The sequence below is a fragment of the Hydra viridissima genome, unplaced genomic scaffold (assembly GCF_058129835.1).
Source record: "Hydra viridissima isolate aposymbiotic clone 2 unplaced genomic scaffold, HvirCarnegie_v1 scaffold_3, whole genome shotgun sequence".
NCBI lineage: Eukaryota > Metazoa > Cnidaria > Hydrozoa > Anthoathecata > Hydridae > Hydra > Hydra viridissima.
The window spans coordinates 2,451,209-2,523,297 of record NW_028324302.1 but is presented as its reverse complement, the minus strand read 5'-3'; the positions used below and the strand labels follow the sequence as shown (position 1 = coordinate 2,523,297).

The window sequence follows — 72,089 nt, the reverse complement described above, 5'->3', positions numbered from 1 at the left end:
ACTCGTAGATCTTTTTGAAACTAAATAGTTAAATAAATTGCCTTTGACTTTAATTGCTTCGGAAGAATATTTGACAACACTTCGACTTTTTGAGGAATCCTTTTGTCATTTTTATTTTCACTTCATATAAAATGCATCTCTTTGTGATATCTTTTCTTCGACTTTGAATGACCATGAGCTTTAAAAAGTCTTTTTAATAATTCTTCATACAAATCGGCTCTGTCCATTTCTCATAGATTTATTATTTTAAAAAAATTAAAAAATTAACACGAATAAAGAACTTTTAGAAGCAGCCTGAGATGCAGCAAACGGTGACCAATCTTCTTTTTTTGTATTTTACAGCTAAAGCAAGTTCTGTTTTGAACTGTGTATTGAGCGATAAAAATCACTTTTCTATTGCATAAAAAAAATAGGTTTATCATTACAAAAGCAATTTATAAATAATTTGAATTTATACAACAATTATTGTATCACGCGTTTTTTTCATGGTCTTATGCAATAATTTTTAAATCTAGAAATCTGGTGCTTCAAAAAGTTTAATACAAATATGCATGGCCGCCGAGAGGGGGGGGTGGACGGGGAAGATTCCCGGGGCCCCGTGTAGGTACAAATAATTTTTTAAAGTAATTTTTAAAAAATTTAAATAGTTTTGACTTTTAAAAGATTTAACTTTTATTTTAAATTTTCAATGACCAGAGCACACTTCTTTAGGTCCTGGGTATATAGGTATATAATTGATCATAATGAGGGCCCCTTCAAAAAATTTCCCCAGGGCCCGAAATTTCTCTCGGCTGCTATGCAAATATGTAAAGAAAAAATGCGTAAACACCACAATACTCTACCCCTCAGCGCTTAACTTAACTTAAATAATAGACGACCCCAAACGAAAAATTCCAGCAGATGATAAATTTTGCATTTAGATGCACTTTCGCGGCTGGCTTTTTTTCGGTGGTGGCTTTTTCAACTTTGAATCTAAACAATAACAAATAAAAAAAATTTTGGGCTTCAAGATGCAATTGAAAAAAAAGAAAATGAGTCCTGGATTTGTTCAGCGCGCAAGTGTCAATCCCAAAGATTTGTGAAAATGTCGGTATATCCAGAGCCACTGTTTTCCAGGTTCAGAAAACAGGGAACTTCATTAGGAAGCCAGGAAGTGGTGGACACAATTTAAAACGTAACAGAAACTTGAAGAACAAAATTAGGTACCATATCAAGAGCAACCCACTAAAAGCATCTGGAAAACAGCTAAGAAGCTCAAGGCTCATAAGAGAACAGTAAGAGGAACTTTAAAACAGCTTGGGACATACATCTAAGTTCTGAGGAAGGTCCAGCTACTATCAGAAGCATCCAAAGTGCCAAGACTAGCTCGAGGAAAGAAGATACTCTCCTGGATAAAGAAGCAAAAATCCACAGTTCGAGTTTTCTCAGATGAAAACCTTTGGACAGATGACCAGTCTAGAAATGCCCGAAATAATAGATTTATTGCATTCATCTCTTCGGAGGTCTGTCACATTTATACCATAAAGCACCCAGCATCAGCAATTATGCTTGGGTTAAGGGCTCTGATGGTAAGCGAATGTTTCCTTACTGGATCCCTCATGATCTCAAAATTGCCATAAAGAGTATCTGGAAGTTCTGAAAACTGTTGTAAAATCAGGAATTGATGCCAATTACAAAAATGTTGACTATGTATAGCAAAAGGACTCAGCTCCTGGGCACAAAGCTAAGAAAGTGCAGGCCTGTTGCACAGAGAACTTCAAGAATTTCTGGTCAACTTAAATGTGGCCTCCAAACTCACCCGACCTGATACCCTTGGACTATGGAATCTGGGGCTTTGTAGAGCAGGGCTTGTGCTAAGCCTCACAGCAACGTAAGCAGCCTAAAGAAATCTGTTAAAAAGGAGTGGACCCTGATGTCTAAAGAATTTGTCAAGAACACCTACGCAGCCTTCCAGACAAGGTTAGAGAGATGATTGAGAATAATGGCAACTATATTGAATTTTAAAGTTTCTTAGGTATCAAAAATTATCTCCAAATTTTATAAACTTTGTCATTTCCTTTTTTTCGATATTGCAAGAAATGTAATCACGTTTAAGAGTCTCAGTTTTGGTGCCGCACCCTGTAGAATTGGAGGATTTTCAGTCTGATTATCAATAAACTTAAGTATGTGATTGAGGACAGCATGAACTTTAGGTGTAATTGAAATTCTATCCAAAAAAATAATTTCTATAGCAGGAATTGAGGAAATTCCAAAAGCATAACTGCAATGAATGTTTTAAATGCAATAATAAGTATTCCACCTTCGAATACACTTTGGGCATTTTTCAGCAACTGTTCCAGAAGGCAAACATTATTTATGAAATATCTGTATTGGTTTCCATTGAATTCTCTTTCATGGATTGAAGGCCTGCAAATGCTTTGTTTGTTTGACCAGTCAGTAGCTTTTAAAGAATGAGTTACTGCCAGTAAGGATAATTATTGACTAAATAGTCTGCTGGTAATTAAATGATTGAATAGCCTGTTGGTCCATGAACAAAGTCCAATTATTGTTAAAATATCAAAAACACTTGTTTCATCAGGAAGATTTTGCAGAAGGAAGTTTACACAGCATTTGTAACTTGCTCCCAAAAGTTTTGATTTCTTTAAATGGATACTGAGAGCTTTCTGATTGTTAATAGAATTAGGTCTAACTATTCCAAGTATCTTTAATTTCTCTGACGTTACTTGGTTTCCGAACTCGTTCTTGGAGGTCTCACACCAAGGACAGGGTCGATACAGTAAGCCTAATCCAAGATGTCCACTGCTTGTGTTAAAGCAATATTTTCAAAAAAAAAAAACTCTGAAACTTTACAACTTCGTAATTTTCTTCAAAACTTGCAAAATCATTAGTTTCTTCAGACCTCAGTCATAAAAGGGGTTGAGAACATTTACCTTTTGAATAGGAAAATTTATGCTTTGTTTGTTCCTATCGGTTATTTAACATGGTAGGGGAGAACCTTAATGAATGGGACGATTATTGAATGGGACAAACTTAGATTCTTATACAAGCATCGATGTAAGGATATTCAAATTCCTGTAACAAAGAGTGATAGAAACAAGAACTCAACTGACCGACTCATCCATCCTATTGCTCTATGACCGCAATGACAATGGATGTTATTGTGTTTTCGAATGTAAAAAATAATTTTTAAAAATGTTTTTTTTTTCTGATTTTGCAGCAATTTTTGAAGTTACGGAAAATAAAATTCCATGCTTAAATAGATAGCGGTCTCTAGTACTACAGTGAGTAAAACATTAAAGCTTAACTAATGGTGTTTTTGGCGTGCCTAATCATTTTTGGATAAAGTGATGCGCATATTGAATGGTACAAAGTACTACCTATTGAATGAATTTAACAAAGTATTATTTACAGCTCACTAGAGGGATGCTGCAGTCTCTTACTTTCATCCCCATGGGTAATGGGTATTATTTACACACTTTTATACTGCAATATTTTACTTAATATAATATTCTAAAACGAGAAAGTTCTGCTTTGATTGAAATTTAATTAGAGTTAAAATGTTTAAAGTTAAAAAGATTTTTTGTGTGGTTTTTATGTATGTATCTATATATTTAACTACATTTACAATTAATAAACTAATTTGAAAAATGATTGAATTAAATACGTTTATTTTTAATTCTTTTATGTTTGTCCCATTCAATGAGACATACTTAATGAATGGGACAAATGTCATGCTCCAATAAAACTCTCTTTTTACCAATAGCCAAATGCAAATCCAACTTTTTTGTTTTACTATATCATTGAGCAAGAGTCGATGGTTATCAAACATATTTAAATATATATATTAAACAATTTTATCTACGTTTAAAAAGCATTTTGCAAAAACTGTCCGATTGATTGAGGTTTTCCCCTAATACAGAACTTTAGAAACCAACTGCCTCCGTTAATGCCTACTTTTATCATACATTCATTCAGTGGAAGGCCACGGTGGTCAACGATGTGTTCAACCCTAAAGTAGATTGAAATCTGATAATTTCGATTGCAGAAACAGGATTGGAACAGTAGTGTGCTCTTGGTTTTTTAGAACTGATATTTTTGGTAGCAGTTAAGTCACTCACAATAACTGTCTGAAGATTTTCTATTGCATTTTGAACAATAGAATGATATTGATGTACCGGTCTTCAACCATTTGGCTACCAACAGCGCTGACATTTTAACTGAGTCACAAGATAGTAAAAAATCTAATGGAGGTTTTCCTAATGGGAAAAGACAAGTTTTAGCTGATCCTCGGCTTGTTCCGATTGAATTGATACGTGCAACTTGACAGATAAGGTAACAGCATAAAGGATTTGATCTTGTCAGAATTGTAAGAGTAACTTTGGAAAATTCAAAAAGCCCAGGTACATCTTTATATACTTTCTCCTCTTTTTCAATCTTTAAGAAGAATTTTTCTACGTTTAACGCAAAATGAAGAAGGCAAAAGTTTTCAATGAAATCCGAATTCTTGCAAGTCTTGTGTCTCTTTTAGCTTTAATTATTTTATTTATTATGCTTGATTATTTTATTTATTATGCTTTAATTATTTTATTTATTATGCTTGAAAGTACAGCAAGCATATTTAGCACGATTTTCAGTGTTTCATAAAACTTAGGCATGGTGATAACAGAATTTGAAATCTGCTATTTATCTGCTACTGTAATTCTTGATTACTGTAGTAATTTTTAAATTGAATAGAACTTAGAATATTAGTATGACTTGGGTAAGTATTTACAATTTTAGCTATTTTTTTGCAAATTTTTAACGATTTAGAATCTTTATTGTGAAAATAGAGTAAACAAACAACTTCAGGATTAATATAATGCTATTGAAAATACTAGAATTGTTATAATTTTCTTGTACATAAGTAATTTTAAAAGTTTATTAAAACCATGTTCATATAAAAACAAAAAAACCAGTACAATAATGCTTTGAGAAACATTTTTTTGACCATATTGGTAATTCCATGCCTATATGCCATGTTGCTGCCTTATAATTGAACTAACTTTTTTCGCGCGCTACTTTAGCAGAAAAAAACAAGTGTTAATGACGTAAAGTTTTTATGTTCCTTTACGGATATTGGAAATAAATATACTGCAATTTACATTGTAGAATGCATGTATAATAACGTAAATTATGAATATTTTAATAAATAATATTATGAACATATTTCACTACACTGCTTTTCAAATTGATTTAACAAAAAAGAAAATCACAATAAACAAAAAAAAGCACTAGTTAAAATATTTTCAAACCAGTTTCATGAAAGAAAAATTAAAAAAAAAATTTGGTGAACGAAAGACACAAAATTTAACAAAAAAGCAACTAAACATTGAACATATAAGGCTAAAAATGCAAACTACAATTATAATTCATCCTGCAACACTTTAACTTCGGTTTTTGACAAACTTACTCCGTTGCATAAACAAGCGTTGCGTTGCGCTTCAATGTAAAATGCACAACCCAAACCTACCGTTCCTCCATGGAAAAGATCAGCTACTGATTTACACTCTTTCAATTTCTCTCCTTTTGGTTGCAACTCGCAGGAAGTTAACAAACATTTTTTGAAGTCTTTGTCACAAATGTCTTTATCTTCGTTGCAAGTGTCATAGCATTTGTCATGGTTGTTGCAACATGACGTAAAACCTTGGTATTTACTCACGTCAAGCTGAAAGAAAAAAAATTTCGGAGCTCCTTGGATTCGTTTTAATATTTTTTTTTTATTTCTCTCAAAAATTAAACAAACAAAAAAAATAAAGACCTTAAAAAACAAAGTTGAAAAAAAATATCCCTTTCTAATCACATCAAGGAAAACAGTTTTTAAGAAAACAAAAAAAGATCATTAAAATGTTTTAGGCATAAACTGAATACAACAGAAATGTGTGTTGGAAACAAAATAAAGAAACTGATAATGAAGTTGAAAAATTACAAAAAAAAAAAAAAAAAAAAAAAATACAACAAAAATTAGGAATGATCCTAAAGTTAAATCCCATTGAGCACTTAATATGATTAAACAAACATAAAAACTTATATTGACATCCACAGATTTTTTACATATAATCATAATGTTGATGCTTGTCAAAAAAATAAATAAAACATTTCCCATTATCATTTGTTCGTCATTTTTTCTTTCACCTGTGCCCTGAGTAGATAAATTCCTTCAATATTAAATAAACAATTAGTAACAAATATAATTAGTATGAACCATAGTATAAACCAACTTTAATCGAGGTTTACAACATGCATGTCAGAATTTAGGTCTTTGACTCAAGAAACTAATTTCTATAAAAAACTTGGTATAAAAATAAAAAAAAATTTTTGATTTTATTTTACCATTATATTTGGTGATTTTCAAAAATTTGTTTAAAATTAATTTGAATAAATAATAATAACAATCAGATCGGTAATTGATTAGTTAAGTCATTTCAAGCTGGGGTTGGGGTTGGGGCTGGGGGAATATTAAAAATAAGAAGCATAATTTAAATGATCTATTATCATATTAGGTGATGTGAATAAAAATAAGCAATTGCTTTTGGTATGTGTATTTGAGCAATTACTTTACATAAAGTGGAGTAATTGCTCCGAAAACATGTTGCAAAAGCAATTGCTCATTTTTATTCATACTGCATATTGTATCATTAAATTCAAATGAATTCTACACAGATTTAAGCTATATATTTTAACTAGAATGAATAAATTTAGATGTTCAAAAACAATTCACAAAGGATTAACAAAGGAAAGATTGACAAAACGGATGATTAAAACAACATTGTAAAATTAGCTTGAAATATAAGTAAAAAAAATATTTCTCACATTTAACCCTGGTACTCCACAGCCATTAGATGATGAAATATGAGATGGATTTTTATTTGGTACCACACCTGAAAAACATCAAATCAAGTATTACATTCAAGATCTAAAAAATTTAAAAGAAAGAACCACAAAACAATCTCTTGCATAAAAAGAACAAACATTTTTTTTTTCAACTTTTTTTTAGTAAAAGCTTACAAATTGTAAAATTATAGTGTAAACTATGTAACATAAAATAAGTTGAAATCACAGAAGAGATTTTAAAAATACATGACTCTTGTGATGGCTTGATTGATTTTTTTCATATTTTTTGACATGTAAGTATTATTTAGTAATTGTGAATGCTGGTTTCCAGATTTAGAAGTTACTTTAACAATCAGATTAATAAGCTTAAGAAATGCAATCAAACTTTACAGCTTTCAAAACTAAAATATTTTTTAAAAGAATACAATATCAATATTTTACTGACCATTATCTAAACTTGAGATAACTTGCAGATGTAATTTAGGACATTTTTGATATATTACAATTCTTTATTATATAGTTTAAAAGCATAAATAAGCAGATAAAAGCATAAATAAGCTAATTTAAGACATTTTTGCTAATGTAACTCTTTGTTATATAATAATGCATTTTAAATGTATATATTGTATTTTTTAATATTAATTTATCACATCTAAATACTTACAAGATTGCAAAGTGTGAAGCCCATGATATTTTTTATTATATCTTGCTATGAAACAATACACTTTACACAAATATTACATGTTTGTTTATTTTGACCATTGAAATTCAAAAAGATTTTTTCAAATTGGACGCAGCACTGGCAGGCAATAAAATTGCAAAAAGATTTAGAATATCTATAATTAAATATCTTTCTACATATTTATACTTCTTTTTATATACATTTAGTAAATAATTAAAAATAAATATGCTTACTTATTTAAAACATTTATATAACATAATGAATTTTTCAATTGAGTTTTTACTATGCACATTTGCATTTACATCTCATACATTTTTTGGATAAAGATGTTATCCAAAAGTATAAAAATGATTATATATATATATATATATATATATATATATATATATATATATATATATATATATATATATATATATATATATATATATATATATATATTGACAATATGACAAGAATGTATAATGATTAACAACCTTGAAGGTAAAGTCATCCCATTTTTTATACTTAAAAGATGTTAAAGTAAAAAAATATGTTGTTAAACTCCATTTAAATAAATAAATATCAAAAGCAACTTTTTATTACAAAGTTTTTTTTCAGGATAAGTATAGTTTTTATACAAAGTTTTTTTTGTTTGAAGTAATTGTAAATAGCATACTATCTTTAGTAACTTAATAATTAGTAAATGAAAAAGCTACAAGTAAAATAAAATAAGATTATGCATGCTATATTGCATTTATCTACCAAGATAGTCATTCAAATCACACCATATTCGGATCACCACACACTATTCTGTTCAAACTAAATAACTTTTGCTTTAAAATACTATAATTTAGACCACAATAAATATTTTCTTTTAAGAATTATATAAAGGAACATTACTTTTGTTAAAATTCTCTCTCTATCAAAACAAAATGCTAGTAGTATTTACCTCCAGGACATTTAAACTCACAACTACTTTGACCAGAAAGAACTGCAAAAATTTGTGCTAAATCCCCCAGTTTAAAATCGCTATTTCCTAATATCACTGCTGGTAAGTAAAACAATACGATTAAAAGCAAAGTTCTTTTAAGATGCATTTTAATTTAATTAAATACGGTGTATACCAAATCCAATTTTAAATTAAATGAGGGCTGTGAATTTTCAACAAATGTATGTATGTATCTTCAAAATTTTGATATAAAATTTAGAATTCAACACGTATATTTAAGTTCGAAACGAAATTCTTAGTATTTTTATAACACGTGTCATAGATGTTATGGTAGTGTAAACAGACACTAGTTACCAGGTTTTATCTAGGGCCTGTTAAAGTTGAAAAAATAAGGAACAAATAGTGGATATTAGGTAAGGGTTTACTTAAGAGTCGTAAATCTTGTAAGAAAAATAGCAACAATCACAGCACTAATGTCATTCTAATATGGGTAATAATACTCTAAATTAATAAAAGAAGAAAAACTTCTTCGCTCGCATTTTATTGTTCTCTATAAGCTTAACATGCACAGTTGGGTCAATGGAATCGACAAAGTTTCTTTGGTGAACAGTGATATCATGTATATAAATACCATTTTAAATTTGTGGAATATTAGCATAAGATAGTCAACCATCAGAGATTATTCGACAACCAGGTGAAATGCAAGCCAAGGGGGAAAAAGACCTAAAAGACCAAAAAGACCCAACAAGACTTTTGGCTCTCCTTCTCTAGCCCAGATTTGAATTAACTTGACAGTTCACTTTGGAACTTTATGGAAAGTAAGACTTAAAAAAAGATCCACTTAAGTTTCAGATCTCTCAAATCATCTGTTAAAGGAATTTTAGAACGGATTAGCAATTGATTGTTGAAGTATTTGCTTGTGGTGCGTTTTTTCAAGTTTCCGAAACTTACTCGTAATGTTCTCGCAGCCGTATGAGGGAGGAAAGTAGCGAGAGGTTTAAAAAAATAGTTTAAGTGAGAGCTTCGAGAGACTAAATAATATTGACGAGGAAATATTAAATAATATGTAACAAGAGCAAATTGAAAATGACATTTTGGAGAGTGAAAGAGTTTTATCATATGTTAATGGCTGGAGCCACACTAAAATTAAAGAGTATAAAAATAAGTAATTCAGATAGATTTTACTAAAATGAATCCTATAAAATGACACGGTTCCTGAACCAATATAAATTATCAATCATAGGCATGAAGGTGTGTTGTAGTTCATATCAAATAGAGGAACATCCGAGATATGTTTCTAATTCGGTCCAAAAAACAATTCCCCTGGCAATCGATGTTGAAGCAGGTAGCTTAGATGATAATTCCGAAAACGATGTAAATAATTGGAATAAAAAGGAATATCTGAATAAGTAATTGACAATCTTGAATTTGAACATTTTGTCCGAGTTCTAAGCACTGAAAACCTTAAAGAATCTTTTATTCTGTCGCTGATACCAGCCTTAAAAAATAAACTTACATTAAGGTTTTCTCTCGCTGATACCAGCCTTAAAAAATAAACATACATTAAGTTTTTCTCTCGCTGAAACCAGCCTCAAAAAATAAAAATGAATCCAGTTTACTAACCTTCTAAACTGTTTTTACAGTTTCTGCATAAAAAAATGAAGCGTCCAACTTCTTTTATAGACTTAAAAAATCTTTTTTTTTTTATAGCAAGATAAAATTTTTCTCCTCTTCTTTTGATAAATTCAAATGCAGCAGATCGAGTCTACCTCACGCATACAATTTCTTGATGCCATATTTGGAAAGGAGTCCACCAAAGAGCGTATATACTAAGTTTAAATTAATATGTTGGTTCATTTATAACAATTATAGTATCATAACAATCATGTTAGAAACATATGTTGTTATATAACAATTATGTTTAAATTACAGTCAAATGAAATTTTCTAAACCATATTACAAAGCATACTTAACAATTACTGTCATTTGTATAACAACTCGGCCCCTTTCATGCAAAATTACCCCAATATAAAATATTCTTTATGTAAGATGTCTAGAAAAGTTGGATGCAGTGTAATAGAGGTATAAGTTTAAAATAAAAAATATTCAATGAAAGGTTTTTTTTTTAATTTCAATCTACGGTTATTAAAAAGTTATTCATTAAAAATTATGTATCTAGATGTCGTGCGCTACATTTCTGGCACAAGCCTGATCTTGATGGAAGATTTCTTAGCACACGAGATACTGAAGCCATTTTACTGTAGTATTCTGCTTTAATTGTAACGATGGATACCATTGGTTCAAACATTTTATTCCGTTTGATGTTCCCGTAAACTTCGGATCACTTAATGAGCACTAAACAAGCGCTGCGCAGCAACGATAAAATTATTGCTCCGGTAATATACTCGGACACAAAAAGTACCCTGACTATCTACTCCATCGCTACTAAATTTCCACGAACTGAGCTGTTTTGCATTGCACGTCCCCACCTCTTCACCCACACTCTTTTAGTAATTTTAAAAGGAAATAGCACTCTCCTTTTCTTGACACCATGTATTAGTGAATCCAAATCCGGATTTCGGAATTTCGGAATTCCGAAATTCCGTCATATTTTGAATTTTTAAAAATCCGGAATTCAAAAACGCAAATTCCGGATTTTTCGAATTTAGAAGTTCGATTATTTAATTCTTATTTTATTTTTGAAGTTATCTAGAACTGTTTTTATAAAAATTTCAAAAAAAACTTTTGTTTTGTTTTACATTATGTATTTCTTCCGTTCTAAAAATTTTAATTTTTATTACTAAAAACGTTTTTCAACAACAAAGTTGTCATCCTCAGTAGTATAATACAACAGTTTTTAGTAATAAAAATTAAAATTTTTAAAACGGAATAAATACATGATATAAAAACAAAACAAAAGTTTTTTTTTGAAAATTTTTAGAATTTCGAATTTAGAAGAACTTTTACTATAGATGGCAGCATTGTGTACTTTCATTGTTATAAATTCAAAAAATTTAAATTTTAGTAGGCTTAGGCTACTGAAAATGCATTAAAATTTTTTTTTTTAAATGAAATATTAACATTAAGAAATTAAATTGTATGCAGAGCAGACAAAGTAAGTCATTATATTAATTTTATGTTTCAAAAATTTTGTAGACTTACATTGTTATTGTTTTAAATCCCAACCCAAGTATGGTAGATAACTCTGAAGAAACTTTTATGGACATTTCAAAAGAAAGCTCATCAAATTCTGTGTGGAAATATTTTTCTACGAGGGAAAACAAATCAGGTGGCGAAATGCATGCAATGCAAGCAAGTTTTAAAGATATTGGGTGGATGTACAACTCCCATGCACACACATCTTCGTTCTAAACACAACACAGTTTTGAACAAGCGAAAGTTTGATGAAAATACAACAGCTTCTACATCTGACAGTAACGATAGTGCTGTGAGCACACACACAAACTTTTCCTGCCGTAGTAGCTAGAATGATTGCTTCTGATGGTTTACCGTTTCGTGTTTTTTGTACGTCAAACGATTTAAGAAAATGTTTAACAATGGGTGGATTCGGTGATATTCCAAAATCACCCACCAGCATACAGAAAGCCGTGATGGATTATACTAAAAAAATTAAACAATTGCAAATTGCTGAAATTAATCAATTAAAAAAGAATTTATGTTTTAGTCTAACATTGGACGAGTGGACGTCCTCTCGAAATAGACGTTATATGAATGTTAACGTTCATGGGTCAAAAAATATCTGGAATTTGGGTCTTTCTCGAATTAATGGTCGATTTGCGGCTGAAAATTGTGTAAAATTGTTAGAGGACAAGTTAGAATCATTTCAGTTAAATATAAGGAACGATATTTCGTGTATTGTAACCGATGGTGCTTCTATGATGCAAAAAGTGGGTAGATTATTACCATGTGAACAAATTTTGTGTTTTGCTCATGCAATTCAGATTGCAATTGTAAATGTGATCTACAAACAAACAGAGAAAGAGGTAGATGAAGATGATTATGAGAGTGTCCTAGATCTGGACTCTGATGAAGAAGATTTAAGTGATGATGAAGGAATGCAAGTGGGGACGAGAAATGAATGTGATGTAGAAATTACTGAAAAGTTTACATTGCGAAATGTAATCATGAAAGTTCGGGTAATTGTTCGAATGTTTCGACGCTCCCCTTTAAAAAATGAAGTGTTGCAAAAACATGTGAAGGAAGATCATGGAAAGGAATTGCAGCTATTGCTTGATTCGAAGACTAGATGGAGTAGCCTGATGTCCATGTTAGAACGTTTTAATCTTTTGAAAAGTTCAATAAAAAAGGCAATAATTGATATCAAAGCGGATACATTTTTGAATGATTCAGAATGGAATATAATATCTACAGTTTCTAGAAATTTGAAGCCTATAAAATTAGCCGTAGACGCGTTATGCCGTGCTGATGCAAATTTACTTTCTGCGGATGCAACATTTACGTTTGTGTTAGAAAATTTTGACGAGAATGAAGAAATTGGTCGTGAAATGAAAAAAGAGTTTGAAGTTCAAATTAATCGAAGAAGAACTGTGGTATCCGATGTTCTTCAATATTTGCATAATGGGGGTAAAACCAAAATTCACAAGAACATTTTGCGTCGCTCAAAAACTGAAATAACCAAAATTATCATATCCCTAATCAAAAGACTTAGTGGTGAAGTAGCATTAGAAATAGACCCGACAGTATCTGAGTCTACTAAAATGGATGACGATGAACGTATCGAATCATTGGAAACTCAGTTATCCTTGCAGGAAATTCTTCAGCAAAAGATAAAGGAATCACTCTCGGAATCACGGTCAAAAGTTCTACAAAAATCATCGATTCATTCCGAAATTCGCAGTGAAATGAAATTTTGGGATGAAGGGGGATCCCGCGGAATGCTTTTGGAAGATCTTTACAAAAGTTTATTAACAATTCCACCAACTAGTGTGGAGTCAGAGCGCGCTTTTTCCGCTGCAGGAGCATTTTCAACAAAAGTTCGATCAAGGCTCAACGACAAAACATTGGATACTTTGTGCTTTTTAAGAAGCTTTTTCAAAAATCAAAATGAAAATTGAACTTTCATTTTGCAATTTTATTTATGTAGTTCAAAAAAATTTTAATATGAAATATTTCCTTATTTTGTAATTTGTTTTAATTTTATTGTTTTGAACTAAATACATTTATGTTAAAAAATAATGTACTTTCTTTTCTTTATATTTTTTAAATTCTTCTATAATAATTCCGGAATTAAACCGGAATTCCGGATTTCATCTCCTGTAATTCCGAAAATCCGGAATTCAGTTTTTTACAAAAAAATGGATTCACTACCATGTATTATATATATTATTATCTTATATTTAACTATATTATGTAAATTTCACAACATCTAATATTTGTATTTTCTGTTCCTTATTTTCCTAAATCTTTTAAATATTGTTTTCGTTAGTAAATGTATGTTGGCTATTACTATTTAAAAAAACCCTTCTATTCATATAGATTTTTTCCGCTGATACCATAAGTTTTTGATCTTTCTGTATGTAATTAAATGAAGAGTTTGTCTTGGTCACGTGACCAACAGCGCCAAATTTTTTTTCTCACACAAAGATGTCGCGTTTTGTTTCATATGTTTAAAATACAGCTTGCTTGATAGTTTCAAGAAATATGTTGTGATTTTATGCATGTCCCTAGTTTGTTTTTTGATTTTTTTTTCTTAATTTATTATATGTTGCTTTTTTACATTCCCAAGAGTCATTATGACTATCCAGACAATATACACGATTATAACTTTAATCAGATTTCATGTTACTTCGATAATTAAATTTAGTTTTTTTTTTTTTGAAAAGCATTCTTTCGATTTTTCTAACCTGCTACATTTTGTGATTTCCTTGTAAAGAATCCCGAGAGAACAGTCTTTTAACGTCATCACTTTTATTACTTGAGCACCTTTTCTAGTTTGTCACATAAATCGAAGTCACTAAATTTTATCGAAATTAATAATATAAACCGTCAGGTATTTCTCTTTCAGAACGGGAATTAAAAGACAACGCCCCTCTATATTTTTGTAAAGTTAAAGAGGTGTGTGTAAAAAATGCGTCATTGTTCAAGATTGTCGCTTTTTTTAAATTTCTTTACTTTTAAAAAAGAAAATGCGCTTAAATTAAACCTTAAAATTTTCATATCGTTTGAATAAGAAAGAGAAAGCTTACATGTAAGTTTACGACGATAATGTAAGACCATAAACTGCTATTCGCGCCAGTCCAGCTAGATAATGTTTTGGTAATACTTCAGTTATGTGGCTTTAAAAAATATATCATTAGCATTTTTTTTTTTTTTTTCTTTTGTTACAACTTATACTTTATAAGAAAATAAAATTTTTTAAAGTTTAAATAAAAAAAGTTATCATTATTTTCAGGTTTAAAATGCACGAGCCAGAAAATTAAAATGCTCATAAAATATTAATTTTACCATGAAAATATTTAAACGTTTTTATAAAATAATCTTTTAAAGTATATTAAAGTATTAATTTTTACGTGCGGTTAATGCATGAGTATATACGGTAATTATCTTGCGCCGATTAACATTTTTTTACTTGATTAAAGCGATCAATATTTAAATTAAATATTCTTTATCAGAATTGAAACATCAAACTCCTCTTAAAAAGTTAGTTAAAAGTTTTAATGGTCTAAAAAGGAAGATAAATCTTACGGAGCTTGCAATTTACTCTGCTTCTTATGCTACACTCAGAATTATTTTTAGAGTTGTTTATTTTTTACGGATTTTAACCGTAAATTTATTTCCGCTAACAGTTGGATCGAAAAGATATAAAGTATCCTTGTCAATATCTATTTTTTCCTTATATTTGTTCAAATTATCTTTTAAACCTTTCAATAATTTCTTTCCTATATCTAAAATATTTCTATCAAAACTAGTTTTTACTGTCTTGATCTTCTTTCTACCTACTGTAGCCGCCATATTCTCTCTTTTTTTTTAAACACTCTTCTCTTCTCTCTCATAAAAATATGAAAGGTAAATCTATCAAATTCTTACCAACCAAATAAATATAAACTTGCAAATCAAAACAACCACCTTAAACTCCTTGGTTAAAAAAAAATTGATATAAAAAAAAAATAAAAGAAGTCTCAAAACATTATTATTCTAGAACTACTTTATTTAACGTTCGATATTCCATAAAAAAATATGAAATAAGTCATTAATGAATTTAATCCCTAAGTAAGTAACTTTTTGTGCGTATCCTTTCTTTTTTTTTTCGATTCTAATTTTGTAAGTATAGAAACACGTCAAATACTTCAAAAAAGTACTGGACCCAACTTGAATTTAACACAATATAACAATAAAAGTAACTGCTCGCTTTTTATTTTTAAAAAAATATTAAAATATAATGAAAGCTAGCCAGCTTCAATGGGACTTCGGATTAGTATGGTAACCTCTGCTCTAATATACTGACCTGATTTCTTAACATTTTATACATTTGATTTAAAATTTCAAATAATTCTTTTAAAATTTCAAATAGTTCTTCAGAATTGCTGAATTAACGGGTGTGTTCTATACGCTTAAGATATTCTCACATATTGGACTATGTGCAATTCTGGGATTTAGGGAAGCCGTTTCATCCCGGTCAAAACTTCCTCGTCTTGATGCTCCGCAGATATCAATTGATCGTCTTTGTGCTGCGCAGATATCTACTTTAAAACAAAATTTAAGCACTGAAGGATTCAGGACAAAATATTTATGTTACGCAATAATAAATACCTTTCTCAGTATTTCATACCACCACGTTAACAGCGATAATATTAAAATACAAAAATTAAGAAAGAAAGAGGCGATCTAAGACTTAAACACACTATTGTAAGTTATGCTTATGAAACTTTTTCAAACAAAAAATCAAATAACGCCAAAGATGTTTAAAATATTAAATCGTAATTGAAGTAATTGACTTTTGTCAATACAATGACAATAACATGTGTTAAAAGACACATGTTATTGTCGTTGTATTTGGAGTCAATAGACCTAATCAATATAGCGTAAATTTTATCAGATGATGACAGGGAACATGTCTTTTAAATGAATTCATTTCTTGTTTTCAAAATCCCCTAAAAAATTTTGTTTTCTATATAACAGGTGAGCATATTGCGAGCAACTAAAATTACATGCTTCGAAAATTAATCATACCCAACGGTTTATTACAAACCGCAATGCGCAGGCTCGAACCGAAGTTAATTTTTAATTAATGGAGGATAACTTAACCTTATTAATGATGATTGTTATGATTTTAGAGAAATAATTTTGATAAGTGACGATATATATATAGATTACTGCAATTTGGAGAAAATCTAATACAAAGCATGGTTTGCAAGCATTCGAAGCTTACATAGATCTTCGCATCTTACTACTGTGTTCCTGAAAACCGTTTCGGTAAGTTCACAGCTTGAGATATAAAAAACTGTTTGAAAACCGAAAAAAGGTACTGATCTTAAATGTGCTGATTAAGAAAACATTTTTAATTAACGGAAATCATTCAAATACCGTTCTATATCAATTAATCATTAAACTGATGAATGATACTAAAAAATCAAATATTTTTACATTAAGACATTTGATACAGATAAAAGTATACAAAAGTGTGCGTGTGTGTGTGTGTGTTTGCGAGAGAGAGGAGGAAAAAGGGTTTGAGGAGTGGATAAGAAATAGATCATAAATTCAATAAACAATAAATCCCCGGGCCCTTTTATTCAAACGAGGCATAAAAAACATTCTTCTTAGAAAGTGTAAGAACCTTCACAAATATTTTTCAATAACTCAAAAAATAACCCATTTTTTACTTGCATATTTATCACCAATTGATATTTATTAAAATACTTAAATAATTAGACGTTTGATTTATGCAAATTGACTCTAGATTTCGTTTGGATTTTCGAATACCTTTTTTTATACCTTAAACTCTCTTTCTACACATGACATCAGTTTTGTTCTGCAGATTTTTTTTTTATGGAGTGCAAACGATCATAAGTTTATTATGTTATTGACTCTACAATCTATTTTACTTGCTTCTCCAACTTTTTATTTTGCTACTTTTGGTATGTATTTTAGGTATGAAGTATCTTTTTCCAACGCTAGTTTTCTTAATAACTTCACAGATTCAACCATCCTTTCTAATCGCAGGTATGCAATCATCAAATGTTGTAACAATCTTCACAGTTACTATAACAAAATTTAAAACAATCCAAATTTAAAATCGAACGGAAAATTTTTTGTGGTGGAGCAATAAAACAGCAGACTTTTAATTCCTTTGCTTTAAGATCTATGCTTAAGTTATGTAGTACTTATATTTATATTCATATTTTGTTTTGATTATTATGTAGCAGATTCTCTTATAACTTTGCAGAAAATTACCCTAAAAGTTTCGAAGAAAGAAAAATCACAACAACAGAAAAAGAAAGTGCGAGAAACTCTGACGATAATTTAAGCAGTTTAGAAGAAAATAAAGACTTACTTACAGATGAAAACAAGGGAAAAGTGTTAACTACCAGAACAAACGTAATTAGCATTAGTAGCAAAACGAACCTTAAGAAAAACAATGAACTAAAAAATAATAAACTTAATCAAGACTTTGATTTATTTACAACGAAAAAGAAGTCAGATACCGAAGAAAACGAATCCACACATCAACTCGGTAAGTCAGTTTATGCAGAAAGTTGTGTTTATGTTATCGATGTTGGAAGCAAAAATTATTTGTTTGCATTCTATATAATTACAGACCGTACACGAGTGGTCACCATTCTTTCTCTTTTTTTTTCGGTAAATTTAGAACCGAGTGATGCGTAAATCTCCCCCAGTTCCTTTGTATTAAATTATATTACCTAACATTGAACTGAAAAGAAATACTGTTCAAAATTTCGCGGCTAAATGTAAAACCAATTTGAGAAAAAATCTGCTTAAAAAGTAAATTGGCTCTTAAAGTAAAGGATAAAAAAAATATTACTTTAAGCTTTTTAATACTTTTAATACTTTTAATACTTTTAATACTTTTAAGAAAATTAATAACATAAATTTCCAGAAGCGTTGAACTTACATCAATCTCTTACGTATTATTTGCTTTTACTTAACCAAATTTTGCGCAGGAAAAAGAGACAAAATCACGGCATTTCACAAAGATTTTACAAACTACTTTAATGTTAATGAAGGACTAAGCCGCTAGTGTCAAAAACATTGTTCAGATACACATGTTGGCTAATGAGATTTCTTTAGAAATCTTTGACTGAATTCTTTCTTCATTTGCCTTGACAACTCTTCCCATTCTTGTTTTAAACCCATAACAATAGTGTGCACTACTTTTCCAGTTACTTCTTTCCATATTTTGACCAAACGATACCTTCCCTCAGTTGGCCCTTCAAAATAAGTTGTATAATATTTTAGATTAACTTTAGTACCTAGTTCCACAAGAACATCTTTGACTTATTGGCTCATTTAAAAGTGTCCTAAATATTCAGAGTTCATTCTTGTTCATGGTGCGATTCATCGAGAACATTTAACAACATAATATTTTAGTTTTCCAATCATTTTAAAATCAGTTTTGGAATATGTAAATTACATTCAATAAAGTACAAAAAATCATAGTTTAACTAAAGAACCTGTTGTTTTACTGTGCTGTACAGTGGCTTTCAAGTAGTGATGTTTTTTTATAGGTTTGTAGAATTATGTGAACCAATTAAATCTTTTTTAATTGAAAAGAAAATGGCATTTAAAATCCTTGATGATATGAATTTTTTCAAAGACCTTTTGTTTTTGAGTGATGTAATGCAACATTTACAAAGTCTAAATGTATCTCAAGGGAAAAGAAAAGTATATATGATCTTGCTCGGACTGTTTTGAGTTTTAAAAAAACTTACCCTTTTTCAGAGAGATCTTACTTTAAAGATCTTACTTTAAAAATTTTCAATTCAGTATGATGATCATAATTTTGAATCATACAGGGGAAAACTACAGAACTTACTAGAAGTTACCAACAAATTACGCTTGATGATTTACATGCACTTAAATCATCTTCAGAATCTCAGTTTGAAATGGAACTATTAGATCTCCATAATTAGAACTATCAAAATATTTTGATTTTGTATTAATGTATTTTGTACAAAGTTTGTTGGATTTATGAACGAAATTGCTGAAATTAAGTATCATCAACTAAGAACGATTACTTTAAGTAAAAACTTATTACACATGTAAATCTTTAACTTCCACTATGAGATTTGTCAAATTAAATTATGGTACAAATTTAACAAGTGAGGATTTGTCAAAGTTACTTAGAATAACAATAGAATTTTTAAGGCCAGATTTTAAAAAAACTTACCAGTAAGTTTTAGAATCTTAGTACCTGATCGGAAAATTCATAACCATTGTGATTTTTTTGAAAAGCTCATGATCTGCATATAATTCTTCAACCAATTTTATAATCCCTTCTACCCCCACTAGAAAACCATTTATTTCATAAATAGTTTTCTAGTGAGGGTAGATGGGATCAGATTTTTATTTAGCTTGAATGAAATGTATTTTATAAATTACTCAAGATAATTTGAAATCGTAAACATGTTTACATTTAAAAAACATTTTTTGCTTTTGAAAATTTTTCTTTTTTTTTTAATGTTATACTTAAGACAAAAAACGAAGTTAAACAAATTTTTATACTCAAAAAGTTTTTTAGAAAAAATTCACTTCCAAAAAAATCTATTTTTAATTTTATAAAGTATTTTACTAAACTTATTTCAACACCAGTTGTTAGCACATAGAAATTTCAAAATCTTTTTAAAAAATTTAAAACTTTCTTGGCGAAATAATTAGTGCGGTTCTTCAGCTTAAGTATCTAAATGCTACTCTCGCGTTCTAGCCAGCGCAGTTGTAGGTTTTCCCGCACCTATTATCCAAAAACAACACAACTTCTCCCTTAAGAAGTAAAAAGCTTTTAACTAAAAATAATTTACTTATCTCCCTTAGCGTAAATGAAGTTTTTAATATAAACTGGAAAAAAAAAAAAAAACACATAAAAGATTCCTATCGGGAAAACAATTACATTTTACATTAACAAAAAAATAACTAAACATTTTTACCAAATGTGGCATTAAACGATGGAGAGTTATAATTATTTATAATTACCTTTACTCACGAGAAAAATGTTTTTTGCTGTGGAAATTGAGTATCCATAGCAACTAGAAAACAATTCTTTCTTATGTCGAAATAGGATTCTCCAACGATCTGTCATCACTGTGAACTGTGATCACTGACATCAACTTTAATAGATTGCTCTTTCCTACCAAAGCCATTTATTGAAGAACCCTAGAGAGAAACCACTTTCTGGGAAAATCTGTAATTTAACTCTTGTGTTTAGTCTAAATTTCATGAGTTTTAGCATTGGACCAAACATCAGCACATGATTTGTTGATAAAAAAATAAATAAATAAATAAATAAAATAAACAAAGAACCTTTCTACAATGTGACTTTTCAATTTCTATTATATTGATCTTTTTTTAAAATCTTTTTATCTTTTGATTACACTTATTTAAATTTTCTAAAACCTTTTTATTTAAAATTTTAATGAGTTTTAAAATTTTTTTATATAAAAAATTTAATTTCAATTTCATTTTATTTTTATATAATAAATATTTTCTATAAATAATTTTTTATCAAAAAAAAAGAAAAAGAAAAAGAAGAAAAAAAGAAAAATAGAATTATCAAGTTGATATTAGTTTTATTAGCATTTAAAAAAAAACAATACTTTTTCTGGGCCAAATTTGGTCATCAAAAAATAGTGATTTGCATCATCATAATATAATACATGCAGATAATTTACTTTTTAACTGAAAAATAAACTATTTGGTATTGTATTAAATCAATTTTAGTATTTTATATGAGGTAATCAAAAAATATTCCTAGATACAAACATCTGCCCTATATACTATATATAGAGAATAAATGTATTTATATGAGCATAAATTTAGTTAATTACTTAATAAGCCATAAGTTTTCTGCTGTTTGATTATGATCATTAGATTATGTTTTATAAAACTATTCTAGATGATGATGCAGTAACTCGACTTGCTAACAATAAAATAAGGTTTCGAAGATCTATAAAAAAAGGTAGAAGCTTAAAACGAAGCGAAAAAGAATGTATATGCACTGGTAAACATTTATTTGAAGATATTTTTATTTTTGTCAAATAAAAAATATTCTAAAAATCTTCGATTGATCTTATTACATATACAGTTTGTGTTATTTTTACAGTTAGTTTGTGTCATTTATACAGTTAGTTTGTGTTATTTATACAGTTAGTTTGTGTCATTTATACAGTTAGTTTGTGTTATTTATACAGTTAGTTTGTGTTATTTATACAGTTTGTTTGTGTTATTTATACAGTTAGTTTGTGTTATTTATACAGTTAGTTTGTGTCATTTATACAGTTAGTTTGTGTTATTTACACAGTTAGTTTGTTTTAATCAGTTTTTTTAAGCTCAAAAAAATTAACTTGTTTTTTGTGATAATAGGAGCTCTAGTCTTTGGTAAATAAAGCTTAAAGAAATACACATTTTGCTTTTTTAAAGTTTAAGAAAATGTTTTTAAAGTGACATTTCTCACTTCATTTAATTATAGTAAATACTCCCTAAGGGATTTTTTTTTTAAAAAAGTAAATACTGATGTAGGATAAAAATGATTTTTGAAAACTCATTTAGGAAATCAAAAAGGTTCTTCAAAGTCAAGTGGTAATTCATCTTTTAGTTATACTCAGAAATAATTCTATTTTTGTTAATGGTATTTTTATGTTTGTAAAAAAATATTTCTTTTTTATTAACAAAAATTTCTATTTAAATTAGTAAATATTTCATTTTGCTTTTTAACTTATTCTCATGAGAAAATTTCCTTGAAAGGATAACGATTGAAGTTAAAAGCATTTTATGTAACTTTTATTTTTTACTTTTACTTTTGGATGTTCTTAGTTCATAACAAGTTGGCCTCAGAACATAGCAACAAAGAAAAATTAGAAGGTAAGTCTCCATTGTAAACTCTTATTTTTTGAATTTTATGCTCTTATTTTATGCTATTTATTTTTTTGGAGCTCTTATTTAAAAAGAAACTCTTCCAATTATCATTAATTATATTTTACAAATCAGAGTTACAAAAAACATAACGCTAGAATTTTGTCTGAAAAAGCTATTGCATGAAGGCTTTATATCATAATCCATTGTGGTAATTTATTTGACAAAGAGTTATTTTAAAAAAAACCTATTAAAAATAAATTTCTTGTCCTCTGTTACTTTTAATTATTTGCTAAATAAGTTTTCATATATAAAAAAAAAAAAAATCAGTTTTTACCTTTGAGTTATGGAAAGTTAATATTTGTGGGTTTACAATAATATTTTACACATTAGTCTAATTGTTGTACCCCATACTTCTATTATTAAATATCTTAAATATGCAAATTTATATAGATGGTAATAAAAAAAATCAAAGTTTTTAAATCTTTTTCTCTTTAACATTTATTCACTAATTTCCAACTTTAAGGGAGCAAGTTTTATGCAAAGATTTTTTTTCAGAAATTGTATGGAAGTTGGCAGGATGAAAAAATTATTTTATAAAGAAAATTTTTTATCATGACTTATAAATAAAACATTTTTTACTTTACCAAATATTCTACAAAACTTCAAAGCCTGTGATTAAAAAAAAAAACAAACAATTTTAACGTTTGTCAACTGACGTTTCACTGTTTTTTGTAGATGGCAAAAAGAAATCTTGCATATGTGATGGAAGCATCTCCCATTTTGGTAAGATTTTGATTTTTTTTTTAAACTTGTAATTTAAGAGTTTATTATTTATGGAAATTAATATTGATAAAAACATTTTTTCAATACAAAGTTTAGTAATCAAGTAGTAAAGCTTGAATATATTAACATTTTCTAATATTTTTTGATTTTCATTTTGTTTTTATAGATAGCAGTTCTTCTCAAAATGTAAAAAATTACTTGCAAGAAATCCACAATATGAACATGTGGGATCAAAGTGATGAGGATGATAGCTTTCAAAGCTTCAATAGTCAAAATAATCAGGAAAAGAGAACTTCAAACTGCGGCTCTAATAGTCATTATTTTCATAACAGTGGAAGAGAAAGAAACTGGAACTATCAATGGGGTGGTCCACTTGAAGCATTCAATCACCCCATGTTTCAAGGTGGCAATCATTTTAAAAATGAAGAGTTATGTAATCCAAGGTTTGGAGATCTTGAAAACCATGATTTTATAGGAACAGGGGTCTTTAGTAATGATTTAGAAAGAAAATTAAATTGGGATAGAATACATCAAAATATTGGGTTTAATGAAAATTATATGGATTACAGAGATCCTGTCAATGTTGGATATGGATTAGGTAGAAACGTTTTAGTGTTCTTTTTTGATCATTGAGAGATGAAAATAGAAAATATTTCTTAAAACTTTATTGATATATTTAATAAGTTACATTTAAAATATCTTAACTCAAATAACTGCATTGTGCATTAGGACATCCCATACTTTTCAAAAATCACAGTTTTTTTTACCATAAACACTAGGCCCCATATATTTTTTTTGTGTGAAGGTATGTAAATATAGGATCTGTTAAAAAAACACTGGTTTTCATTTGCAAAAATGGACTTAATTGTTTCATTTTCTAGACGAAAAAATTAGCTTTTGGCAAAAATAAATTGGTTGCGGCTGCATAAAAAACTCATTACACTTCTTGATAAAATTAAACTTTTTTAACAAACACAAAACAAAATTTTATAAAGAGTACTTAAATTATTTTAATATAAGGTTTAGACTTATTTTTATATTTACATATTTTTTGTACTTTGATTTTTTTGTGATTATTTGTTTTAACTCACAAATATTTTATTGTCAAAGTAAAAGAAATATTTGACAATGAGTATGAAACAGTAAGAAAACACTAATGATTTAAAAACGAGAAAAAAAGGCAAGCATGTTTGATTTAATTGGTAATATGCAACTTTTTATTTTACTTTAATAATATTCTTATTGTTTTCCTATAAAAATATTATCATTAATAATATTATATTATTAATAATGTTGATAAATAATATAATGATAATATTTTATTTCCAGAGAAAAGAGAGAGTTTTTTTCTTCTGAATAAATATTTTTAAAAAAAAGTATTTCACTACTTTGTATGGTGTTGAAGATATATTTAAGTTTATTGTTTGTAATTGAACAATTACAAATATAAGTCATAATAGAGATGTTATCCATTGTTTAGTTGTTAAATTAGAAAAAAAAAGTTATAATGACTAATATGTTCATTTGACACAAATGAACTTTGCCTTCAACATTTAGTAGAAGAACTTGATGGTAAGATAACCTCAAGTTGTTTTCCAAGGTGACTGAAATGGAAAGAAGTTAAAAACTTCAAGCCAATACTTGTAAGTCCTTGTTTAATTAAACTTTGTGAAGAACTGGTAAATGAGTAATCTTCAGATCAGAAATATGCCTGCAAACAATAACAGACAGTAATTTCAGAAACTCTTGCTGAAAGTTTTGCAAACCAAAAGCCAGGCACTATAACCTATTCAAAGTGGCTCAACAAAGGTCCTTCCTAATTTTTATTGTGAGTATGCAAACATGGATTAGAGGGAGATGAGCTAAAAGGCTTAGAATTAATTTTTAAGTTTATTGTATCAGTTTACTTCCCTATGTGGTTGCAAATCAAAGTGAAGCATAGTTGTATAGAAAAGACACAACACATCTTAAACCAACTCACCCTTATGAAACTTCAAAATACATGAGATCTTCAGCATGGTATTCTTATTCTAAAATCTTATTATAAAGTTTACCTTGCAGCCAAAGCAAGGTTGAAAGGAAATTTGCTGTTAAAAAAATTTTTGAAACTAGAAAACATCAGAAGATGGGAAGCCTTGCTATCCCAGAGCATACAAGATTCCTAACTTAAACTTAAGTTTTAAATTTAAACTTGCATGGAACCACATTGACTGACTTTATAGCATGGAAAGAAGCCTATAAACCCATCTTAACCTGTCAAATGAACAATAGTGATGTAGAAAGTTTTCTGAGTGTCCTATGGTATTTCCATATTTACACACAAGGAGTTAAGAGGGGATTTAAAGAGTAAAATCAATTTTCCTTATGCTTAATAATATATTTTAATTGATAAAAGTTTAAGAAATATTTACTGTCATGAAAGTAGTTTTTAAACAATAAGCTACTTTTTAAGAAACTAATGCTTCTGAAACAATCTTTGGTCTTGAGAGAAAAGGTGGTTTTATTAGAGCAAGACCAGAAAATAGAGTGATAATGCCTCTTTAATAGCAAGAAGGACATCTCTTTACTTTAATATTCATTTCAGTCATCTTTAGTGCCTATAACAAAATATATTGTAGAGATATTTAGATATTATGGAATATATTGTTAGAGAGAAAATAGTTTAATTTTTGTTTGTTAATTTTTACATCCTTGATATTGTATTGTAGAATAAGCATTTATGGCACCTGGCACCTATACATGGGATATGAAGGGTGTATTATACACCACTCCAAGTTTTCCAAAAAAATCCATATTTAGGGTTGCCAGATTTCTTTTCTAAAAAAACTGGACACTTTCTCATACATCCGACCCCCCCCCCCCTCCCCCAACGTTCTTCGTGAAAATTCATTTTGTTTCATTTGGAGAACTAAAGACGGAATATTACATATATACTAATACTACAATACATTTTATGAGGATATACAAGGAATAATGAGCCGAGGGACCCCCTACTTTTTTCTAAATTTTAATAAAATACGAAAAGATATATAGAAACTTTTGTGACCCCCGTCACTCAAATTTGATAAAAGTCATCAAAGCTAAAAGTAATTTTACCATTACTTTGATACTACAATACCATACTAATTTTCAACTTTAATTTGAAAATCGTAACCTTTTAAAAACAAGCCTCGAAGTAAATTAGTACAGAAAAGTACATTTACTATTACTTTTACACTACAATACTAATTTGTAATTTCTTTTTTAGTTTTTAATTGTGCTATTATACATCCTACCTGCTTCTAATATATTTTATTTTTTACTTTCATAGTTATATTTAATGTTAGTCTCAAATGCTTTTTGTAGTTTCTTTTTTTTTTTGAAATTGCAAAAAAACTGAAAATTTAACAGTTTTTAATAAATTTTTGTTTGCGTTAATTTTATTATATACACAAACTTTCAATACTCCAATAAAAATTCTAAAATTTGAACGTTCGAAAATTAAATTCCTTTGCGTTTGATATAATTAAACGTAACTAAAAACTTTCACTAACAATAAACAGAATTTATTATTTTTAAAAAATAATAAATTCTGGCTATTATTTTAAAAATAATGCGTAAACAATCAATGAAGAAAAACAGATATTCCATAATTTTGAAATAACCGGACATTTACAAGTCCGGTATTTATTTTTGTTTTTTACAGGACAGACAATTGAAATAATGGAGTGTCCGGTTCAAAACCGGACACCTGGCAACCCTATCCATATTTATTGACATCCAACCTGGTGAAAAAAAAAATCGTTTTTTATATCATCTGTTGCTTTTACTTTGATAAATTTATATATGCTACCTCTTAATGTGGGAACCTAAAGGCAAAAAAATCCTTGGGGCTGACTTTGTTAATAAAAGTTGAAAAGTATGGGAATCCTTTTTTAGGATTAATTACTAGAATGACAGTGAGTGCATATGTATTTATTTCTGCTTAATATCAGATAAGAATAAGGGTGAAACCATGTTGTTTAATGATTGCACCCTTACTCTTCTCTGATACTATTACGCATATTTTTTTATGACTTTATGAACTCACTAAAGCAAAAAGCCTAAGTCTTAAAATATTGTTAGGTATTTTGTATCAGTGTAAAGTAAATTTATTTTATAAAGGTATTTAATGGATTTTTAAAATGATTTTGAGAGGCAATTTAAATGAATAATTTACAATATTTTCCCACTCAACAATAAATTATAATCAACTTTCAAGTAACGTTTCTCAATATTTTAAAATTCAAACCAGGAAAACCATTTAACTCTAGTCATTTAAAGTTGTTTTCAAAAAAATTCCAAAGAGTTATTTTTGAAAAAAATATTTAAAGAGTTTTCTTCTGTTATACACTTTTAATGTACAAATATTAATTTTTAATTATAGGTGCAAGTGTTATAAATACAGGCACGGATTGGGATCACAATCAAATATTAAATAGTGATAACGCATTAAAGGGAATCAACCATGGAGTTTCGTTCCATAATGGTGATAGTTCACTGAGTTTTCTAAATATTGGCTTTGGTGAGTTGATTAATAACCATGATTTAATACCTGAGAAAAAATAATTTTATAGTTATTTCTTTTTGTTAATATTAATTGTTAGATATTGCCTTTGTTTATCAAAGAATTAAAAGAAATTTAAAAAATGTTCATTGTTTCAAGAAATTTTCTAATAATTATTTTTTGTACAAATTTTGAAATTATTATTATTATATTAAACAAATTCTTTGCAGCATTTTGTATAGTTATAAAAATTTAAAGATTTATGTGTTTGATGCCAATTCATACTGATGATTAGAACACTTGCGTGTTTTTTGTTAAGCTTTTAAAATTGACATTAAAAGTTACATTAAAATATCAATTCTTTTTTAAATAATGCTGTTGCTGCACTATGATAAAACTTTAACAAATATAATATTGGTTTTATTTTTTTGCTAATTATCTTATTTTGTTAAGTTTTAAGTGGGTTTACCATGAAAATCTGTCTTCATAGATTTAAAAAATGAAATTTCACCTTTTATTTCAACGCTTTTTTGTTTATAAATATATGTGTGTGTGTATATATATATATATATATATATATATATATATATATATATATATATATATATATATATATATATATATATATATATATATATATATATATATATATATATATATATATATATATATATATATATATATATATATAAATATATATATATATATATATATATATATATATATATATATATATATATATATATATATATATATATATATATATATATATTGTTTGAGTACTGAAATTGAACTTCAAAAAATTTGAAAGCATGGGTTTTAATGCATTTAAAATGCTGTATGGCACTACGTAATTTTGTTAAAATTAAAAAATAACATTAAACAGCAATTTTAAATGATTGAAATAAATTGATTGGCTTATTTTCTAGGAGCCAGTGTTACAAATCATGAGAATAATTTGCATAATCCTGATGGAATTTCATTCAGTAATGCTGGAGATTCTTTAGATCTTGTCAATATGCGATTAGGACTGGGTATTATATTAACTATTTTTTCTAATTAAGAAATGATTTATTTGAACTTTTAATAGGAAAACTTACTTTTAAAGAAAACCTGAAATATGTTTCAGTTGTAACTGATTGTATCATTCAATTAGTTTGAAATACTAAAATCTACTCTTTAAGCTATTATTAATCTGATAAATGTAAATTTTACACACTAATAATTATCAACTAAATTATAAAAGTTATTCATACTAATATTTTTTGTAGTAGTTTCTTAAAGATTATTTATACATTCATATTTCAATTTATAAAAACTCTTTAAAATCTTTAATAGTGTCTTTAAAAAACTATTGCAAAAACATTAAATAAAATAAGCATAAATGTTAAAGAGAAAATGTTAAAGAGAAAAGTCTGCATGACTCAAATTCATTGAGTTGATTTTTAATATCAAATTCATTGAGTTGTTTTTTAGCATCAAATTCATTGAGTTGTTTTTTAGCATCAAATTCATTGAGTTGATTTTTAATATCAAACATCTTAAACATGTAATTCAAAAAAAGGAAAGTTTGTAAACTTTTTTCTCTTTAACATTTATGCTTATTTTATTTAATGTTTTTGCAATAGTTTTTTAAAGATTATTAATGCATTCATATTTCAATTTATACAAAGATATTGTCATGGAGACTCAAATTCATTGAATTAATTTTTTAATATTAAAGTTAAAGACTAATTTGAACTATTTTTTTCATAGACAAAAAATTGTTAACTAATGACATACCACAACAAAATGACAGACATAACCCACAGACTATTGGCAGTCAAAGTAAACCAGTTATGAAAAATGTGATGCCACTTAAAAAGAGTTTCATTACTCAAGAACTCAGTGCAACTATTGGAAATGATTTTGAAAGCCATCCATTAAGTTTTAGTTCAGGCAGTTTTCATAAAGCAGACTCACAAGATGTGGATGATAATTATGAATGCAAAGAATGTGAAGACAATGATTTAAATCATTACGATCAATATAAACTCAGTTCTCATCATAAAAACAGAGATAATGATGAAGAGCAGATTTTTAAAGAAATTTTTTCAAATTTTTTAAAAAGTAAGTATGGAAGTAAAGGCTTTTCATACAATCGGTTTGTGAAATACTTGCACAGCAAAGCTAATGAAGAAAGTAATGTAAAAAAGCATGAGCAAGCTATGGAAAATTACCTCTCAACAGTCAAGAAGTATTTTGAAGATACTAAAAATTCTAAAATAAAAGAAGACAATGATGAAGCTCATGGTGAATCTGAAAATCAATCAGATATGTTTGGTGAATCAGAAAGTCAACCTGCTCTACCATCTAATGATATTGAAGCTGAACCTGGTTCTGAAAAAGAGCTTAAGTCATCAAGTTTCAAAAAAGTTCATAAAGATCCTTATTATTTTAAAGAAAAAGAAGATTATGGCAATGATATTCTAACTCAGAAAAGTATCCAGTCATTACCACTGAGAGAGTTATCCTTCTTTCCGAAGAAGTTTATTCATGACAAGCGATTTCATTCTAGTGGAGTTAATATGCTTTTAAAAATGTTTTATAGTTCCTCTAGAACACATGGAGCCTGTCTAACCAATAATTGTATAGAAAATATGTACACTCAAATCCCAAATCATGAAAACACTGAAAACCTCCCAAATGATAAAGACATTTTTGATGCTAAACATAGGCAAGAAAATATGTTCCCTCAACATAAGGTGGGCAAAGATGTTCCAAGACAATCAAAATCTAAATCCATTATCTTTGATCGAAAAAATCATATGAAACAACCATTAAATCATATAAATTTTGAGCGCCAGTCCCAATTCAGTTCTTATGCCCAAGATTCTAGTGATGATGACATTAGAGATGAAAGTAAATATAATGATTTTAATAATGACAGAATTGAAGAGGATATTTCTAAAATAGAAAATGATGACTCTTCTTTTGATGGAGAGAGATCTTTAACTGCTGCTTTTGATAGTAAAGAAAAGAACTTTTTCCCTTGCTCTCTTCCATCAAGAAAAAACAAAGTGACTATTTGTTATCATACTAAAAATGGTATCAAGCGTTTGAACACAGTTCAACTGGATGATCATGCAGCTCTTGAAAATTTTGCTGAGTTTAATAAGAACAGTGAAAACAAAATGTTAAATAAAGTTCACGATTTGATGAAATATGATGAAGAGCATTTTGTTTCAGAAATAGGAACAATCTTTCCCAGCAGCAAAAAACTAAAAGAACGTGACAAGTTACTCAAAAAGTTGAAGTGGGATAAATATAAAGAAGATGAATTACTGAAAATGAAGGTTACCTCCGCTGAGGAAAGAGCCATAAATAATCTTGCAAAGAAGATTGGCCATGGAGACCGTAGGCAAGGAGCTGCTGTGTTAAGTCAAATGATTGATACAGCTGAAAATATTGGTCCATCTGCTTCTGATATTAGAAAAGGCAATGTTATAGAGATCAGGTCAGACCATGATGCTGATGATGGGATTTTAAAAGTTGTAGTCCCAGACAGTTCTGAATCTACTTCATATATTTTAAATAAAATAAGAAATGATAATGCTACTAAAAGAAACCTTGGTAAGTATTACTGTAGAGTCACTATTTTAGAGCCAGTGATTAAAAAGCTGTTGAGTGCATCAATTTCTTGAACTTTAAAGTTGCTGCATGCAACTTAATTCTTTGATATTTTTTTGAGCAACATATCTTTAAAGTCAAAGTTTAAAAGATATGGTGCTTCAATTTTTTTATTAGAATTTGATGATGCAGGAGCTGATGAAAATATTCAAAAATTTCTTTCATATTTCAATGTTATCACTACTATTATTCAAAAATATAGATCAAAAGAATTTGGTTAGCTTTCATACCTATTATACATTAAAAATATTTACTGTAAAAATTTTGTTTTTTTTTAAAGTAAGTATTAAGAAGTTTGCTATATTTAAGAGCTTAATTTTATAATGGTAGCATTTTTAAATATTAACAATAAAAAAGAAAAAAAAAAAAAAAAAAAATCAACAGCTGTTTGAATTAAAATTTTTAACTTACAAATTATTGCATTAACAATACTAACATTAACAATAATTGTACTTTTGAGTTTAAACTTTATATTTTTTGTTTTATTTATTTTTTGATATTTATAACATTTAAAAAGGATCATAGATGAAATCTATTCTCTGTTGATTGCGTAAAAGATTATATGCATATTCTTCTTCCCTTATAGGTCCGTTGCGATTTCTCCCATCTCATGATGGTGCTGTACACTTTGAGACACCTGATGTTCATATCAATGGACCTGTTCATCATGAATATATACATACTGATGTTGATGAAGTAAAAAAAACTCCTAGTTTTAAACCTGGACAGACATTGCTAACACCATATGGCCGCTTGAAACTTGTGCCTGTAGATGATGATGATAAAGATAGTGTTAACAAAGGAAAAGGCAGTAATGGTGATGGCATAGCAATTAATGCACTTACTGCATCTCTCCCTCCACCAACTCCACCAGCTACACCTCCTCCTTTAACAACACTTTCCCAAAGTCAATCAATAACATCAACTAGTGCTGCAAGTGATGGTAAGAACACTATATGTTTAGTTTAGGAGCAGCTTTTCCCTCTAATGATTTTTAATAAGAAATTTTTTATAAGCAGTTTTTGTCAAGAGTTTGTTATGTTTTGGAGGATTTTATCTTTTTTGCAAACCATAAACATGTTTGCATAAAAAAGCTATATAATCTAGATTGATAATGTTACTAATACTGTTCTTTCGATAATTGGTGTAAGTAATGTTTTGCTGCAGTTAACCTGGCAATTTTAGAGCAGTCTAAAAACTTTTTTTGGAGTTGTTTCTTATATTTTGGTTTGCATGTTGTGCAAATTTTTATATCAACTTTGTTTTTTAATTTTATTAGAACCAATAAAAGTCCAATTGGCATTAGATCCTGACGCCCTGAAAGCTCTTAATGGTGCAAATTCTGCTGCTGGAGACAGTTCACCTGCTACTACTAACAATAACAATAACTATGGTGGTAGCACGAATGGGGGACTGGGGACGCTAGAAGCTTTGGCTTTAGGTGCTCTTCTAAGCGGAGGAGCTCGAGCACCATGTATGGTGTTTTGTTTTTTTTAGTCTTGGTTATACTATGATGTATTCTTCTTACTTATTTTTGGGGGAAAAAAAAATATGTAAACTATTGGCTCTTTCTTGCTTGATTTTTTTAGCACCCCCTGCTGTATCTTCTGTTCAATTGCCTAACCAGTCTGGGCCTCCTGTAAATAATGGTGGCAGAGAAAAAAATGCAGAAGGTACAGTTTTTCTTAAAAAAAATTTGATTTTATAAATGGAAAAATAAAAAAGTTCTCTCTTTTTGTATCACTTATAAATTATTGTGTTAGAATTGGTAGAAGCTGTTGGATCAGCAGCAAATCTTGGAGCAGCAATTGGTAAATTTAATGCCTGAATTTTCTATTGCAAATTATTGTTTTTCTTTTGGTTACATTTACAAGTTTTAAATATTTTGTCAAGTGCTTCCTTTTTATCCAAACAGTCAGAGGCTAATAGTTTTTTATAATGTATAATATATTTATTTGTTTAAAATAGAATACTTTTTAAACAGTAAAGGATTATTACTTGCTTATTCTTTAATATGGTGTCAGCCACTTTACAAAGTCTTCCAAGATTAGTGGATGCTAATAGAAGGATAGAAGAAAGCATGCTTGCAAAAACTTTAGCTGAGTTTACTGAGAACATCAAGCTTGCTGAAAACAATACCCAGGGTGATAAAGTTAAAAACTCAACACCTGTACCCATTATTGATCAATCATTAAAAAGTTCTTACAAAAAAAAACGCGGAGGTGAGATTCACAACTTTCAATCAGTTTTTGAAACTCAATAAAGATTGAACTTTAAAAAAGTAGCTAAGATTTGTAGTTTTATTTTTTTATTGCTATGTTAATAGATTTTGAAGTTCATTTGAGCATGCATAGTAGCTACACTCAGGGTTGTATGATTGAATGGACAACATGTCTACCAAAATCCTTAACATTAGGTCCCCTGGGTTCTGCAGCAAGGCCTTTATTATGTTCATCAGGTTTTTAATCATTTTATGTTTGTTGCAACCTTTCTTGTTTAATACTGCAACTTACACTGCAACTTACACTGCAACTATTATCTAATATAAGTGGCTTTCATTGAAAACTTTGATTTAACTCCAGGTGATCATCTTCTTTCTTTTGTGGCAATGGATTCAAAAACTGGCGTTGGGTTATTAGTTAATAATGGTTCTGCCTATAGTACAACTATTGGTCCTAATATAGCTATTTATGTGCATGTTACTCCGACAGAAGAGGCATCATTAAGTTTTTTAAAGAGTAATAATCAAGGTATAATAGTGTGAGATAAGATTTTGTGCTTAGCAATTTGAGTTGTTAAGTTTCTTTTAGTCTTCAAACTTTTCCAAAGAATTCCAAAATAAAAAGTCTTTTGGCATGATATTTTGTTTTTGGTATTGTTATCTTATCTATGTAGTTTGAGGAAAAATCTCTGTTATTCTACTCTAAGATATTGTTTAGAAATGTTACAAATGATGCCTATTTTGGGTAGTTTTTCATGTGGCCAGCAATATAAAAAATATTTTTTGAGTTTTCTTTATATTTAATCAATATTTTAGTGTAGAATCCATCATGAAGCACTTGACAATATTTTAAAAGCAAAAACACATTAAATGTCTTTTACTTTGTAGCACAGCAGGCTATATCACAAACAGCTGTAGCTTCTCACATTGCACAAGCAAGTCAAACAGCTTTAGCTGCTGCTCAGCAGATTGCTGCACAGCAAACACTCAGCAAAGCTGCATCAGATGCTGCAAATGCAGCTTCTACTGCAATTGGACTAATGAATGCTATAGGTATAATATTACCATTACAAAAACTACCATTTTTTTCAGTATCTCTTTTACCTGATGATAATTTAGCAAGTAATGCTTTAAATAATAGGTACTATTGGATCTAACAGTGGTGGAGGTGCTTCAGGCTTAGGTACATATGGTCTTGATTCTGGTATTGGTGGAGGACTAGAAACAGGAGGAGGTGATGGAGCTGGAAGTTTAGCAAGTACATTGGTTGGTCTTGTTTCTGGTAACACCTTAACCAATGACAATTCTGGTCTAAATTTCCTTGCTAGACTATCAAATGATGACAGTTCCAACAGTGGAAGTATTGGAGGTGAATTTTCTTCAACATTTTCTTTTTAAAAATGAAAGTTTTTACACAAATAAGGTGAATTTTCGTTGTTTTAGAATATAAAGGATCTGGACCGATTGGCTCTGTTTCATCTATTATTAAACCCAAGGAAAACCTTTTAACACATAAAGATGGCAGTGGTAAATATGGTTTAGCTAAAATTTTTCAATTATCAAGAAAAAAATTTACTAAAAATAATATATATATATAGGAAATATTTAATATTAATAAATTTTTATTGATATTAAATTGTGTATGTTTTTCTTTCTATTGTGTTTTTTTTGGGAATTTATTTAGGAAATATTTTTCATCTAAATTCTACAACTCTCAAAAGACATCATGTATTTCATGCAAAGAATACTTCATCTAGCAGGCATAAGTTAAAAAAAGGTAATACCTTCAGTAAAATGTTGATTGTTATGCTTACTTTCTTAATTAGCACACTTTTCTTATATCTCTAATAAGTGATATATCTTTATAAAACCATATTTAATCCATTAGTAATCTTTTGTGTTATTTCAGTAAATTGCTTAAATATATAAAAGTTATTAATGAAAGTTTATTTAGTGAAAACTGTTTTTTCTAAATTTTGCTTAGCTTTTTAAAGTGAGATTCTTTTGTTAAAATTTCCAACAAAAACTCTTAAATTTTTTTTTAAGAGTTTTTGTTAGAACTTAGTAAAGTGTTAAAGTTAATTTTTTTTTAAATTTGTTTTTAGTTAAAAAGAAACGAATGCGACGTACTGTGGATAAAGGTGATTACAATATTTCTTCATCACAAAAATTTTGGTTTTTGCGAAAGATAGTTCTTTTAATTTAATTTATATATATACAATAGCTGCAATACTACATTTAAAGTGACAATTACTTGCCAAAAATTACAAATTCTGTATTGATATTATTAGTCTATGGTAAATATAATATAGTTATGTAAGTTTTTATGAAACATTTAGTAGATTGCTGTATATGTATATGTAGAATTATGGATGTAATTATTTGAAGTGATGTCAAAAGAAAAAATGTTGCTGTTGCTTGTTTCAAATTATTTGAATTATTTTTCTGCAGCTTCTCATGGGTTACTACGAGAGGTTTTCTCTTTGCAGCCGTCTTCTAAAAGTGGCATAGAAGCTCTTACTGCTAATCCAAATTTTCCTGCACACCCTAACACACGTGGAAATTTAGAAGAGTTTGATGCACCTAAAAATGTTGGAGATCAATATGGCCAAAGAATTCTTGGATGGTTTCTTGCTCCACAAAGTGGCAAATACATATTTTACAGCTCATGTGATGACAGCTGTGAAATATACATAAGCCAAGATGATGACCCTAAAAATAAGAAAATTATTATTGCTCAGGATGACTGGAGCAGACATAATGAATGGGACAAGTATGCTTTTTTAAAAACCTTTATATTGAGTTAGCTAGTAAGTCATATTTTAAATTAAAGACCTTTTGATATCTTTCAAGGAATCTCATGACTCATTTCTTATGGAAGTTTTTATCTATATCAGTTAATAATCTTTCCCAAGTTTTCTGAAACATCATCTGCAGTAAAAGTCTTATGATTTAAACTGTTTGGAAGGAACAAATAAATGACAGTTTGATAGCACCAGATCTGCTAATACATCCCATTCAAGCTTCAATTATTTTTTCTGAATGTGATTTTGCAGAATTGCTCAAGCTTGAATGTGGTTTTCCCAAATTTTTTTTAATTGGAGATGACTCACTTACTAGTTAGTTGTTTTGTTTATGAGGAAGAACTTAAGATACACAATGCCATTAAAATTCCACCTGATTAACAGCTTAATACTCCTTCAATGAATATCTCCTTCTAAAGTGATTTGACTTGGTAAATCAGGCTTACTCAACAACATTTTTGATTTGATGTTGAATTTCTCAATACCTGTTATATATTTTAAAAATAGATCATTTGCTTCAGTGTTACAACTTAGGAGATTAATGCAGACTGATAATGTGCTTTAAGAGGTGAATTTATTTGAGATCATGAGGCATGCTTGCTTATGTATCCAAGTTGTTTTAAAGCTCAATTTTTAGACAAGTTTTTTAGTAATCCCAAGTATTGTGTAATGGTGGTTATTAATCTCTATATTGTCGTCATCAAACTTGAACTGTTCTTCTGTACCTTTAAGATTAAAATCACCAGAACAAAATCTTGGAAATTAATTTTCTCCTCATACTTTTCCTGAACTGCATTCTTTCTTTCTCTAAAAAAAAATTTACCATTTTTTAAAACAAAAAAAAATTTTTTTTTTCTGTTTTGATTATTAAGATAAAGTACTGAAAAAATAGCTTTCAAATTTCATCATTTTTTTTTTTCATTTGTAAAAAGAAAAAAACAAAACATGTTATTGACCAATCCAATAATTAACTTTTTTTTTTAAAATCCTTACTGGGAAAATTGTTACTTTGTAAAACAAATCATTACAGGTATCCTGCCCAGCAAACTTCTAAAACTATAGATTTACAAGGAGAACACGGTTACTATATAGAAGCTCTTATGTCAGATACAAAGGGAGAAGATCATTTATCAGTCGGTGTACGTTTACCTGATGGAAAGCTCTTGAGACCCATACCAAATTATTTGCTAAGTCCTGTTAGAATTGGTAAGTAACATGCAGTAAATACATTTATAACTATTGTACTAAAACCAGCTGGTATGTAGCATGCATATACACACCATATACACATACATGCATATATGTAGCATGCATATACACACTTGGATGTTTTGATGGTTTCCTATTGGTTTTTTTATTCATGTATTTTTTTGTTCCTTTAAGCAGTTGTGAAATTTTAAGAGATTATTTCTTTAAAAAAAAAGGTTTTAATTCTTTTGTAAACATTGAATATTTTCGCATGAAAGGTTCATCAATTTATTATTAAGCTGCTTTTCATTTAGTTACAAAGTATCCATTTTGTAACCATTATTTCTATTGCTATTTTTGTAATTTAGTAAGATCTTTTAACAATGTTTGTGTTCTTATCTTGCAGTTACATTCCCACAGTCTTTTGTAACACTAAATGAGGATGCGTCATTAAAAAAACCTGAGCTTTTGTTAAAAAACAAAAGTTTACTTCTTTCTCATGCTCCAGCACTTGATGCTTCAGGTATATGACTTTTCATATATATATTTAGGTATCCATCAAACCCATTGGGTAATGATAATGATTGTCATTTTAATGACATACAATGACATCATCATTTTTGCTTCAATGAATATGATTGGCAAAAAAGTGCTTATTTACAATATTTTTTATAGAGTTAGAAATTAAAAGTAACTTTTTGTCAATATAATTACAGTGCCTTTTTGCCAGGTGACAGTATTGACTGTAAGCTAAATAAAGTGAAGCTACCAGCCAGGTTTTTAGATTTAAATATCGTTTATGACATTTAGATTTAAAAACCTGCAATAATGTGCTTGTTCTTAAACGAAGAAGTTTTTAAAGAGATAATTAAAAAATGATTTTATTGGTGCCCATTATTTTATCATTACCCATTATTTTATCATTTTCATCATTTGAACATTTTAAGAGTTAATATCCTAATAAAATTTTGCTAAAATTTTGCCAGAGAAACGAGACAAAACTCATCTTGTTCCAAAGAGAAAGTTATACCAAACTGCTTTGAAAGGTATAATGCCATTTTATAATCAAAATGTGCAATTTGCATTTAGATATATATTTTTTGATTAATACATTTATTGTTTGTGTTAAGTTAGTTTTTATTCTTAGGAGCTTTGGAAAATCTTTCCCCTGTTGAAAGTATTATCCCAAATACAAGAGTGCAAATTCCTAGGCGTGCACATGAGCTTTTTTTGCAAGACACAAATGTTCAAAAGCTGCTTTTTGGGGAGAATGGTCTACATGCTAATAGTGGTAAAGAAAGATTGCCGTATATTTTAAGTTAAAGTTTTGTTTTCCATTTTTAAACTTTTTTTTGACTGACTTTAGTTTACACTACTTTTACTTTTTTATTTGAAATTTGATGTTTAGCAAAGGATATTTATAATATATATATATATATATATATATATATATATATATATATATATATATATATATATATATATATATATATATATATATATATATAGTATATAAATATACTTTATGTAGTATATATAGTTATATATAGTATATATTATTATATATACATATATTATAATATATAGGTATAATATATAGGTATAATATATATATATATATATATATATATATATATATATATATATATATATATATATATATATATACATATATATATATATATATATATATATATATATATATATATATATATATATATATATATATGTATGTATATCCATACATGCATGGATGGATACATGCATATATGCATACATACATACATACATACATACCTACATACATACATACATACATACATACATACATACATACATACATACATACATACATACATACATACATACATACATACATACATACATACATACATACATACATACATACATACATACATACATACATACATACACACATACATATATATATATATATATATATATTTATTTGTTATGGTTTTTTTATCATGAAATATTATTATGTACTCTTTAGAAAGTAATCTATTGGAAGAAAGTGTTAACAAGGTTTCAAGTGATCTTAAATCAGTAAATCTAAATGTTGAAGCTTTTAGTAATGTTTTAAACATACCAAAAGAAAACAGTAATAATTTCATAGATGCTGTAAACTCTGATGTAAAAAGCAAGCTAGTAAACTCTGAAAATCATTTATCACAAGTTAATAATGTTACAGCAACTATCAATGAGAAACCTGAGTTCATTCCAGCTCCAATCTCAGAAAATGAATTGAAGAATATAAGTTTTAACCAGTTCAAAAATTTAACCAGTGATGATGATGGTTTTTATGCACCTTCAAATGCTGAGTTTAAAAAAATAAAGGAAAAATATGGTGAAAATCCTGATTATGAAGACTCTTTTCAATATGATGATACTGACCATCATGTTGGAATTATTAATGTTGGTGAGGAGCTGAAGGCAGACATAAGAAATGTTGAAAATTTTGCACAAAATTTAATAGCAGATGAGGATGATGGGGTAGCATATTATAGTGGTCGAGATAAAAGTTTAGTCATAAATGACAATCAGGCCATTGAAATGAAACACAAATATAGTAGCCAAGGAAAGGTTGTGCTAGATTTTTCTAAGGGCAATGAATATGCAAAAATAATTATTTATGATTTACGTCGAAAGCCTGTTGAAAGAAAAAGTCATGTTATTCACCCAGCAAAACTATCTGCTTCAAAGTCAAAGAATAAAAAAAAACATAAAAAACAAAAAAGTTCAAAAAGTTCATTAAAGCCTCATAAATGGAGTAAAGGAAATATGTTCAATTCAAAAACAGCACAAAGACAAGAAAGAGAGAAGCAAGAATTGAAATACTACAAAAGCTTGAAAAAGGATATTGTTAAAGTTAATCATCAGATATTGTTCCCAGCACAAACAAATGTTATGAATAGACACAGTTTTGAAAATAATGGCTTTAAGAAAAGCTACTTTGGATTTGATAGATATCAAAATGGAGGACTAGGCAATAATATTTTTGGAAGTGACAGATATGGGCGTATTGGTTTTGAAAGTAATGATTTTGACGATTCAAATACTTTCCCTGGAAGAAGTTTGCTGGATAAAATGGAAAACAGTTTATTGCGTGAGTATAGTTGGGAATATAAGAGTAAATAAGAATGTAGTTCTTATTCATTAAGTATTTTTTTGTGAAATTATTTCATAAAATATAATTCTGTATTTTTGACTTTAGCTCACCCAGGTGTAAACTTGTGGATTTTTGACGAAATTTACCAGGATAAAGCATTAAAAGAATCTTTAATGGGTGCCCTTTATCACTCTGTACGATATCCTGCTGAGCCAGACCAAGTGTTTGGTTTACCATTAATGGATGCTGGACAGAAAATAGGCAACAATGTTGGACAAATGATTTGGGGTTGGCTTATATCCCCAATGGATGGGGAATACACATTTTTTAGGTTAGTGTATTGTTAAAAATCTTTTTAATACTTTATTGAAGTAATGATAGTATATTCAATATTTAACTAATATTGATTGTATTACCATTACTTCTACATTTAAAACAGGTGTTCATAATCACTCACAAATATTTTTTTATCTGAAAATAATCTTATGCAATAAATTTAAAATCTCCTATTGATTAAATTTTACATTATTTGATTACTAATGATAGAGACAAATTTTTTAGCTCTTGTGATGATGCATGTGATGTTTACATGAGTCCAGATGAAAGCAAGCAACACTTAAGAAAAATCATTTCTCAAAGAAGATGGTCAATGCATAATCAATGGGACAAGTAAATCTTTAATTAATAATGCAATAAAAAAAATGATTGATAAAAAATGTAATATTAAGCAAAAATACAAATTATATGAAGTATAATTTTATAAACAGATGCTTTTAATTAAGTGATAAAAGAGTTTGATTGATTGAAAGCTTTTGTGTATTTTCGAATGAACTTTCATTAACAAAATTAACTTCCGTAGAAAAAGTATTTTGTAATTTTACAGCTTTAAATCATACCTATAGTTACCACACTTATAAACTATTTTGTTTATGAATTATAAGACAAGTTTCTTAAATGATAGAAAAAAATTCAATATTAAAATAATAACTAGCGATAAAACATGTATAGATACCCTGAAGAACAGACATCTCCTTTAATAAAGTTGAGTGGTGGTAAGGCATACTTTATTCAAGCAGTTTGTGTCCAGGTGGCTGGTAGTAGTGGATGCAGTGTTGGAATGAGACTTCCAAATGGTATAATGTCTCGACCAATAAAAGGAGAATTTCTGTCCAGAACTCCAGTTGGTAAGTTTTCTTCCGTTTTTTTTTTTTTTTTTTTTTTTTATATGGAGGTGATCAGACATTTCATTATAAAAAAGATAAAAAAAAAGCCATCAGTTTAGCTAATTAATAAATATAGTGGGAAATTCATTTGCAGTATCATGATTCAATTGAAAAATTTATGCTATTCTTTTAATTTTTTAGGGCCACAGGGTGACCATGTTGTACCAGATTTTGCTACTGTACAAATAGAACAAGTTGAAAAAATACATAATTCAGTTGGAGAACAAGCACCAGTTAGTGGTATGTGATCAGCGTTTCCTAATATATTTCTTTAATTAAACAAATGCATTTTTTTGCTCAAAATATTAAGTGTAAAACTAAATATTGTATTTTCCCAACATTAAAAAAATAAGTAGTGTAAAATATAAACATATTTCATAAGTTTCTATTTTCTTAAGAACACTGATCATTTAGTTTATTTAAAAAAAACAGTTTAATTTGAAGATAGGTTGACAATAAATTTCTTTGAAAGTTTTGTTCTTAAAAAGATCCTACCCTCTTTTGTTTTCTTGCTTCAACTTGGTGTTCTTTTCATCAAAATACTTAATGTAAAAAAAAACAAAAAAAAAAACATGGAGGATTTATTTTAAGAAGGAAGGGATTTTCTTTTTAAATAAACTATCCTCTGCAGAATTCTTGCTTGCAATTTAACTGCTACTTTAAGTTCTGTCAAAATTATTTTTTTGTCTAGCAGTCAAGCAAAGTCACAAAAATGACTACTGATCACTAAAAAATAAGATAAAGTTAATTATATACAAATCTCTTGGCTTCTTGGGTACTTTAGTTTAATGAAAAAATTGCAGGTTTTTTTTTTATTGTTTTCATTATTCAAGTGAAATCCTTATAAAAAACATTTTTCATATTTCAGTTTTTTTTTATATGCAAGAATTTGTTTTACTTTGCAGCAGGAAGTGGATTAAGCAGTTTGTACAATACAGTTGCTTCTGGAACAGGTTTTGCTAAACCAGATGTCATAAATGGTGTTAATAATCCAAGTGGGTTGGATAGGCAGAATGGAGGAACTGGAATAGGTAATATGGCAGCATTAGGAGAAACAGCTCAAGTTGTATCAACTGGAATAGGTAATATGGCAGCATTAGGAGGAACAGCTCAAGATGTATCAACAGGTAATTTAATATTTTTATCTGTAATTAAAGCTAATAAACTTCAATTAGTATACCTTCAAACTTTACCCATACTCCTTTGTTCATTAAAAACTAATTCTAAGTGTTTTGATTTTGAATCTTCAAATTAACATTTTCAAAAAATTTTTTTTCTCTCTCATCTCAGGAACTATTCATACTATTTGTAATTTACAAAAAGTTCTTAATCAAGTATATTTCATTTACTAGTCAGAGTGATTCTTGTGTCTTCAGTAGTTTGTTGCTTTTGTAGCAAATATTGAATCATCAATTTCATTTCATAATATTCAGTAGTTTTTTAAATATTTAGGTTTAAAGCTGTAGTGGTAATATTTGATATTTTTACCCTGGTTTTGCACAGTAATGAAAGGGTTAAGCTTCTTAATTTCAAATCTTTATGTCATTTGAATAATTATGGACAGTAGTGTCAATCAAAAACTCCAAAATGAATTATAAATATACCTTGAATTATATAAAATAAGTTTTTTTAAAGTTTAGAGTTAATAGTAGAAATAGCTTTATTGTTAAATGTTTTTAATTTGTTAATTTGGCGGAGAAAAATAATGCCAATAACTGTTACACTAAGTGATTTTTTTTGAAAATCTGTTTACCAGAAATGACATTATTACAAAAAGTAACTTACCACCAAACTCAAGAGTTTTTTTACCTAGAACTTTTTTAAAAAGAACCTTTCAAAATAAATTAAAGAAATTGCAAATTTTTTAACATATTCTCCTGACTGAAAGTATTTTAAATAGGTTTATCAAGAATTCTTTTATTTGTATGAAGTTTTGTTGTTTTACTCTTAATTTCTTTCTCTGTCTATTTTATCAAGTATTCTTAACAAATAGTTTACAATTCAAATGTTTATTCAGCTTCTGGTAACCTAAATGTTTTGCCTTCTGGACTGTTGGCTGGCGTTCAAAATTCAGGTATATTTATGGTGAATATTCTTTTAACTGTAAAACTTTATCTTAAAGAAGATAAATAAATTGTTGATTTCATAAAATAGTTTTCATCAAAGAGTATGAAATGAGCTGTTGATGTTTTTGAAGTAGTTAAAATCTGCATTTAGCCTTGTCTCCTGCAAACCTTTTGGCGTTGGGGTTATTGACTGCACAACGCCTTCAAGCGAGTGGTGGTAAGTGGTTTTTTTGTGATTTAAAAAAAAAAAACAAAAAAAAAACAAAAAAAAAACAGATTTTCACATTTGCAAATGATGAAATTTTAATTCCTTGAGTTTATTTTGTTCTTCACACTTCCTTAAATCATTTGTTATCCTGGAAAAAAAAAAGATTTTTTAAATTTTTTTTTAAGTAACCTAAAGACTGTCACTCAAATTTTTTGTGATAAATACCTCATTTTGAAACTCTCTTTCCCTCTTCACCTCTTTACAATTTTTATTTAAAGCTGGTATATTTTGTTTTAGTTTATTTTTAATTTTTTGCTAAAAGTTCCTTTATATTTATTTAGCATCTCTTGACAACCTTTTTGCATCAGGAACTTTAGATAAAACAGGAAATCAAAATACTGGCTTCCAAAATCAGGGCTTTCAAAATACAAAACAACAGAATACAGGTTTTCAAAATGCAGAGTTTCAAAGTGCTGTAGGTAAAAAGCCACCATTGTTTATTGTTATTAAAAATATCTACCTCTTTAATAAACATGGGTTCTACCTTTAAACACGCACAAAAAATTTACTCTGTTTAATTACAATGTTTTTCATAAGTTATATTTTTTTCCACTCTATAGTGTTTACTTTATAAAATGGTGAAAAAAGAATATCAGCATGAAACAAAATATCATGTTATTTGCTAATAATTTTTTTTGCCTATAAATATTTTCTTATCTTTTATCAGTATTATTAGCTTATCTTTTATCAGTCTCTACGTAGGTAAGGAAGCTATGGTTGGATATATAGCAGGGTTTATTGTTAGAAAACTTTACAGTAAAATAATCTGCATGGCATGTGCAAATAGTTTGATTTCTCAACGTATATTGGCCGAAGATTTTAAATATTCTTTATTTTGCTGTTCACCATTATATATTTAAAAATCGCGCTGGGATAATCTTCCCATTGCGTACCGCCATAAAAATTGTTGAGAAATTTGGTCCAGCTTTTAGAGTTTTGGTGTGTGGGATCCCCATAATCTAAAAAATATCTAAAGGAAAAATCATGAAAATATTTGTACATCATGTCAGATATAGAGGGTAAATCATGGTATCATGTCAAGTATACAGTATGTGCTTTTATATGCTATAGGATAGTAATTTCAGAATTGATACTTACTTTAATACTCTATATTGGTTGTCAAACTCTATGTACTAATAAACATTAAACTGCATGAAATGAGTATTTACTTTTTTTACATTTGTATTTCTTTAATTTTAACATTAATATATAATATATGTTGTTAAACTTCACAACTAATGATATTGAATTGAGGAATCGTTTAAATGTCTATCAGCATTTTATCTTATTAGTTTTTGGATTGAGAAAAATCTACTTGGATTTGACATTTTCTTATTAGGTCATGCTTGAGATACATTTGCATGATAGATGTAGTAATAGATTGTGTGCAGTGATGACATTGTGGTTCATGAAGGTTCGATTACTGGTGGCATGAAAAATTGACGGGTGACGAAAGTACGATCATGCATGTTTAAGTTGCAAAGTTTAAATATTTATTTTAAAAGCCATCAGAAGTATACATATGTTTTTAGACTTTACACAGTTGCAACATGATATGGCAGCTTTAGCTGGTTACAATGAAATGAGCAAGCATCAATATAATGAGTTAGATCAGTTTACGAAGCACAGGTTTGATACTGGTAAAGATTCCTTGGAAAGCAGTTCAGACTTAATAACTAACCTCCTTCGCCTTTCTAATATTTTGATGGGAAGAGAATTAGGTGATAGCGCTAAAAAAAAACATCATCAAAAGCACGCGGGAATTTCTAAAAGTGAAATATCAAAGACTTTACACACTCTGTTGAGGAAAATCAAAAAACTAAGACAAAAGGCTTTGATGAGAGAAACTTTAGAGAGTAAGAATATGGCCGTTGGGTGTTCTTTTTTTTTTTGTTTTGTTTTATTTTTTCATTTTAATTTTTTTTTTATTTATGCTTATATTAACCTATAAATACATTAACCTCTAATTATATTAATTTTTAAATAAATAATCTATTACACATTAAAGAAACACAAAAAGAATGTTTTGTTTAAAATGTTCAAAAACCTTCATTCGTCATCGTCTTGATGACGTATAATTTTCTCAACATAAATTCAGCAGAATCCCTGTGTTATGATTGGACTTAAAGTGCCACAGCACTTCACAAACTGAGTTTTGATCACGTTTCTGTTCATAATTCCAAGACATGATTTTAAACGAATAAGATTTAAATGTTGCAATAAATCTTTATAAAATTTACTCATGTATTAAGTAAGGTTTAAATTCATAATTTTATTACAAAGAAGATTGGAGCATTTTAAATGTGACCCTAAGCGTGTGCTTCTTTACAACAATTCTCTTTGGAAAGCTTTCGTTTTCGAGGCCTTTTTGTTATAGTAAAAATAATTAATTGAAAACATTTTCTGTTTTTTTTTCTTTTTTCAGAAAATGCATCTCAGAAGAAGCCACATAGCAGATCTTTATCATCGGTGTTCTTAAGTGTATTACCGAAGATAAAATCTGTTCAAAACCTTGTTCCACAAAAAAGGGTGATTGGACGCATTTATCATCGCAATCCAGAAGATCCATTTTTTAAATCTGGCACAAATTTTAATCGAGACAAGTTTTTTTATCAATCTTCTCCATACTTGTTTGGTTTGCCTAAAAAAGTTCAGGTTCATTTTATTATTATCTTCTTTGTAATTTTCTTGTTGTTGTTGTTGTTGTTGTTGTTGTTGTTGTTGTTGTTGTTGTTGTTGTTTTTAAAATATTTAATTTTTTGAACATTAAATCTTTTCTTAAACATTTTACAGAAGTTTGTTCAATGGTTTTAAAAATTTTTTCTTGTTTTGTAGTTATTTGTGCCTTACGCGACTCTTGGAAAGAAAAATCACGTTTATCCTGAGAATCCTGAAGCCTCATACCTTTTAGACTCACGTTGGTACTACTCTCAAAATCCGAATATCTTCGACAGCCATTCATCTTTTTTTCCGATTCCTACTGCATACGATAATATTCGGTGTATGTGTGCTATTTTTTAAAATGACCTCAACTTTCTTTTGGTGCTCTTAACCGCTTTTTCAACCTGACTGCTGACAACCTCTTTTTGACTGTTGACAACCTCTTTTTGAAAGTTGATATCCTCCTCTTCCTGATTGTTGACATCCTTTTGATTTTGACAGTTGATAACCTCTTCACAATTTTTAGTTGATTTAAAGTTAAAAATCAGAAATGAAAAATGTTTTGTTTTTTGGATTTTTTTTATAATTTAGACAAAAAAAAAAGTTCGGTTACTAAGCAACACAAGCCAAAAAAAGGTGTGTTGAATATTTTTGAATATCAAGTTTCAAGAAAAGTACCGTTTCTTAAAGATTAAAACGGTGATAAATGTGAAAGTTTTCGAAATTTCTTTTTTTAAGAAAATATTTTTATTCCAATTCGTGTTAATTTTAGTCCAAAGAATTAGAACTCGTCGGAGCACAAGAGGTAATTCTTTTCTTCTTAACAAGAAGTTGTATTTATTGAACTGTTTATGAATTTTTATCTTTTTCTATCTTTTTCGTATTTAGAGAATTAGATTTAAATCTATAGACGCATGTTTCATGAAATACTGAAGAGCGCTATGCAACAAGGTTACATGCATGGTATAATACTATACAGCAGAATGAAATAAATAAGGGCGTCCTTTTGAACGGCAGCACGACATGCACGATCATTAGCATTCTTGAATGACGACGCACAACGGCATTGGAAAAAAATTATGCATCACAAGGCTGCGACTCATATTTATAAAGAATTAGTTCAAATCATTGCACGAATATAAATTATCGTGAGAAAGTAGTATACATGCACGATCACATTAGACCACGAAATATTCCCATCATATTAATAGGCGTAAACGTTAATTTATTTCGCCATCATTAAATTTCTTTGCCTTGCAATTGTATTTGCTTTTAGATACTTCCGGCATTTAAAATGCTCTTTGAGTTTTGGTGTAGTTCCATACACGAAATAAAAGCGTTGCAACGCATGCAATCATTTGTTTTTTTTCTATAAAAGTTTAGTAAATACTATTATGTGAAAAAATAGTAGAATAGTAGCTTTGGAAGCTATCGTAAACTGCACTTATAAAAAAAAGTTGTCATCATAATGATAAGTTAGCTTCTTATGAATGTGTTTTTTATAAAGATTTTTAAATGAGAATCTAAAAATCTTTTTAAAATTTTTTGTAAAGTTGCTTTTATAAAGTTATGTGGAATTTTGCACCGGAAATTCATCAAACTTCGGACAAAAAAAACAACTCCCTGAGGGGAAAAATCTAATTTAAATATTGCGAGTGAAGATGTGCTGACTGATTGACTTTTGAAATTTTTGAAGATTTTGTCGAATGATTGATGTTTTTCCGAAAATATTTGTAAATGTTTTGTGTTGAATATTTAATTAGAAGGTATGTTTTCGTCAATCTGAAGAGTACAAATAAATCAAGTTCAAAACAGATTGAACTTATTCAGATACGACAGCAAGACTTCATAAAAAGATGCACTTTATGTGCAGGTAGAGTTGGATGACTGCGTAAAATGCCATCGAGATGTGTAAAAATAACGTTTTTTAAAAAATATTCTTGGTAACATTTAAGTTGCATTCGAAAGTTCACCACTCCACATGCAATTAGAATTCAATCACCACTCCAGATGCAATTAGACTTCAATCAATAATAATTTAAATATAAAAAAGTGTAGAAAAAATTAAAAAAAAGGTCATAATAGACCTACAAACAGCATTTTAAAATTGAGAAAGTCACCGAACAGTACTTTTTGTAGTTTATAGACTTCATTTAGATTACATTTCAGCAAGTTTTAAGCAAGTTTTATGAGATATGTTATTTGTTAAATTGCTTAACTGATTAACAATAAATTTTTGTAGAAAAGAAAAATCTCACCGGTACCTCTAAGAAGGATGACGTGCTCCATATTTTCTCGTCCAATGAAAGTCGTTCTCAGTACCACTTAAACACAGTTCTATTTGGTGACAGGTCATCATTTCAAATTCCTCAGCACGTTACTCATATAACTCAGGTGAGTTAAGTTTTTTTAAACTTTAATTAGGTAGCATTCGTTAACAAATTTGTTAATTCCTCCGTTTTTTACATGGTTAGGAGCAGCGTTTTGCAATTCATGCAAACAATGTTAACGATTTTAAACTAGATCAAGGATCACCGCGTGGAACAGAGGATGTAAAGATTTTCAAAGAAGGTTTATTTTTTCTTAATCATTTCAATTTCGTTGACGTAGTTTACGTGCATTTGCACGTCACGCACGATGTTTTTACATTTTTAACGTAGATCTCATTGCCTCGTAACGTTGATTTCTTTCGTTATCGTCAGTATTGCTTATAAATAATTTCGTGCAGGGAAATCGGAAATATTGCAAGTGAGTGAAACGTTCAACAGCGGAGATGACAAAGAAACAAAAGTACCCGGAAATTATAACGAGAAACTCAGTAATGTTAGTAGCATATTGACTCGTGTTGATTTAGAAAATATAACTCATCCATCTCCTTCCACTACTGGTAATCTCGATTCTAAATTAAAAGCAACCGTATTTAAATCCGCTATCAAAGTGCCACAAGCACTTGGTCGTTCGTTAGAAAACAAAACAACTAACGATTTTAACACTGTAGTACATGCGAACGGTTTCGTTCCGGACGTACAGCAGAGAAATAATGCTGAAAATATCAACCATGTGGACCATGATAAACCACCAACTGTTGAAGATGCTGACCGTAGTAAAAGTTCCAAAAAAAGTTTGCAGCTCGAAAGCGTCAGTTTGTATAGAGAAAAAAAAGATTTGAATGGAAAGGAAGAAAAAAGTCAAGATAAAAGGTTCGGCATTAATACAAATGCAATAATTCATAAAAGAACAAGAAGCCACAAAACTCTAGAACATCTGCAGTTGTCAAGAGAAGAACCTGAATCAATAATTCACCAATTTCATGATTTCGCTGCCGCTCTTCCACAACATTACGAAAAAGTAGATTCAGAACTAAATAAGCCGACTTATTCTCATCAACTTATAAGTTCTCGCAGTTTAGTATCTCGCGGAAAAACTCCTGTTCTAAAATCTACGAAACGTACTCTGTTAAGACACTCACAGAAAGCCTTTAAAAATCAAAATACACTTAAGAATGCTAGTAATACACAAAAAAGACACTTTCTGTCACTTTTGAGCCATCAAAATAATGAAAACGACGATTATCATGCCACCGACAAAACTGATGACGTTTCCAGTGATGCTAAAACTAAAAGTACTATCCCTTTTACCCACTACGTCACTGGTGACATTAGAATGGCAATTGAAGTTCCAAATCCAGTTAAAAGTAATTTTGTAAGTCATTCTGAACTTCCGGAAATCATTGGAACGGATGGTACAGGAAGTATGGAAAGAATTGACATTTCGCATATGAGAGCTCCGCAACCTGAATCTTTTAGTCCTGTGCCTGCAGTTTCAGGTCCAACCTTAAATGGGTTACCTTTACTCCAATCTTCGCAAATTGGCTCTAAAACAACGGTGTTTGACTTAAATTTGAGCAGCGCAGGGAAATCTTCTATTCTTCAGCTGCCCGGAACTCCCTCTCAAGTTGAAACCACAAATCCTATTTCGCGCTCAGCTAAGACGTTTAAGTTAGACGATAAATCAGAGGAAAGTTTTTCTGTAACGCCGTATGGTCCCGTTTCATCTGATGGAAGTCCGATAAATATTCCGATGATGAGTGCGACTGACGATGCAGTAATGACAGCATCATCTAAGGATAAGGAGCCAGAAATAGGCATCGATGTAGCTCCTAGTAAATCTGAATTATCTAGAGAGAGTGCAGTTAATTCAAACCCTTTGACTAAAGAGTCTGCTTTGCATAAAAATATATATAAGGAGGTAAACAGAAAATGGAATCCCATTTTGGGTTCTCATAAAGTTAAACCCAGTGCGCTGGTAATAAATAATTCAAAAATCCGCTCGTTGGGTAGATCATTGCTAAGCGACGCAAGAAAATCAACCAGTAGTGGTGATTCGAAGTTCGATTGGTTGTTTAATGAGAAAGAAGATGAGGAAAAAGAGGAAGGTAGAAAAGATAGGAAATTTAAATTCAAAGAAAATCCTACATTAGAAGAAGAAAATGATGAAAGTGATGATGATCGTGATGAAAATAGAGCCGGAAAAACCTTCCGAGATTCAAAAGGTTCGCCTTTAATAAATGATATCATAATGAGTAAAGAGAGAGATGTTGATAAAATATTACGCGAAGAAATGCATCAGTACGGGAAGAATAGCAGAAAAACAGAAGATGACAAATGGGATGAGGAGGCAGAACTAGCCCCAGTACCTAATTCAAAAATTTTTGACTACGAAAACGATCTCGGTTCTGAAAAAGATGACAGAGAAACTCCTATGGACGATTTTCATCCGTCCATGCCCTCCAATGTAAACAGCTACGGAGCAACCGTCAGCGGCGAGTTTAGAAATGAACAATACAATAATCCAGAGATTGATGACGTGGATCAAAGTGTTTTAAACAATAATCATCATGTACATCATAGCCATCAAGAGGAAGATTATCAAAACAATAAAGATAATGATTACAAGCACGTACATTTAGATGACAGGAGTTCGAATAACCGCAATGATATCAACGACGACGACCCACATTTTGAAATATTGGAAAAATACACTAACCATCACCATGCAAGATCTAACAATTATCTTAACTACGAACACTTTGATCACGACCATAGATCAAGAAGCAGTAGCGAAAACAGGGTCAGACTTCATGAGAGTCACGTTAAAAGAAATCAAGACGTTCGTGCAAATAAACGCAATAACGAACCTGTTCATGAAAACAACTTGGAATCTTTTAAAACGTTTGTTAAAGAAGTAGCAAATCATGCAGGAGCAAATCCAGATTTGTTTGAAGTTAAAAAGATACACTCCCATGACATTACAAAGCGCAATCGAGAAGTTAGGCGTACAATCAACGGTCTTGTTCACATTTACAACAGCTTTGTTAACGAGAAAAACGGTGAAAACAAAAATCATGTACACAAGTTTAAAAGTCCTTTATCACTAAAATTTGAGAGAGCAAAAAAACGCTCTGAAAATCATGAACGACTTGATCTGATCAAAGCAGCTTTAAAGTATTTAACTTTGCAAAAGGCGAAAAATGCGCGTTTACCGAGCGTAAAAACCACATCAAAGTCTGATTTGTTCTATCCCGCAGGTTTGCCGCCAAAAATCTGGCGAAATCGTCTCAACGAACCGCACTTTAACGCAGATTATGTTTTAAACAAATACCTGACAGGTAGTGACGATAGTAAAAGGTTAGAGCACATCCTGAAGAATGAGGTCTATAATGATGCAATTCTAGAAATTACAAACCTTTTAGAAAATAAAAGGAACAAGAAGAAGAAGTTAAAAGTTGAACAAAATTCAAAAGTTAAAAACCTAGAAGCTGTAGAACTTGCTTTAAAGCAGCTGTCTGCAGCTGCTGAAAAAAACACTTCAAAAGAATACGAAGATTTTATTCGCCGCATTTCTCCGTATCTAGGAAAATTGAAGGAAATCAGCAGCAAAATGAATAAAACCGAGATAAAAGAAAACGATAGAAGTGATAAAAATCTTTACAGTTTGAAAAACAACGAAAATGCAAAAGAAGATTTTGATGAAAAGTTAAACAACGCGACAAACGTTCCGTTGGAGTCTAGGAAAGAACTAAGACCTGACGTGAGTGAACTTGAATTAGACAAAGTTGCAGACGGCGCAAGTAATCTCCAAGAAACTAAAGAAGAGCTAATAACTGCTTTGGAAGCAGCGCAAGCAATATCCCAAAAGCACATCAATAATGTTGAAACTCATAAAGACGTTACTAGCTATGGTTCGTTATTGCATTTTGCTAATGCCATTGATAATCAGAGAGATAATAAAACGGCTCATATGTTGCGTGGTGATAATGCACCCCCTAATGAAAATGTTTATGAACCGAAAACGTCAAGTAAACAAACAAATTTGAATAAAACATCGTCGTTAAATATTCAGTTAAAGCTTTTCGATGACATCGGTCTCGCCCCTCAACCAATACCAATAGTCGAGAATATAAAAGTTGATATTTCTCCAGAGAAGATTACATTGCATCAAAATAAGTCTGCCGAAGAGAGCACAATCATTTCGAACACAATCTTAGGCAAGGGTAATGCAGCTACCAACGGACACATCGATGAGCACCATACATTAACTCCGTTAAGTTCGGAAAACAGCCTACAGTCTTCGGAAAGCATGGCCAAAACACCTCCGTCTTTATTACAGTTCTCAAAGCCAAACTATTTTGGTACAAGTAGCAAAAACTTTTATGACAAAAATTGCAATCCGGTTGCTGACGGCGTAGAGATACCTTACGTACCTCCTTGTAACAATTTGAATACCTTGACATCGCTAAATCCAGCGGCTTATACCGAAAGTGTCAAAATTCGCCCAATTAATCACATTTTCCATCCCTTTAAGTTTAGAATCTCCCCCGTTCTCCCTGTTTCAAATGTCAATTACAATCATTATCGTCCTAATATGCAAACATCTGGTGCAAATTTTATTAATGAAAATCATGTTCCTGTTGATTTTTTAACTTCATATGCCCCTGGCACTCATTACGGTCCATCTCAACCAACAAGAATACCACCGATGACTTTGGATACTATTTTACTGAACGAAGCTGCTGAAACACCAACCGCTGTTTTTAATAAACCATGGGGAGGTTCCTTTCACAAAGTTAGAAAAAATTTAGACAATGTTTATCCAGTAACTGTTCCGCTTTCACATGTATCTAATGGTGATGCTCTTTACAACAGCTTGGATTACCCGATATCAAAAAGTGTGCGTTCATCAGAAGGATATGTACATTTAACTGATGATAAAACTGTAAATTCACCTTCTTTCTACAAAGACCTAGACTCAAATCAAATAGATAACCAATATAAAGAGTATAAAGGTGATTTGGTTAAAAACGACAATTTATTTCGGCGAGCGAAGTTTTCCATTGTAAAAAAGCTTCCCGTGGTTTTTAAGTTCTTTGATGATAGCGATCTTGGGGAAAATGAGGCGGTTTCTAGGAAAAACGACCGGCCCCGAGATTATGAACCAGATATTGGGAGACGTATAAACTCTTTAGAAGAAAAACTGTTTATAGAAAACGAAAGTGAAAAAAACGAAGGTGTTGAAACTATCGGGAAAAGCGACAAAAAAGACGAAATAAAACTCTTCGCTCAAAATGAAAAAAAGAAAGATTTTGGCGAAAATTCTTCCAAAGAATCTCTAAATGGAAACACAAATTTGGTCACAATGTTACAGAATGAAACAGAGGATTTTAGCGGAGATAGCGGTGATTTACCTGAACTCTTTGAGGTTAGTGGAAATCATGAGGACGATGGTCAATTCAAGGACAATTCTAAGGGCAAGTCAGCAAAAAATCACACGATAGAGGTTGGGCAAAATTTTCCCAACAAAAAGAAAGCAAACGAGCAAGATAAAAACTCAACATTTTTTAAAAATCTTCAGAAAAACGAAACGAATCACACAAATAGTCCTGAAAAAATCCTTAAGTTAGGAAGTGATATTTTAAGTAACGATGGTAACAAGACGAAGGTTAAAACGAACAATCAAATAGCCAAAGGTTTGTTAAACAATAATTTACATAATTCCAGCGAAACATCGAAATCTGATGAGATCGACAAAAAAAAAAGTTCTCCATTTTCTAAATTTGCGAAGCCGACACTTCATGTTTATTCAAAAAAGCAGCTGAAATCAAACCGCACCCTTCGCAAATATATTCGGCCTCCAATATCTGCATCTAACTATAAACACCAAAGTACCGAATTGTTTTCATTTGTACCGTATGGATTTGTACCGTACGGATTGTGGACCGGAATAAAAATCATCTGTGATCGTCCTCCAGGTAAATAGTGCAGTAATTTTTATATCAATCTTCATATTTATCGAATTTTTATGATTTGTTACAATTTGATGCTGTCGGAATATTTTTATTTCTGTGCGCAAGAACCAAGTCAATTAAACCTTAAGATTTTTGGAATCCTGTTACATCCATGTATGATGATATTCTAAATGGTAATTATCTAAGAGATAACTAAATAATTATAATTAAATGATGAAAATAATTAAATGATGAAATAGATTGAAATGTTATGAAAGTGCGCTAACTCCAGATAAATTTTTTGTTATAATGTTTTTATATTGTGGGTTTGATATTTTCTACGATCAACATATTTTTACAATGCATCAATTTTTTTATTTACTGCATAAATAGTTCTTTTAAAATCTTTTTTAAAAATACGATTTGTTGCTGACAATCTTATTAAAAATTAGTTGCATTGAGAAAGGATCGAACTTGTGTTGGTGTAAACTGGGAGTTATGTAATAAAAGAAATGTTAATAAAAAGTGTAAGTGTTTTGGATGCACAAACAATGAAGATAAAAGATCTTCAGCATACAACCGCGAGCTTCATTCATTTGGGTAAGAATTTTAAAAGATTTTTTCATTTTGGTATTCATTGATAAAAGTTTGAAAAAATACTTGTTAAAACACTGCAATCTACTTTGAAAAGACACCATTTTGTTTTCGTCTTCTACAATAGCTGCTATTTTTTATTTACAACTTAATATCTTTGCAAACTCATTTTGTTGTGCGCTTTCTCTTGACTGTTTTTAACCATCATTTAGTTTGCTTCACAATCCGGAACTTTTGAACAGCTTCAGTCATTCTGGCCATTGTAGGCATAGTCCTGAATATATTGATGATGCACCTTACTATCACCATGGTGAAGAAGAAAATGATTGTGATAATCACCATGATGAACATGATGATCATGATGATCATGAGTGCGAGCACAGTTGTAACCATGAACAATATTATCCCAGTCACTGTCAAGAACATGAACCAAACCATTACCATGACCATGACCATGACCATCACCATCACCATGAATGTAAATATTTAAATACTAGAAATGAATTATTTACTAAAAATGTTATTTTTAATATTTTTACAGCTAATATATAATTTTATAAATGTATAATTAACATATACTTTTAATATTATATATATATATATGTGTGTATATAAATATACATAAAGATATATATATATATATATATATATATATATATATATATATATATATATATATATATATATATATATATATATATATATATATATATATATATATAAGCTGTTGTTTGCATTTCAGGCTGCCATCACGGAGACTCGTGCTATCGAGAAGAAGATGAAGAGCATAGTTTAGGAGGAGTACACCATTGCATAGCGCATCCATCTGAGGCTCATCCTGTTTATTATTGCGGACCAAACATGGATCCGCAACACATAGGACAAAGGGGTAAAGAATTGTTCTCATAAAGTTGAAAAAAAAATAACATAGCACGCTATAATTTAAATTTTAAAAAATAGAATAACACACTCTAATTTAAACAAGCACTTCTTTTAATCAAAGTATCAGATTCAGCTTGGTTCTTGTTTTGATTTTTCATCATTTTAATAAAATTTCTGTCATCTAGTAAAATTTTGCTAGCAAAGTTCCCTGGAGAGCAGAGTTTTTTGAAATTTTTTTTTTTTAGGCCATCATGGGGAGTCTGGTTTAGGAGGCGAAGGTCCTTATCATGGAACAACTTATCACGAAAGAGAATGCCATCACAAGAATCCTCTTCCTGTACCTGTTATAATAAAACCTCCTCCACCTCATCATGGGCAGAATCCGTATGAGATTTTAACTACAAGTCAAATGCATAATGGCTATCATCCCGACGGTTACTTTCATGACACTGCTCTTATACAGATGCAAAATCCTCATTCGACCTTTGGGCGGCACGATCATTCAGGACCTATTTACGCGGTACCTATAAAAAATCAGTTGACCTATCCAGACTCTGGTTCAGATAAAAACTACGAAAGACGCTGTGTTACCGGTTCAAGGTGCAAAAGCAAAGATTTCGCTGTTGAGAAGGATAGTATATTTGATCTAATCAATAAAGTTAGTCATCGCACTGCACCACAACAAGATCAAAGTATGGATGTTAAAGAAGAAGAAAAGAAAATCCAGCAGAAGGCTTTAAAAAGCTATGCGATCCTTAAAAAGTTAAACAAGATGACAGCCGAGTTGAAAAAAAAACAATCGAAACAAACAAACAAAGCTTATGTTGTGGGAAATGATTCCCAAAACACGATCACGAAATACCGTCTGCCACCTGACAATCCGTCTGATAAAGTTGACTATAAAAATGACGAACTCTTACAACAATCTGATTTAAAAAGCAACACTATGCCGTTATATAATAACTACGTTTTAAATTCCGAGGAATTAGACTCCTCTCATTCGAATAAAACCGCGTTTTTCTCACCTCAATCAAATGATACATATCAAACTTTTACATCTCCGTTAAACGAAACGTACCAATACTTTTCACTTCCATTAAATGGGACTAACTCGTATTTTACATCTCCGACAAACGAAACGTATCAACTTTTCCAGACAGGAAGTGCAAACATAAACCAAAATACGTCAGCGACTTTCAAAGAACCGGCCGTTGGGTTGTTCGAAAACAGTTTAGTGAATCTAACCACAGAACACTTTTATTATTTAGAAAATGGAAACCAAACGATTTCAGTTCCGTCCATGAACTACAATGAAACCGTACCGGCTTCTACGTTGTTAAGGGAGTTAGAAATGGAAAAGAAAATCATGTCAGATCCAGTTACAGATCTTTTAAGGTTTTCTATAAATGGAGTTACGTCAGATAATAGCAAAAATGTAAAACAAGAAGCAGAAAAACTAAACGGCTTAACTAAAAAGTTTAACGCCATTCACAGCGAAAACAAGCCAGTGTCGAGTTTGAAAATGACATACAAAAAAAGATCTAAAAAAAAGCTAAGGCCAAAAAAGTATTCTAAACACGGCGGATTAACGGAAAACAAGACCAACATGAAATCCAATCAAAAGTTTAACAAAGCAAATAACGAGCAGAAAAGAAAAAAGAGGATTGCAAAAGAAGATGACGTCACTGACGTCAAAAAAATGAAAAAAGGACAACTTTTAGCGATAGAAAAAAATATACTGAAGCTTGTCTTAAATATGACAAACATATTGCTTTCTCAGGACCAAACAGAAAACACGCGTAAACTCAGTTCACCAAACAAACTAACATGTAAGTCACATTTTCTCCTTTCAACGTAACTATTCAACATATAAAGCGCTTAAAACCAAACTTTTGTAGTAATAGGCTTGATTTTGTTTGTTTCAATGTACTTTACTCTTAATAAAGTTCTAAATTTAAAGATAATTTCAAGCGCAATATCATTTCCTGTTTAAAAAACTCATTAAAAAAATGCTATGAAACCATTTTTTTAAATTTCACTTTCAGCGCATTCGAACTTCCATGAGTTTGTTCTACTTGTCGATGTTTCAAGTGCAATTGATGAAATTGAGTTCACTTTAATTCAACAATTCGTTGGGGATTTTGTTTCTAAGTTGATGAACGACACCGAAGTTTTAGTGAGCGTTGTCTCTTTCGGACAACTTCAACGAGTGGATGCTCTTCTCTCCAACAACCCACAAAAAGTTCAATTAGCAATTTCTTCAATGCGGTAAGTAATTGAATCTAAGGGGTGGAAAAGAAAAGGTAGCGGTTTCTATTCAAGCAGTTTTTTATTTTCATTGTGATATTTATACTGAATGAGCTCAAGATTCTTGCATAAAACTTTGATGGTTGCTTTTGATCATTAGATGCATACATGACAATAACTTTAAGTAATACAATGTCAAGCATGCATGTCAAGAAGCCACGTCAAGCTTAGTTCACACCCTTTGTACCATTTCTTAACTAGATAAGATCAATCTGAAAATTTATTACATAAATCAAAAACACTTTTTATTTACCGCAATAATTTCAATTAATATGTTTACTTTGTGAAGATATATGGGAGGCTTGGGAAACTTTACCAGTGCGTTAATGTTTGTGAGCGACAATATATTTCAAGTCGGAAAGAGGAAGACCGGTGTTCAACAACTCTGCGTGATTTTGGGTGGTGCTCCCTATTACATACAAAATATAGCTGTCACAGCTGACAAAATAAAAAGTCAAGGTTTACGTCATTTTCAATAATACTTTTATTTTTACTATGAAATTTAAAAAAAAATTTTTTTTTTTAAATCTTTTAAAAATTATTTTAAGTTTCTTCAAGTAACAAAAAACTTAACATTTTATTTTTCTGAAGGCGTTGAAATATTTACTGTGGGTATTGGCAGCGCTTTTAAAACAAACAGCCTTTTATCGGATGTTTCTTCAATACCAATTCCTAGTCACACTCTGTATACTGACTACGAAAACTTGCTATTAACTAGCAATCTCCTTCATGATAAAATCAAAAAAGGTTTTGAATATTTTTGTTTTATTCTTATATAGATCTGAACGTCGCTAAAGTTGATCGTTTTAATGAAGCATAATTATTTTACATCTATTCTTTTTTGAAATCAAATCTGCGACACTGAAAACTTTCTCTTCAGGTTGGTTTGCATTTATTGCAAAGAAGAAGAAAAAAATGACGAAAATGACCGAAACAAAGTTAACAAACAAACACGCAACCAACAAAACAGGTAAATAACCAAGTAAAAGTAACAAAAACAACGAGAATTCTTTGTTTGCTCAACTTGTCGGTAGTTTTTATGGAAATCTTACTCTTTCAAAAGGTTTCAAATCGCTACAAGAGCGGTGCGAGGCGTGTCGTCAAAGGATGCTAATCGGTTTAGGCAAATCAAAAGCAACTGAAGTACTTGCTTCGAAAATATGCTTCTCTTGTTACGAGAATCAGAAGAGCGGTTCGTCATACAATAACAAGAGTCCATTACATGTTGTATCTACAGGACAAGATTTAGAATCGGAGTTACTCTATCAGAATCCTGTCATAACTGCAATAAGTGAAGGAAGAGTTGCGCCTGGTCAAGGTATTGGTTTGGCTTATGCGCCTCTGACCAACGCCCCTTATCAACCAATGGAAACACAACACCATCACACTCTTGCCAAAGTTGTTTACGATGGCCCAAATTCAGAGCATGAAAAACTTGAGGTTTTAGGTATAGCCTTTTTTAAGATATTTAAAAATTATAAGAAGGTAAGAAAATAAAGTAAATTCAAATATGATTCTTTTAAAGTTTACAACTGGATTTTTTATGCTTTAACTGCAACAGTTCTGTAATTAATGTGTATAATTATTCTAATTATTCTTTATTTATTTCAAATAATTTCCAGCTTTCAATTTCTTTTATAGATAACAACTGTGTTTTTATGTTATTATTTTTGTTCTATAATTATCATGTATGCTTAAACTAACTATTTGTTATTCATTTCAAATATAGACCCTGAAGAGTTACTTCATTATCAAGAGCAACAGCATGCTGGGGAGAATCATCTCAATCAAGTTTACACCTCAGAAAAGTACAATGAACCCTATGTAACGAGTTCACATTTCGTTACAACTTACGACAGCTCTCATGTTCCTCATTATGGATCGCGAGTTTCTCATGCAGCTCCTCCTCTGACAGCTTCTAATCATTTAATTAGCGCGCAAAAAGCCGTTTATACTTCCTCAATGCATCATCTTTACCCATCGGCTGTTTTGGAGAATGATTCAAAACCTCCTATTGTAGCAATGCCACCATTTGTAGAAAGAGTTGAACAAAATCCGTACGAGGTATTAGTGAGCGAACAGCTGAAGCCTAAGTACAAACCGATTGTTCACGATGTACATCACAATGAAGACTACAGAAACAACGATCATTTATATGAGCTTCATCATAAAGAAGTTGGAGAGGCACATTACAGCAATCAAGGAAATATCCTCATACCAGTAGATCAATCAGTGCAACTACCGATTTCAGAACAAACATTTGAGTTCGAAAGACCGGCTTCAAGCTCCTATTTAGAGAACTTGGAAGATTTATCATCAGAAACGGAGATGATGTATCCATTGAAAAAACGCCGCTTAAGAGACAAAAGTTTAGTTCATGCATCTGATGCTCAAATTTTGATTCCAAGTATTAAAAAATTATCTGACCTTGAAAAAAAGTCTAAGACTCGACAAACTTACAAAAATAAAGTTTCAAAAACTTACAGCAAACATAGCAGAAAACGTCACCACCTGAGATCGTAATAATTCATGTGATGATATTTCTATCCTTCTAGAGTAATTGAATGTCTCGCAAAGTGCGACTCAACAGTTTAGTAAGCTGTGTAGCTGTAGGAGATTTTCTAAAGAAACGCGTTTATCTCGCGTTTTATGGTAAAATCGAAGAAAAAGAAGTGAGTTGAGTTCTAGAGCAACACGTCACGCAAATTTATCATTTGAGTCAATGACGTAATCCACTAATTTTGAACATAATAAGAAAAAGGACAACACCTGCGATTTTTTTTATTCAAGTTTCTGGATTTATTTTGAATCACACTAAAAAGTTTAGCGTGATAATAGTAGAAACTATGGTGTGCAACTCTTTAGTTTGATTGATGAACCTATGATCGATGTAATGTTATGTAAAGCATTTTTCCCCCTTGTATTAAACACATTTGCTGTAATATTAAAAGTTATTAATTTTTTACTGATAATTTAGCTTTTCATGTTTGCACTGCTTGTTCGAAGGACATTTAAATCCATTTTTATCTCTTGGATGTTCGAATAATGTTGGTAGAACAAACTTTAAAAAAGTATATAACAACAAAGTTTTAAATTAACATACGGATTAAAAAATGTTACTCCAGACCCGTTTATTCGTATGAAATGCAGCATTTTTTTTTGATAAAATAATTGATGCAATTATTTCAAGAATAAATAATTGTATTCTTGAAATCGTGAAAATAATTTATTGATTCAATTTAATTCTGTATTTGGAAGAAACAAGGTAATTCTATATTTGGAAAATACAAATCTCAATGTAATCAGCTAGCGGGAATGTCCGGGTCCCGATAGGAACCGAACGAGACCAGATCCGAACGTGTATCGGACACCGATAAAAGCCAGAAATAATTTTATCGGACTCCAATTACCCGAACGTGTATTACACGATAAAGCCGATAAAATCGGCTAATTGAAATTTTTCATACCCTACCCGATTCAGTTTTCCGGCTAATTTAAGTTATCTGTACCCGAAAGTTATTGATCATATCGGTTCTCTAACCCAATTACCCGTTCAAAGATAATTCTCGAACGGTCCTGTTGAGTATTCTGTGAAAAAATAATTGAGATTTTTAAAAAAGTTACCAAAGTGGAATGTAACCGTAATAATCGCAATAATTACATTTTCACATGGCCTTTTAGCAATTAAACAAAATTTAATACATTTCCTTTTGCTATTCACGCAATCCGGTTGGCAAAATTAGTGTATGTCACCATTTGTTTGAAATGTTTAACTCTGATTGGTTGTTACGGAAAATTCGAGGTTAGCCAAAACCAGCAAAAGCGATCCCAAAGCATCATTGTGTGTTTTCAAAATTGTTTCCAAAGGGTCTGCGTATCGTTTCTTTTCCATATTGGTATCATTCCGATATATCGGGAAAAAAAAATTATCGGAATGACGAGAGTTCCGGTATACACCAAGATTTAAACTAACTATAGTACCGGTTAAAATTTTTATAACGATATTACTTCGTAATCATTCCGATGACACTTTTTTTTTCCGATATCATATCGGTATGATAACGATATGGAAATGAAACGATACGCAGACCCTTATTGTTTCCTTTTCCGTTTCTTAAAGTAATGTTAGAAAGGTTGTAATTTTAAAATTTTGAAATTAAAATTGGACGTGCGTAAGAGAGAAAAACATTTCGAAAAGGTTTTCTAGCCAGTCAAGCGCTCTGTCATCATAAGGTCTAGGTGATGTTGATACTGAAAACGAAAAAGGAAGTGATTGTGAAAAAGAAAATCCATCACTATCTTCAGATCCAGATGACCTTCCTCCCCATGAAAGCGAAGACGAAAAACTAGGTTATACATTTCCAATTAGTTTAACTTCTTTGTTTAGTACCTGTAAATTTTACACAGGGTGCAAATTGCCTTCAAGCATTGCTTAAAGTTACAAAGAACTCCAGACAAGTTGTTTACCTGGTTGCCAACTACTTGGAGCCCTGTTACAAATATGAGCGAAAAATCATTTTAAAATATTATTAGTAAACAATCACAATGTAACTGGCTGTTGCCTACTTTTGTGCAAGTTCCCAATCCTCCATTAGACGTGCCAATTGTCAAAAGTTACATTTAAAGTTGCTAAATAAATAAGTGCAATAAATTATCTCAAGTAATGCAATCAGTCGCAAATAATTTTAAAAAAATGCGAGTAATTGTCTATCTAAAGTCCACAACTCTCCGGCAAATTTTCTAGAAATTAAAATCAAAAGTTCTTCTGAGAGTTTCTCTTTAAGGATAGGAATTAACAAAGAGCCGTAAGTTGTTGTTTCTATTTTTAGGAATCTAAGATTGCGTACGCAGCTCTCCATATCATTATAAAGTTTTCTTAATTCTTCTAGATCATTAAAATCTTTAATTTTCTTTATTTTTAATAAAGAACCCATATGTGCTGAAACTTAAACTTGCGTATTCCCATATCTAATAGTCAAGATTTCGATTGCCTATTTATAATTTTCCGAACAAAGTAAAAATCCTGAAATAGTAGCCAATGCTTGGCCAAACAAATATTTTTTTAACATAGTTAAATCGATCTATATCGCACAAATCTTCATGCCTATGAATTGATAAAGTAAATTGGTTCCAGAAATCAGCCCGATCTACGGAATACCCATTAAAAACTTGCAATTCTAACTTAGGTAAAATACACTTTGATTGATTTAAACTTTTAACAGAATCTTTATCTAATTTGTTTACTTTGCTCTTTAATTTTAGTGTCACTCCAGCCATCAACACATGATAAAACTCAATTACTCTTGCACTCTCCAAAACGTCATTTTCATAATCCTCTTGATCTAAATTATTTAACATTTTTTCATCAATATTCTTTAATCTCTCGTAACTCTCGCTTAAGTTATTTTTATTTAAACATATTAATTAGGCATGGTTAAACTCCTCACTTTCTAATTACTCTTTTATTTCGCTCAAAAAATTTTCAAAACCTACTCGTAATGCTCTCTTTCTCGCTACTTTCCTTTCTAATGCGGCTGCCATTTTGAAATAAATATGCACAACAACTCAGAATAAAATCGAATTTTTATCACAATCAACACTTCAACAATTAAATTCTACCAAATCTTTCTAAACAAATCACAAATAACATACTCAACTTACATCAATGCACAACAACTCAAACTTTTCTTTGCTAAACTTTTTTACTTTAATCTTTTAATTCGGTAATTCTTCATAGTTTTTCATAGGAAACATGCCATTTATCTAAAAAACTAAAATATTTATTTTTTTGGATGATTGACACAACAAGTGAATTGATAAAACTGAAACTTTTTCAATTTTATCAATATTGAAAAAGGTTTTATCAAGCCTTAATTTTTTTTTAATTCAATTTTTTATATATAAAAAAATTTAAAGCAAGTAACAATGTTTGCGACTCTCCTCTTACATTTACTTGAAAGAAATTTTAGATAAAAATGAACTCAAAAGTAAGCTCCTTGTAAACCAATGGCAAAGCACCTTAAATGTTACCGACTGGTTTAAAAAAATTAAAAACAAGCATCTCTACAAATTTCTAATTTTTGACATTAATGATTTTTATCCTTCAATAAGTGAAAAAACTCTCAACGCTGCAATCAACTTTGCCGAACAGCACCTTTTAATAAACTCGGAGCAAAAAGCAATAATAAAACATGCAAGAAAATCTTTACTTTTTAACAACAATGAAACGTGGATTAAGAAAAATGGGGGGCAGTTCAATGTTACAATGGGGGCTTACGATGGTGCTGAAGTATGTGAATTAGTAGGAATCTTTCTATTATTTCAACTTTCTCAATATTATAAAAGTGAAGATTTCGGGCTATATCGTGACGACGGGCTAGCAATATTTAAAAACAAAAACGGCCAGCAGATGGAAAAAATCAAAAAGCATTTCGTGAAAATATTTAAAAGTAATGACTTTCTTATTTCCATCAAATGCAATATGAAAATCGTAAATTATCTTGATGTGACACTTGATCTTAATGATAATTCTTTTCGACCTTACTCGAAATGCGATAACGAACTGAGTTACGTCAACTGTGATTCCAACCATCCACCAAGTGTTATCAAAAGACTACCTCGCACTGTTGAACTAAGATTATCTTCAACTTCATCAAACGAACTTATTTTTAAAAATGCTACTCCACCTTACGAAGAGGCTTTAAATAAAGCAGGCTATAAATGTAAACTTAGTTATCAACATCATGTTGCCACCACTAAAAATACAAAACGCAAGCGAAACATTATATGGTTTAACCCTCCATTCAGTCAAAACGTGGAAACAAAAATAGGAAACCGTTTACTTGCATTGGTTGACCTTCACTTCCCGGTAAATCATAGATTGCACAAAATTTTTAATAGAAATTCGATCAAGGTAAGTTATAGCTGTATGCGAAACGTAAAATCCATCATTAATTCGCATAACCACAAAATTTTACAAGACCAAAAAAGCATACCAAAAAACACTTGCAACTGTACTAACAAAACTACTTGCCCTTTAAACAATCAATGTTTATTAAGCAACATCGTTTATAAAGCTATCGTGAGTTCCGAAAATCTTGAACTCAAAGAAAAAGTTTATTTTGGCATTAGCGAGACACCATTTAAGCTAAGATATGCTAACCATGTAAAATCTTTTAATACGGTCAGGTATAAGAATGATACAGAACTTTAAAAGGAAATTTGGAAATTAAAAGAAAAAGCCATCACACCTATAATAAAGTGGAGAATTGTAAAGCGATGCAAACCTTCCAACCCTGAAACCAAGACCTGTAACCTTTGCCTTCACGAGAAGTTTGAAATTTTATCGCATAAAGAAAACAACCTACTCAACAAAAGAAGCGAAATATTATCTAAATGTCGACATGCTAACAAGTTCCTTTTATCCTCTTTTGATACTGAAGACTAAATGATTGCGTCTTTTTGCTCATTACGTCAGAATTCGTTCTACCGTAAATTTGATTCGTTTTTAAACGGTTTTTTACGTTTTTAATTTGTAATTAATAGCTGATGATTGCCGTAAGGCACGAAACTTTAAGTACTATTAAAATGTTGTTTTTCTCCATTTAAATAACAGATATATATATATATATATATATATATATATATATATATATATATATATATATATATATATATATATATATATATATATTCAGTTACAAAAAAGTTACTATTTGACAGAGTATTTATTATGTTTTTGTCATGAACGTTTTCTTACTTTGATGTTTTGATTTTTGATGGACTTTGAATGTTCAAAAAAGCCGATGTTTGCTAACATGGTGATTATTAGTGATCAACTTGCCCTAGAGAAGGAAATGTATCAACGTCGATCAACGTTATTTCAACGTTGTTTCAACGTTGTGTGCTTGGTTGGTCTCTAGCGGTATACAAAAGAAATGACTGTTAGTGTTTAGATTTACACGACGTCGATAATAAATTGATGTTAGGAACAGTTAGAGCGATGCATTCATGTTAACATGAGAACAAACGATAAACAAGAGCTGTTACTTAAAATTTCTTTTACACAAAAGATGTTCTGAAGTATAATTGTTTTATATTTACTTACGTACCATGTGGAAACACATAAAAGTGATTTTGTTGATCGTGGAGAATATTTCATTCGATACTCGAAGTACCACTGAGTTATGGTTTAAGACATTATTACAAAATATTTTCTTTTTGAACCAAACAAATGGAGTAACGCAAACATTAAATTGCATTAAAAAATCTAAGATGACTAAAAACGCTGTTTAACAAACTTCGCTTAACAAAAGTGGTCTGGTAACAACATAAAAGTTTATTAAAAAGTTCCTTTTTCAAAGGAAGTGACTTAAAAGAACTGACAAATTTGATGTAGAGAATATCTCGAAACAGTTTTTAACAAAATTATTTTTATAGAATGATAATGCAACAAAGTTAATATTTAAAAAAATCAAAATTAGCTTTTTAAAGAGCTTTTCTAATTAACCTGTGAAAAAACGAAGAATCATTTAAACAGATATTTTGGATATGTTATATATTTATGCTTTTTAAAACATTTTGCAAATTGTGCTAAATCGAAAAATTTTCAAGTAGATGACGAAATGGAAAACTGTGACATCTTTAATCATAGAAAATTACTTGTAATCTTACTAATAAAACTTATTTTGCGATTGTTAAATAGCCGATCGACGAATTTTTTATCTATTGGAAAACAAAAACCTTTAACGGCGAATTTTTAAAGAAGTTTGTGTTGTCTTAACACTAAAACAGTCGTTTGCGAATTCATTTTTCTTTTCTTAGGGAGTTTAGGCAATTTTTATAGCCAATGAAAATCTTTTTTATTTCAAATGCATTGGATTCCTTAATATATTTTATTTTCAAAATGGTTTCAACCACTTCTGTAGCTTATTTGGTTCCAAAGATATTCGTGTTTTAAGGTATAAGGTATATATTTTCAATTCATATATATTTTATGAAATATTTCCTTAAAGTATCTCGTTAAACTTTTGGCACCGAAAAAAAAATTTTTTGTCTTTTTTTTTTCTTGCGCAAAAAGTTGCGTTAGCAATAAAATATCAAAAGACGGGGGAAATTTATAAAATCTCCACTTAGAAAACAAAAAACCCACCCTATTAGACTATCAAAAAAAAAAAAAAAAATTGATTGGCATGATAAATAAATAGTTGCAGAACCTATTTTTATGTGGGGACGAAAGAATTAGCTTAATTTACTAGTATATAAATAAAACTGAAACATTTAAAATTAAATATCTTTATCAATTCTAAAGCAAAACGACGTCCCCCAAAAAAACTATTGTTGTGCAACCTTTTCTAAAAAAAATCATCTATATATACGTATATACTATTTATTTTCATGGGTGGGTTTTTATTCTTCTACACTTACATAAAATCATTTGTTGCGTTTTTTGGACTAAGTTTTTCAAAAACGTACGATATATTTTTTTTCCGCGACAAAATGTCACGTGACAAAACTCCCTACTTTTCTTCGGAAAAGCAATTCATCAGTTTATAAAAGTAGGTTATATAGAATAGCAAAAGTAAGCAAAGTGAATTCATATGTTGTTGTATTTTGAAAATGAAAGTTTATGCAACTTTTTCAATTTTTTTTTTTTTTTTTTCTTTTTTTAAAATTAGAAAAAAACGGAAAATGGAAGAAACCCTGGATTTTTTTCAAGATTTCTTTTTCATGAGGACTTTTTTGTTTCATGAGAATTTTTCCTTGAATATGAAGTTTGCATGGTTCTTGTTTAGGGAAAAAGTATTTTGTAAATTATAATTTCTTTAAGAAACTTCTTCAACTCAATTTTTATTCATTTAAGTAATCTCGCTTACATATTCGTTAATTTTTAACTTAGTGGTTACAAGAAAGAGAATTTTTTTGTCATGACCCCTGGTAGCAGGTATTGTTACTTCATTTAATGACTACAAGTATATTGAAACTAAAACAGACCTTAGTTCGTTCAAAAGAGGCATTACAGTGATGCCTCTCTTAAATAAAAATAATACATGTACAGTGATGCTATCACTCAACTTGTTTTGTTTTTATTTCTTCTGAGATTATTAAGATTTACAATATTAAAACTGACTTTTGAGCCTCATGGTCTAAATTACGGAATTTACAGATTACGTTCGATATGTGAAAAGCTAAACTACTCATCAACAGGAAAAAATAGTTTTCCATCTCCAGTATACGCTTTATAAAACTCTAAAAAGGCATTAATATTGATTGAAAAATTATCTGTAACAGCAGCTTTAACTTTAAAACCGGACTGGGGCAATTATGTAATACACTCATTAACTTCTTTTTTCAACCGTAAACCATATATGCAAACATCAGGTGGCAATCTTACAACATAAGGAACAGCTTTTTGAAGCCCTACAATCATAAAAGACAACAACACCATTAAAAAAGATTACTCTGAATATACACCAATATATTTTTCAATTTGATATTGGGCCGCTTTTTGCAAAAGCATCTCAGCCATATGATGCACATAATCACTTGATTGCGTGGATGTTGAACTTGGAGGTCTGCCTTGAGGAGAATAGTATCTAGTTTCATTTAACTCATTCAAAGTTGAATTGATATCATTAGCTTTATTTCTCATATGGGCTGGTAATCTATCCAAAATTAAAGTGCTTGAAAAGATGAGTTTGATAATCTTCAAAATTATCAAACTCAACTTTTCACAAATATTTCAGAGCAACTTTGTATATACCCTTATAGTCGATGATACGTCAATTTTATCTATTAGAATAGTTGGAGCAGTAAGAAGATTCCATTTTAAAGTAAATCTTTTTCCATATTTAATAAGTTTGTCATCAAAATGGTCAGCACAAACAGGTAAATATTTGTATGGAACCCAACAATTTCGAATAAAAAGTATCCATCCTTCTTTAGGAAAATAAAATGTTTAATTTTTTTTACCATTAGAGCTTAGCACAACACATTTTTAAGCTATTTTTATTACTATTTCGAAATAAAGAAATCACATATATATTTATCTAAAATATGAAATTTTCTTACATTTTTTTTTTTTTTTTTTTTTTTTTTTATACAACTTCAATAAATTTACACATCTTTACATTAAAACTACACGACATCATATAATGCAACGTAAATAAAAAGAAGAATATGACATAATATTAGCACGTATAACGTCATAATAAAAAGTGGTTTAGCAAGTATAATATATCATAATAAAACGTAGTTTAACAAGTATATTTAAGTATAACGTAAATTAGTAGAGTTTCTTATCAGAAAGATTATCAGTATTTTTTAAAAATAATAGAATAAAAATAAGAAAAAGATAAAAGGACAAGAAATTTTCTTGTTACTTCAAATATATATATATGTTGTTGTAAAGGAAAACTCGTAAAGTCTATGAAGACTTATCATCAAGTACCTTTTCAAATTGTTAAATAAAGTCTATTTCATATTTATATATAGTCAAAATACAGTCAGTGATACACATAAATATTTCAGTATAGATTCTGTTGTTAAGTTTAATACATATCAATATAATTGTTGATATTAAGTATGAGGTGTTTTATTTTATTTTTTAAGTTGGCAGGATTATTTAATACTTTAAGTTCTATATTTTTTGATATTATTTTGTTATACAGGTACGGACCCCGGTAGGAATAGAAAACCGTGAGAGCTTTGTTGTTCTTTTAGGCAGTGTGAAATTGCCTGTTGCTCTTGTTATATATCTATTAGAGTTAACTTGAAAGAAGTTATTTAAAAAATGCGATGGGACTAGTCCAAGTTTGTATTTTAGCACAAATAGTACATTTTGGTAGATGTTGATTTGGTAGACATTTAGTGCATTTAAGGTTTTTAGTAAGGGTTCAGCATGGGTGAGTTTATCTTTATTATAAACTAGTCTTGATGCATGTTTTTGACTTATATAAATAGTACTCAATTTGGATTTGTGTGTACTTGCCCATGTAATATTAGCGTACGTAAGATAACTTTGGATGTAAGAAAAATAAAGCGATTTAAGGTTATGTTGGGATAACATAGGTTTAACTTTGTAGAGTATCCCAATATTTTTCGAAATTTTGGTGTTTATTGTACTTATATGGGCTCTCCAAGATATATTTTCGTCAATAAGGATCCCAAGAAATTTAGTTGTTTCTGTTCTTTCAATGTTTACCTTTTCTATTTTTAGTGGAAAAAGGATAGTAGGTATATTATTTTTTTGTTTTTTGGAATGAAACAATATGTATTTTGTTTTTTCTGTGTTTAGTGATAACTTGTTCAATTTCAACCATATATTTAATCTTTTAAGCTCTTTGTTCATACATTTGTAAAGGTCTTTGATTGAGTTCGAGGAATGAAATAAGTTTGTGTCATCGGCAAACATAATAACATCAAGTTTATCCAAGGCTTTTGTAAGGTCATTTATATATAGAAGAAACAAAAGAGGTCCAAGAATGGAACCCTGGGGGACACCGCACTCAACTCGTAGTAGTTTTGAGTGTTTATAACTATCTGAAAAAACACATTGTTGCCTGTTGCTAAGATAGTTTTTGAACCAGTCAAGGGTTATGTTTTTTATCCCATAGCTTTACATTTTTTTTAGTAAGATATTATGATTTACAGTATCAAACGCTTTTGACAGGTCTATAAAGATGCCTAGAACATACTGTTTTGTAAAAAGAATCACTTATATTGTTAACTAGATCTAGGATTGCGTGTTCAGTTGAATATTGTTTTTGGAAACCGAATTGCTTTTTATTTAGAATTTTATTTTGAATTAAGTACTCATACAATCTGTTATAGATTACTCTTTCGAGAAGCTTAGAAAAGGTAGGGAGTACCGAGATAGGTCTATAGTTATTAATTAAGTATGTTTCACCTGATATAAATATTGGTACTACTTTAGCTA

The 72,089-nt window shown here is 29.6% G+C and overlaps 2 protein-coding genes across 18 annotated transcripts; one reads left to right on the top strand and one right to left on the bottom strand.

The window, feature by feature from the left end:
* Positions 1-5,123: 5,123 nt before the first annotated feature.
* LOC145201965 (group XIIA secretory phospholipase A2-like) lies at positions 5,124-8,797 on the bottom strand. Its single transcript, XM_090080749.1, has 3 exons — positions 8,484-8,797; positions 6,850-6,917; positions 5,124-5,704 (listed from the first exon to the last, which is right to left on the bottom strand). The coding sequence occupies exons 1-3, from the start codon at positions 8,629-8,631 to the stop codon at positions 5,402-5,404; spliced, it is 519 nt and encodes a 172-aa protein (XP_089936875.1). The 5' UTR covers positions 8,632-8,797; the 3' UTR covers positions 5,124-5,401.
* A 7,889-nt stretch (positions 8,798-16,686) lies between these two features.
* On the top strand, positions 16,687-62,124 carry LOC145201928 (uncharacterized). Of its 17 annotated transcripts, none has more exons than XM_090082497.1 (55): positions 16,702-16,937; positions 17,613-17,684; positions 17,908-18,195; positions 21,589-21,693; positions 22,242-22,271; positions 22,506-22,553; positions 23,283-23,330; positions 23,497-23,928; positions 27,736-27,873; positions 28,785-28,889; positions 29,611-31,467; positions 32,111-32,467; positions 32,804-32,998; positions 33,114-33,197; positions 33,288-33,335; positions 33,549-33,746; positions 33,851-33,982; positions 34,107-34,274; positions 34,634-34,798; positions 34,887-35,114; positions 35,189-35,272; positions 35,430-35,522; positions 35,851-35,886; positions 36,197-36,518; positions 37,580-37,755; positions 38,144-38,260; positions 38,724-38,783; positions 38,885-39,028; positions 39,752-40,864; positions 40,973-41,198; positions 41,429-41,536; positions 41,876-42,051; positions 42,232-42,330; positions 42,996-43,172; positions 44,108-44,164; positions 44,308-44,373; positions 44,706-44,843; positions 45,957-46,280; positions 46,850-47,079; positions 47,260-47,425; positions 47,677-47,721; positions 47,858-47,890; positions 49,328-49,479; positions 49,560-49,656; positions 49,814-55,393; positions 55,822-55,969; positions 56,176-56,441; positions 56,706-56,852; positions 57,091-58,674; positions 58,891-59,113; positions 59,442-59,611; positions 59,744-59,899; positions 60,033-60,122; positions 60,216-60,599; positions 60,882-62,124. In XM_090082497.1, exons 2-55 carry the CDS (start codon positions 17,615-17,617, stop codon positions 61,673-61,675), a joined length of 18,477 nt encoding a protein of 6,158 aa, XP_089938623.1. In that variant the 5' UTR covers positions 16,702-16,937; positions 17,613-17,614; the 3' UTR covers positions 61,676-62,124. The 17 variants fall into 17 exon arrangements, 14 of the variants coding, with proteins under 14 accessions (XP_089938629.1, XP_089938623.1, XP_089938622.1 ...); XM_090082496.1 differs by having other exon boundaries at positions 42,996-43,217; positions 46,850-47,073; XM_090082495.1 differs by having other exon boundaries at positions 42,996-43,217.
* The last annotated feature ends 9,965 nt before the right edge of the window (positions 62,125-72,089 follow it).

Bases quoted from the DNA above. Each gene is read 5' to 3' on its own strand.
- LOC145201965 (XM_090080749.1), bottom strand. From the start codon at position 8,631: ATGCATCTTAAAAGAACTTTGCTTTTAATCGTATTGTTTTACTTACCA. The intron at 6,918-8,483 runs GTAAATACTACT...GATGTTTTTCAG, and splicing joins TGAGTTTAAATGTCCTGGAG to GTGTGGTACCAAATAAAAAT. The intron at 5,705-6,849 runs GTGAGAAATATT...TTTTTCTTTCAG, and splicing joins GTGGAGTACCAGGGTTAAAT to CTTGACGTGAGTAAATACCA.
- LOC145201928 (XM_090082495.1), top strand. From the start codon at position 17,615: ATGAAGTATCTTTTTCCAACGCTAGTTTTCTTAATAACTTCACAGATT. The intron at 42,331-42,995 runs GTATGTGATCAG...TTTACTTTGCAG, and splicing joins AGAACAAGCACCAGTTAGTG to CAGGAAGTGGATTAAGCAGT. The intron at 58,675-58,890 runs GTAAGTCACATT...TTTCACTTTCAG, and splicing joins TTCACCAAACAAACTAACAT to CGCATTCGAACTTCCATGAG.